The sequence below is a fragment of the Chelonoidis abingdonii genome, chromosome 4 (assembly GCF_003597395.2).
Source record: "Chelonoidis abingdonii isolate Lonesome George chromosome 4, CheloAbing_2.0, whole genome shotgun sequence".
Classification (NCBI taxonomy): domain Eukaryota; kingdom Metazoa; phylum Chordata; order Testudines; family Testudinidae; genus Chelonoidis; species Chelonoidis abingdonii.
In genome coordinates, this window is record NC_133772.1 from 123,161,211 (window position 1) to 123,233,053 (window position 71,843).

A 71,843-nucleotide genomic window follows, 5' to 3' on the forward strand; every position below is an offset into this window, starting at 1 on the left:
TTAGGTGATAGCTACCAATCCTTCGCTCCTTATCTCTGTGAGTAAGGGCAATTTCCTGGCCAAACTTAGTGAAGTAAGTTAAAGCTTGTTGAATGTAGTTAAAGTATTTTGGGAGCTGCTTGTATTAAAAATGCAAATGTTTACATACTATTGTGGGATATATGGAAGTACTTTTGGAGGAAGACAGGATTAATGCACTATCTGGGGTACTGTGAACTTCAAAAAAGACACTGTTGAAACAATGTAGAAGACAACTGACCTTTTGGGATTATAAGTGAAATTATTGGGAAATACTGGGTTTTGGGGAGAATTGCAAACCCCCACTTATGAAACAGCCTTTGAAAGGGGAGACCTTTTGTCTGCTGATCACCTGTTACCTAAGGATAGTTCAAAGACTCACACTGGATTCTCCAGGGCCCAACAGACAAAGAAAAGACTTCTGAATAAGTAGCCCGACTTTAAACTGATTCAGGGCCTTCTTTCTAATACAGCAGATGAACAGGACCTCTGGTTTCATAGAGGGTCCCAATCCTTAGGGAAGGTTTGGAAGGACTTTGGCCTACGGAGGCCCTCACAAAACTGGGTTCTTCTTCTGAGCAAAGGGTGTGATGAACTTAAATCACAGGAAAACCCTGGGGTGGGGTTTTGAAGGACTGCTCCTCCCAGAGCCCATGTTGGAGGGGGTGATCTCTGGTAAGCTTAGCATGCATATAAGTTTTTTACTGTTTTCAGCATGTTTTCTCTGTAGTGCTTTCACCTTAATAAAATAGGCTTGCATAGGAAATGATGTTTGGTACCTTATAACTGTAGCAATCACACTGTGTACCATCTCTGAGGAGAGACGTGAAACAGGTCAGCTGAGGCAGACTCTTTAGCACAGCCAAGGCAGGGAACTGATCAGCCCAAGATTCCCCATTCAGGAGGGAGACATACACAGGTCTCCACCCAAGAAAGACAACAGCTGACACCTGAGAGCAGGTTTTCCTCCTGGACTACAGAGAGGGACACTGTTGATAACTAAACTGTGGAGGTCCCCAGGCCAAACCCTGATGTGTCCTCCAAGATGCCCTGAAGTCCTCTTCCGTTTGAAAAGTGTTTCTCTCCCCTTTGTTGCTATGAGAGAATCAAACTAACATCTAGGAGAAATGGACTATTCAGGAGAAATAGTGAAAGTGACTATATACCACGTACTGCCAAATGCACAAAGTAAATTAACTGAAATAAAGAGAAATATTTTCTCTAACCTTTTCAGTGGTAGCCAGCTTAGGTGTCACTTGTAACCAAAGTAGTTTTAAAATGTTAATACGCAAGAGTGATTTCTTTAGGTTGCCCCTTTAAAGAAAGCTCTTTGCTACATTTTCCCTTTTCCTCCATCTTTTTTGGATAGTCAGAAGCAGCTGCGGCTTCAGGCACCAGCACTCCAAGCGTGTGCCTGGGACGGCAAGCTGAGGGGGGTGCCAAGCTGCGGGGGGCACCCTGCCGGTCCCTGCGAGGGCGGCAGTCAGGCAGCCTTCGGTGGCTTGCCTGTGGGAGGTCCGCTGATTTGGCGGCAATTCGGCGGTGGGTACACTGAAGCCGCGGGACCAGCAGACCTATCACAGGCAAGCCGCCGAAGACAGCCTGCCTGCCGTGCTTGGGGCAGCGTCCCCCCTCCGCCATTGTCTGCCTGCTCGGGCTGCCAGAGATCAGCTCCCGGCAGAACTGCTGTCTGCTGCCCCAGGGTCCTAGTGCCTGCCACCCACTAATGGCAAGGCAGGCTGCCCTTACCCTGCCCTAGCCCCGAGCCTCTCCAATGCCCCAAACCCTCATCCTCAGCCCCAACCCTCATCCCCCTGCACCCTGAGCCTCTGCCCCAGCCAGAGCCCTCATCCCCCCACACCCTGAGCCTCTGCCCCAGCCAGAGCCCTCATCCCCCCACACCCTGAGCCTCTGCCCCAGCGTGCACCACCTCCCCCTTCCTACACCCCCACCCCAGCCGAGCCTGCACCCCTCACCCCCTCCTGCACACCCACCCCATGCCCAGCCCAGAGCCTGCACCCAGCACCCAAACTCCTTCCCAAAGCCTGCACCCCTCCTGCACCCTAATCCCCAGCCCAGGATCTGCATCCCAGACCTCTCCACTGAAACCCTGCCCAGAGTCTTAGGCAGGTGGAGGCAGAGTTTGAGGGGGCAGAGTTGGGGGGGGTAGGGTTCTGGGCACCACCAAAATTTCTACCAACTTGCCTCCCATGCCCCTGGATAAAATACTTCTCCCCTCTCCAAGTATCCAGTCAGCACCACACTCTTCTCACATTCCCAACAATAAAAATCAACTCTATACTTCCAAATCCATCAGTCCCTCCCTACCCCAATCCTCTGTTCCAGTACCTTCCAACCCACTGAATTCTTTCCCCTTCCCAGCACCTCATGGAAGGTCTTGTAGGCAACTCCCTTACTTGGTAGCTGTTCCTTGAGACCATCAGGAGTGTTGTCAAGTGGGTCATTCTGCAGTCTCTGGCTTTGTTGTGTGAGCAGCTCTCTTACCTGGTTGCATCCAGATCACCACACAGCCAGGGGGAAATATTCTTGGGGTTACACTCCCAATTCAACTGACCTATTTTACACAAAAAAGAGCGAGAGAGAGAGAGAAAGAAAGAAAGAAAAGATCTTTCATCCCTTTCTCCTCCCCCTCTTCCACTTTCCTAATGCAAAGGAATCATACAGCTCTCAATTCCTTTCAATCTTATTAATCAGTTTGCACTGAATATATTTTCTAAGCTACCTTGGCAATGAAGAGAGATCAAGATCTAATTTTAAATGAGATCTTCCTTTAAAGAGCAGAGACCACGCACAACTGCAGTTTTAATGTAAATACCCCTTTTTAATTAAAAAACTCAACCCCTCCACAAATTACCAAACTGAAAGGAGTTTGGTAGAGAAAAACGTAGGAACTGTACTGGAGTGTGGAGGACTAGGTACGCATTAGAGATACCAACAACAAAATCTGATGTTAACACACTTGTTTATTACCTATGTATTTGGAATAAAATGTTAACATAAAAGGTATATATTAAAATATAGCAAGAAGGGAACATGACCAGGTATGTTTTAAACAAGGCTCCATGTCTGAAGACAACCATAAGTAATTTTAAACAGTACTAATTCTCCTCTTTAGAGAAGACTTTGTAATAAATTGTGGCTTCCAAAATGTTGGAACATTCTTTGCCCTTCTCCTTCCCTTCCACCCCCCATTAGTAGTGCTGACCTGGACTGCATGAAGCAACAGATACTCAGCACTGCCGCTTACAATACTTTTGTTATCATGAAAGGAGATACATCGGACATATTAAAATAGAGAGATTACAGAAAGATCAGTGAAGGCCAGATCCTGTTCTCACTGAAGTCAGCAGACCAAATTGATCAGACATAAATCAGTACTATAACCTAGGATGAGTCAGGCCCCATGGGAATTTTGCAATTGACATCAATAGGAGCAGGATTCAAAATTTGTCTCTTATCAATGATGATCCAGGGCTAAAATATTAAAATCTTCTTTTAGTTGTTTCCTGGAGCTGGTGAAAAAAGTGGAAATACACACACAAAAAATCGTTGCATTCTCCCCCATTTGTTTTTTGTTCAAATGTCAATGAAAATTTGCTGAAATTTGTGAAGTTTCAGCCAACAATATAGCTGGTCAAAAAACTGGAAAGACATTTCATGAAAATCCTCCCCAGCATCAAACCATAAACCAACATTACCGGACTGTATCTACAAGGTGCGTGTTCTTCCATTAGATTACTTTCTCTGGCCCTCAGCTGTTCCTTCCCACAGCCTCTCTCCCCTCTAAGAAGAGCATATTCCAAAAACATTCTCATCCAAATCCAAGTATGCAAACCCATCATGTGTGAGTGGATTTGAAGTTAACCAATAAGGTAAACTCATTTTCCATACAGAGTATGCAGACAGTGTCTGTGCACTCTGTATAGGCAGTGAATAAGGAATTAGTAAGGGATGAGTGATTGTGTAAATACTTATTTACAGATTTATTTTTTAACATCCCAAAAGATACAGGAGCGCAAAAAGGTTTGTGGGTTTTAGATATCTATACATTATACATCCAGCTTATTTATCAAATTAAAGCCCAGAGTGAAAAATATTATTATTCATAAACAGCTATGTGAAGATATGGAATGAAAAGAAGCTAGGTTTAGCTCTGGTGTGCCAAGGTGGCACCACAAAAATAAATACATATTGGTGCCACGTGCACTGAAGATGAACCTCAAATAGTTATTCTTCAGAGTCTATAGCTGTATTAAAATTCTCTCTCACTTTTGGCCTACCTCTGAAATAAAACCCGAGTCCTACAGTGTGCTGTGTTCTAATGAACATTTTAGAAGCACTTCTGTATCAGTAAATATTTGCTCGTTCCACAGTACAGGTTAGTATGGCTTTCAAAAAATGTAAGTAAACACTACAACATCATTGATTAGATAGGAAGTGGTTTATGTTTTAAAAAATACAAATGGAGAAATTTATCCACAAGTACTGGCCCCAGTCCCAGGCTTTGCTCTGGCCACTTTTCCCCATTCCACCAGCATAAAGCAGCCCTAAAGCAAACAGATCCAGCCCCTGCAGTACCTCGCCTGCATAGGGAGATCCTTGTGCGGCACAGAGTAGCCATAGTAACTCTTGCAGCCCTATTCCACTCCCTGTGTCTGTGATGTTGCAGTCTATATGGTTTTATAAAAATATGCTAATGAATGAATATAATGTAACTGGAATATGCCTTATGCAAAACATCTCTTGTAAGGTATCAATACAAAACTTATTGTCTGCTGAATGTGGTTATCCTATTTGTATAAAGATATTTCTCTTGTAACTGAAACGAGAAATATGAAATATAACTCTGATGGCCTATTGTAATTATGCGAATTGTGGGCCATTAATGGTGTTTTGGAATCTTAATGGCTCCCATCAACCAGGACAACTGACTGGATGGCTCTGTTTGCAGGCAAGCCTTCCTGTGAGTCAGGCTGCAAGGAATGAAAGCTTGGGGTCTTACAGTGACATGTGATCATGTTACATGAACTGGAATCCATCTTTAATCTGGTGCTTTTCCAGTGGAGGGGGGGGTGGAAACCCAGAGGGACAAAGGATTCCCGCCTTATGCAAAAGATATATAAAAGGGTGGAACAGAACAAAGAGGACAGAGAGCGCCATCATGAAGAATCCCCTAGCTACCACCTGAGCTGGAACAAGAACTGTACCAGAGGAAAGAATTGGGCCCAGGCCTGGAAGGTGTCCTGTCTGAGGAAAAAAAGCTTACTGAAGCATCTCTAAGGGTGAGACTATCTGTATTCAGTTTGATTAGACATAGATTTATGCATTTTATTTTATTTTGCTTGGTGACTTACTTTGTTCTGTCTGTTACTACTTGGAACCACTTAAATTCTATTTTCTGTATTTAATAAAATCATTTTACTTATTAATTAACTCAGAGTATGTATTAATACCTGGGGGAGCAAACAACTGTGCATCTCTCTCTATCAGTGTTATAGAGGACGGACAATTTATGAGTTTACCCTGTATAAGATTTATTTGGGTTTAGACCCCATTGGGAGTTGGGCATCTGAGTGTTAAAGACAAGAACACTTCTGTTGGCTGCTTTCAGGTAAACCTGCAGCTTTGGAGCAAGTAATTCAGACCCTGGGTCTTTGTTGGAGCAGACCCGAGTGTCTGGCTCAGCAAGACAGGGTACTGGGGCCCCGAGCTGGCATGGGTAGAAGTAGTTTTGGCACATCACGTGGCAGCTCCCAAGAAGGTTTCTGTGATCCAACCCGTGACAGTGTCAAAATAGCAGAGGCTGCTGGGAGAAAAGAAGATCTGTGCCTCACCACTATCCCTGGCTACTGGAATGGCTCTCTGTGGCTGCTGCCAGCTGGCACAAGGTAGAACAGTCTTTGGGCTCTGACTACTGCTTGGGGTGACCCCAGGATCCCTGTGTGTTCCCCACTCCTTAGCTGTGCTAAGTGCTCCAAGGCCACAGCTGAGGCTCTACCCCCTGAAGTGTGCTTATTTGTAGAGATGTTCATTTCATTCTGTTCAAATGGAGTCAAAACTCATGCGACCCCCTCGATCTTAATGAAGGGGCCCCAAAAGGGAAGTACGTACGTGGGCAGACTCCCACTGATGTCAATGTGAGCCTGCCCAACTAAAGGCTTCGCATGGAGACCCATGACAGAGAACAATGGGGAAAAAATCAGAATCAAGCTTCTGCTTTCAGAGACTTGATACCAACATTGTTATAGAATCTGCAAGGGAAACAATGTTTGTTGCCTCTTTTACTTAAAAAAGTAGAAAAAAAAAAAGTGGCCTAAAAGGGGTTTGTTTATTTTTTAAATTCTGCTGCTTTTGTGTTGTCTTTGAAATATCAAGAATATCATGTCTTCATTTCCCTGGTTTTGTGAAAGTCTCAGGAGGATGGGAACATTCTCAACCCTTAACGGAAGTGTTGTGATGTTGCATCTTTTCTCCTGTTTATTCAGGAGTTACTTAGAAAAAATAGTTTGTTCAGACTGTTTATAACAACACTTCCCCTTGCAGTCTGATTTCACTTGCTTGGTATCAAAGAGATAATCCAGCCAGTTCTCCAGTCATCTATAGACATTTCCAGGGAAGATGAGAACTGCGTTTCTATTGTTACTTAAAAAGTTCAGAGAAATCTTTTTGGGAAAAAAAAACAAAACCCCAAACCAAAAATAAACACAAATCCCCTTTCGAGCCTTCTATAAAGAAGTTTAAAATGCAAAAGGGCATATGCTCAATTCCACACCCCCCTTTTAAAATATGCTTTACATTTACATAAACATTATATTATATAATCCTTCTTGGAAAAACTACAGTAACAACAATTCACTTCTCTAGGTAATGCTTTACTTCAGTGTACAGTTTCACTAATTCCCAGCTGTTTTTATACCAGTATTTTGCCAGCAGTACTCTGTGAAAGCTCTGATCCCTTTTCCTTTTGGCTTATTCCAGTTAACAATATGTGATGCAAGTCCAGACTCCCTGAAACATTCAAGTAGGCAGTATTTTCCCTCTTCTTATCTGTATTAGTTCATTTTAAGAGTGCAGGATTTTCTTGTAGCAAGTCCATATCAGTACTGAATTCATCTCTGACATCCTTCAGGATGGATTTATGTTATGCCATTTAATGACTACCTTTTCGGGGTTTGCGATTGTATCTCTCCACTGATCTGCTGCTTCACTACTATTGCTATTAGAGCTTAGCCAGACCTGTGGTAAGAAAAAAAACAAAAACACACAGCTGAGTTGTCATACAGATCACATTACTGGAGCCTCAGCCAATCCCCTCAACATTACTTCTGAACAGTGCATGCACATAATGAAAGCTGGCATGTATCTGCAGAGTAGAATGAAAATCTGTCAAAGTTAGTATGGTCTGGCCCAGGGCTGGGAGCACAGGGTGTTAAAACACTGAGTTCAATTTCTGTCCTGGACAGTGACTAGGAGTTTGGTGGATTCATCATAGGCAACAACATACATATCTCCACCAGGCAACACAGCCAGTTGAGCATCATTTGTGATCTCTGAATTCCATGGGTGCTGCAAGTCAACACTCAGGAGGAGTCTCAGAACTCATTAGGTCTCAGAATGGCTCTACAGAACTTGCACAATGCATTTAAATTCACAATTAAAAAACAGATACGGCCTAACTGTGCATTCCATTGAACTTAATAGACTTCTTGCCCAAATGAACAGGTGGGTGAGGTAATCTCTTTTACTGGACCAGCTTCTGGTGATGAAAGACTAAGGCTTTGTCTACACTTAGTTTTGCAGCGCTGGCCGTTACAGCTGTGGTCGTACAGCTGTGTACGGCCAGCGCTGCAGTGTGTCCACACTGACAGCGACCAGCACTGCAGTGTGTCCACACTTGCAGTGGTTGCAGCGCTGTTGTGAGTGGTGCATTGTGGGCAGCTATCCCACAGAGCACCTCTCGTCCCATTTGTTGCTGTGAAAGGGACGGAAGGGTGCGGGTCATTCCGCTTCCTTTCCAACGACCTGATGCTGGGAATCGGACCCCATGGCCTAAGAGGGCCCCGCACCCTTAAGGCACTTTTTTTTTTAAAAAAAAAAACAAAAAAAAACTACTCCGTCCCAGCTCGGTCTGCTCCATGCCGTCCCTTTGAGTGAGCGCCGCGGGAGCGCGGCATGGCCCCGCTCTCCCAGCTAAGAGTCCACCGGCGCGAGCGCTTGCGCGCTCGCGGCCGGGCTCTCAAGCCATAGAGAGTGGGGGGTGGGGCTTTGTCGCCTCCGGCCTAGGAGAACAGAGTCGCGGAGCTGCCCGCCTCCCGCCAGATGCACGGCCGCCCGCGACCCGGCTGGAGCATCCGGCCAGAGCACGGCAAAGCCCGCGACCGGCTGGAGCTCGCAGACGCTCGGCAAGCCCGCGACCCGGCGGAGCTCTGCCCCTTTAAAGTAGCCCGAGCCCGGGCAGTGAGGGGTATTTTAAAAGTCCTGGGCTCCAGCTGCTCTGAACACCCGTCCTCATCCGCTGAGTAGTGTGAGGATCCAGGGGGTGGGGGGAAAGAAGCAGTGGAGTGTGTGGGGACAAGCAGGGAGCCAGGGGGTGAAGGGACACCTAGAGGGATGGAGCAGTTTTGTGAGAGGAAATGGGACCCAAGGAGAGAGTGAAGATGAAAGTAAGTGAAAGCAAGCTCTGGGGGTGTGACTAGGGGCTAGGGCAGAACACAGAAGACACCAGCATTGGGAAAAGGAGGCAATGAAGGTGGGGGAGCAGTCTGCGATGTCGGGAGGGATAGGAATGTAATGGTAGGAGTAGGGACGTGCGGGAGAGGCCCTGGCGTGAGAGGTGAGGGGGGATAGCAAGGGAACTCCGGGAGCTGAACAGACTGGCATGGGTGGAGGAATGCAAGGAGCCCCTGCTGTATGGCCACAACGGCAGCAATATAAATAAACCAAATGTACCGCATTGGCTGAGTAGGGAAGTTGAATTGAGTTACCATGGGCTATATAAGGGAAAGAGCTTGCCTCTCCATTTCTCTCTATCTCTGTAACAAAATGTTGTCCAACTGGTGCTCCGCATGCGTGGTTACCTGTGCTAGGGGTATGAGTCTCAGATGAATCTGTGCAAGGCTTATGCGCCACCTCCACCAAGTGGAGGAAATCAATACCAAGGGTCACAGGACTGGGAAGCGTGACTACCAAGAGAGGGAATAGGGCCCGGTGAGGCAAGACTTGGGAATAGTAACTCCATCAGAGTGGGCAAGAGCACAGGGAAAGACCCATGAGGAGGCAAGCTGAGTAACTCTCCATGGGCTCTAGTTAAAAGGTCTGGGAGAAAGTTTTGCAGGGAAGCCAGAGCTGGCAGCAAGGTGGGAAGACCCCTGGAGGGGAAAGGATAGGAAAGCGTTTCATTAGAGACAGGACGAGCATGTGGAACCAAAAGTCTGAGCTGGTGTGGAAGAATTTTATGGTGTGATGAACTTTAAGTTGATAACTCAGATGTCGCAACAGGTCATGGGTACTAGAGAAAACACCGGCAGCGCCTGCATGGTTAGCTATGAAAAGTGACACAGTGGAAGGGGGGGCTGCTATGTGGCTCACCTGGGAAGGGGTGGGGTGGGGGTTGCTTCACTCTGGAAGCCATGGCGTTTCTGTGGCTTGTGGAAAGCAAAGAGCAGCTACAGGGAAATAACACTGAACCCTACACCCACATCTGCCACAGCAACTACTCTCAGAGCCATCTTGCACACACAGCTCACCTGGGAAGGGGTGGGGGTGGGGGTTGCTTCACTCTGGAACATGGGGTTTCTGTGACTTGTGGAAAGCAAAGAGCAGCTACAGGGAAATAACACTGAACCCTACACCCACACCCACATCTGCCACAGCAGCTACTCTCAGAGCCATCTTGCACACGCAGCTCACCTGGGAAGGGAACCATGGGGTGGGGTTGCTTCACTCTGGAAGCCATGGGGTTTCTGTGGCTTGTGGAAAGCGAAGAGCAGCTATAGGGAAATCAATGGGTTATTCCACATCTAGGCATGCTTGCAGGCAGCCATAGCCCCCTGCTCCCAAAACATTTGCATCCTTATAATAAAAGCTTCTTACCAGGAACAGGCTCCTCTGCTGGTTCCTCACTACCAAGTCCCAGCAGCTGCGACTGGCTAGCTTCTTCCTAGCTGGAAAATAGCTCCTGCCTACATGACTCCTGGGAGTCTCCAAACACCTCAGTAGCCTCCCTCTCGGGTTCCTCTACAACCTCTCCCTCCTCTCCAGGCTCTGAGCCCAGGGCAGTGGAGTGCGAAGTGATGACCAGAGAGGCTGAAGAAGGAATGCTGGGATAAGTCCTAATACCCTGGAGGCCAATAAAAACGCTGGTGAGTGTCCACACCTGATGACCAGCGCTGCATCACCAGCGCTGGTCTCGCTACACCGGAAGCAGACCCAGGTGTACAGCCAGCGCTGCAAACAGGGAGTTGCAGCGCTGGCTGAGCTTTTAAGTGTAGACAGCTGCTAAGTTGCAGCGCTGTAACCCCCTCACCAGCGCTGCAACTTGCAAGTGTAGACAAGGCCTCAGAGACAAGCTTTCAAGCTACACAGAGCTCTTCTTCAGGTCTGGAAAAGGAACTCAGTGAGTCTCAACTAAAGGCAAGGTGGAACAGATTGTTTAGCATAAGTGGTTAACACATAGTCTAAAAGGCCATTCCAGGTGAAATGGCTGGAACAATATGTGAAGGAATGTGCCCATACCGTGTATAATCATGCAAGAAAAATCAGTTTGTCAGCAGTGCACAAGTAATAGACAGCAGATACAAAATGAGGAAATAAAGTGCAGAGCAAAGGAGGAAGTTTCTGTCTAATCATCTCCCTCCCACATTCCCACCCCCTCTTCCATTAACAAAAGGTATTGGGACAAACAGAACTCTATTAATATTTGTGAAGGCTTTTCATTCTTTTCTCCATGATTCAGAGGACCAATCTTGCTAATACAAATCCCAATGATTAAAATTTGATTTTTTGTCAAAATACACTATGTACATGCAATCTTGGCTCTCAGAGCAGTCAGTGGGAATTTTGCCAGCCAGAGGACCGAAGGATTGGGTCACCAAATAAAGATCACCAAATAAACTTCTTTATGCATTAAAATAGTCATGCTTATGATCAAAGACATACCTACAAACAGCACAATCTAAGCTTTAAGTTGTCTTCTGAGAATGTCTTCCAATTAAATATCACATTCTCTAAGGAATGAAGTTACTGGATTCAGCTATATTCATCTTTTTCCAGTTCTACAGCCAGTTGCTCGCAGTGGATTTTTCCTATGGCCATGTTTTGTGTCTGCCTGTGTTATATAGCAATGTCTGCCTGTTTCAGCCTAAACAAGCCTTTCCGAATCAGCTCTAAAGAGCAGAGGTAGTGCACTTTTGTTTTCTTCAAAAACACCCCCCAAGATTTATTATTAAAACGAATCCCATAAATCAAGATGAAGTGACAAAGCTTGACAACTGCAGCATCATGCATGTTATTATTTACTCCAAATTAAAATAGCTAGAAAGCACAAGCCTATATTTTCCTTTTTTAATATAGTTTTACTAACAGGATCACAATGAGATCCAGCACAAGTGTGGAATGCTGCTCTATCCAGCATGGGGAAGCTCACCTTATGATCACTCATGCTAGGATATGGCCTCCATAGCACTAACAGCTTTCCAGTAACTGTGCATGTTTCAAATGTCACACGCACAAGGTATACTGATACAATAGGAAGTTACATGTTTACTGTGATAAAGAGCATAGGACCTCAGTGGGATGTGGACACCATAAAAGGTAGTGAGGCTCTCAAAAAATCCAGACATTTTGGGGTTCTAAAATTTAGGTGCATGTATTATTTTATGGCTCTCAGAGAGACAACTACTACGTGGCTCTGGAACAGATCAGACAGCACTGAGAGTGGGTTATCAAGACCGACCTGTGCTCCACTAGAGACAGAAAGGAGAACAGAAGAGAAGTAAGTTGGGAGGGAAGATTTTAAAGAGCCAAACTAAAAACTCCTGGTTAGTAAAAAAAATGTAGCCACATGGTACTTTCAGGAAGGTGCAATGGAAACCACCAACTTTATCATAAAAGAAAATATTGCATTCTCCTCAAGCATTTTATCTAACAGCAAACAAATATCATTATGAGGTTCAAGATAACAATGGAATTGTGATCAGGTCTTGTGTACTCAGAATTGTGCTAGTTTCAACATCCATTGCAATAGATTCCTGAGCTTCCTGCTTCCCTTTCAGGGACTTGAAAGGGAAGCAAAGGTAACATTTAAGGTTTTAATGGTAGGGGACGGGAGGGGAAGCAGTCATTTAAGCTCTTGACATTTCCTTCTCTGCATACTTGCCTAAGCACTGCAAGCTGATACACCCTCTTTTTGTAGAGGCTATTCAGAGCTGCAGTGCTCCTGTGAATGCCAGATTTGCTTTACTTTAGAAAGTCTAAGCTATTGTCTACACTAACGACCTCACAGTGACACAGCTGCGCTGCTGTAAGGTCTCCCGTGTAAATGTTCTATGCCAGTGGGAGAGAGCTCTCTCACGAACATAATTAAACCACCCGTAACAAGTGATGGTAGCTATGTTTGCGGGAGAGCGTCTCAAGTCGACGTAGTGCTATTCACGCCGGCACTTTTGTCAGTGAAATTTTTGTAGGTTAGGAGGGTTTTTTTCCCCCCACACCTCTGACCAACGAGAGACCAACAAAGACTTAGTTGGTTAGGTATTCAGCAAGGAGGAGTTTATCTGTTTGTATGTGAGTGAGTGAGAAAGTGGTATTTCACATGGTGGGACTCGGGGAAGAATAATCAATGAGCCCAATCTTGTGAGGTACAAAGTGCATTCTGAGGAGCAATGAGCACCCTCAACTACCACTGCATGGCACTGTAGGAGCGCAGCACCACTCAGGAGATGCTCAGTTCCTTGTAGGACAGGACCCAAAATTGCTACTGGCTGTTTATTGAACGAAATGGTTGACATTCAGAGATTACATAACTTAGTAGCTAAGCAGTGATCCCGGTGGGTAAATTTTTAACCTCTGGATTTATGCTAGTTACCAGTGCTTGGGGGTGGGAAAGAATAAAAACCAACCTGTCCCAGGAAGTGTTTTCTTCTCACTGAGGACCTGCTATAGAGTTTGATGAGAAAATTAATTCCTTGTTCATTCGGGCTAACAGGAAAAATCATCATTTCTCCCCACTTCACTTGGCCATTGGTGGATTTCAATAGACGAGTCTTCTTCTTACAAATCAACCCTTCTGTACTAAACATTGAAACCTTCACAAAGAAATCTAGAATAAAGGAAAAATGTGAGACACGCAAAGGGGGTAGTGCACTAAAATCTGACGAGCCACGTGTGTAGTTTATATTCTAATAATTACCCAAAAGCCAGGGCTGCACAGAGGATTGAGGGGGCCTGGGGCAAAGCAATTTTGGGGGCCCCTTCCATGAAAAAAAAGTTGCAATACTATAGAATACTATATTCTCGTGGGGGCCCCTGTGGGGCCCAGGGCCTGGGGCAAATTGCCCCACTTCCCCCCCCCCCCACCCCGGGCGGCCCTGCTAAAAGCTGGGCCAAATGTATTCATATTTACTTAAACATTCAAGAACCATACAATAACTTTCATTAAAATCACACATGCCTAATACATTCAATAACATTGAACTGATTAACACAGCATCCAAATGGCAAGGGCAGGCTAACGCTCTTGCGTGTCAGAATTAATATTAGGACAAAAGAAAACCCCAAACACACCAACATAGCATCAAACCAAACAACAAATTTAATCTAGTCTGACGTCTGTGGAAACGAATCTTGGCAATGGAAATCTACTGCACTATGTAACATTAGCTTGAGGTTTGTGCGGAATGCTATGAATTGCCAGGTTATTCAAGCAGTACTCTACCTATTACAAATGCTTTAGACAGGAGGCATGAGACAGCCGACGTACTTACTTAAAGAGAGCGGTGTGGATGAGCTTGGGAGGCTTTGGGCTTCAAGAATCTGTAACTGAATCCTGCTGTTTATTGCTTGAAAACAGGTTCCTATTTGAAGTTCTGCTTTGCACACCTATAAAAAGAAGAATGTTGCTTTAATATCTGGATTAAGTTGCATATAAACTCGTGAAACACATGAATTTACTTATATGGATATTGAAATAGAAACCAGATTTATTCCACAAGCACCCAAAACGTGCTTTGGTGACCCTTTCCTGTGCATTTCTGTATACTGAGGTATAGACAGATAAATATCACTTTATTCCATAAATACCCTGACACTTACTCAATGTGTTTATGGATGACCAGAGGCTTTGGAGTTTTACTATGTAAAATGTATTTGTTCCATAAACAAACACAGTGTAAATGTAATAAGATCTCTGAGTTTAATAAACATTATACAAATGAAATGCTCAGGACAAACTTTAAGACCTGTTGGAGTATCTTAGAAAGCTCTCTAAAAATAATGTCTATGATTGTACATTATTTCCAGTATCTCTCTCCCTATTTTGAATTATTAGGATGGAATTTCATAAACAAAATCTGAAAGCAAAATTTAGATTTTTTTAACCAGGCAAGCCTCAGAAGTTGGCTCTTTGTAGGGCTGCTTGTGTTTAAGAATCAGAGAGGTAGCCATGTTAGTCTGGATCTGCAAAAAGTGACAAAGAGTCCTCTGGCACCTTATAAACTAACAGAAGTATTGGAGCATAAGCTTTCATGAATACCCACTTCATCAGACACAGGGAAGCAGGAAGCCCAGGAATCTATTGCAATGGATGTTGTGTTTAAGAGTTCATCTGAATCCTACCACTAATTATTTAATGCTCTCGGATGTCACACACTGAGGATTATAGATTCAGGTGAAGAATGAGGAGCATTTATGGTTATTCAATAACAATATCTACACATGGCAAGTATCATTTTCATTGGAACATTATGGATTTATTCAGATGCAGTTTGCTTCCAAATTCATTAACTCAAATTTGATTTATAGAAAATACTAGCATCTGTGCACATTTTCATGGCAAACATATTAGAGGGAAAACCCCACAATGAAAATTAAGATGATCCTGCTATTGTGACACACGCAGTTCTGTAACAATGGCCATATTGTGAGTGTGTCACTGCACTGGGCTTGGGAACAGCAAGTGAACAAAGCTTTTATTAGATTTCTCAAAAGATAGCTTTACTATAGTTTCTGATTTAGTTGGTCCAGGTTATTATTATTCTTTCCTGTAACACTTAGCAACCACCTGCTGTTTATTGCTCAGTTAACTGCCTGAATTATTGCTCTAGAGCATGCAGCTTGAATACAAACACATTTAACTGGTTAAAACATCAATAAAGAGCAAGTAATACTACTTAGTACTTTTAATCCATAAGAATTCAGGCTGTCTACTTTGTGTGAACAATAAAGATCCAAGGGCTGAGAATTTGTCACTGGTCAAAAATTTCCCCAGTTGCCACAGCGTGTGTTCTGTGTAACAGCTGGTTGCAGCCCTTCACCCCAGAAGCAGCTGAGTTTCAGGAGCTTAGTTATAAAGTGTACAGTCATAACATCTTTTGGGATGAAATACAAAGTGCAGGAAGATATTAATTGTAACACTCATATTTCTAGAATTAGTCTTACACTTGTGATTTTACTTTTCTTCCCATTAATTTTCAGCTCTCTTTCTAGTGTATGTGATAACACTAGCTACCACGGGTATTGTGCATAACTGGTGATCAGTCACTTACTGAAACTTTGGAAGGCGGAATTATATCCAACCAATGATCCGATTCCTGTGAACTGAGCTCTCGTAGTGGCAGGGCACACTCTCCAATTGTTTTCTTTCGGGGAGTCTGAGTTTGGATTTTAAACACCAGTCTTACAGTCTGCAGAATTTTCAGTTTGATAGTAAACACAAAGGTTTCCATGAATTCAATATCCTGGAAGAAAGGACACATATGTAACACAACAGTACAATCAAAACAATGAAGAGCCCTATACAGCATTGAAACCCAGGGAAAAAAATGTTTTAAGTCCTACAAAAGGCGTAATTGGAAATATTCTTAAGCTGTCTTCGTTGCCTAAAGAGGTGTGTTTTTATAGCTAGATAACTAACACAGACTAACTATCTCGTGTGAAATCCTTGTAGAGAGAGCGCTCTGTACATTTTACTGCAGTGTAACTAGGCAAGGTCACTTGCGGATGAGAGATCAATCGTGTGATACACTGCAGTAAAAACTACATGCACCAAGTCTCGCTGTAAAATTCGAGGAGACAATTAAAACTCCTTGGTTATCTCATCGTAAAAACACACCTTTTTTGGCAGTGCAGACATAGCCTTACAAAGTTCTCAGTCAGGATATTCTCTGTCTGGTGCTGATTGGCTATTTGAGCCAACCCCTCCTACCCTAACTCTCTCATTCTTTTCACTTCAGCCTCACTCCACCTGCCCTCCACACACCCCTCTCTGCCCCACCTGTCTTTACCTTCTCTGATGACTTTCTATATAGTTAATCCCCTCCTTACTAACCCCCCAAAAGGAATTCAACAACAAAAACAAACAAAAAAATTGTGGCACCAACATTGATGTTTATAAACCATTCCTCTGCTTGTATGTTACACCTCTGGCTCCTTCCCTCTCTTTTAGGCTATGAATCCTTCAGGACAGGGACTACCTACTACTCTGCCTATCCAGTACCCAGCACAGTGGGGTCTCATTCTCAGTTGACCTCTAGACGGTACCACAACATATCATTGTGCTCTCACAGAAGTCAGTAGGAGTTTGGGGATTGGCTTCCACAAAGTAGGCCCCTAACTTTAGGATTTCTATCCCCTTTGCACAAGCAAGGTGAATCTAGGCCTGTCTTTTTCTCATTTAGCCCTCCTGACAGGTTAAAGTGGATGCTCAGTCATTAATCAGTCAGTAGGACCCTGACACATGAGAAATGCAGGGTAAAATTTAAGGCACCAAATGATACAGTCCCCAATTCATATTTGTACAAAGAAGCAGGGAAAAGTGAACTCAGAAAAAGGGTTAAATTGCACATTTCTCCAGAAGGACTGGAAGGATCTAGATGTGTTGGGTAACATTTCAGACTGTGCCACTTTCTCCCTTCACGTCCAGTTTTAATAATCAAATATCACCAAAGATAGTCATGGTGAGAGAGGCAAGCTTTTGAGCTTACACAGGGCGCTTCTTCAGGTCTGGGAAAAGTACTCAGTGTCACAGCTACATATAAGATGGAACAGATTATTTAACATAAGTAGTTAACACACATTTCAAGAGAGCATTCCAGGTGAAGTAGCCCATTAACATACCTCCAATCATAAGGGAGAAAGGAAGGGGGTGGGAAGGAACCTGGGATAGCGGGAGTTGCTAGTGGGTTATAGGTTGTTATAATAAGCCCTAAATCCAGCATCTCTGTTCAGTTCATGATTTTTATTGTCTAGCAGAGTTAAGAATTTAAGTTCCAAGGTTCATCTTTTGAAAGTGGTGTGCAGGTTTCCTTTGTGCTCGTCTCTCTCACCAACAGAAGTTGGTCCAATAAAATATTTCTGGGGGAATTCTGTGCCAAAAAAATTAAAAATTCTGCTCACAATATTTTAAAATTTTGCATATTTCATTTGTCAAACTAACGCAATATAATCATGCTGGTTTCAATTATTTTGGTAATTTATTTAAACTACAATACAGTGGATGGAGAATGAGAGTGGGAAGCATGGAAGGAAATCCCCAAACCCCCTTTTCCTAATAGTAAAGTAGCTAGGTTTGACCCTTTACTTCTAATTATTAGTCATCAAATATATGCAGCCGTATGCTCAATGTTATATCATAGGCAGCTGAAGAGCAAGTGAGGGCTAGGAAATCAAACTCACAATTTATATTGGCTACCGACCATCTCCAGAAAGGTCGGTAGCAAACAGTTCATGGAGCACATTTTGATAGGAAATTTTTTCCAGTACAAAAATTTATACCAGTTCTAATCAATAAAGCACCATAAGCATTTATAAGGCCACAGTATCCTTTACAGTAAGGCTCCTTTTCACCACTCAGGCAATGTGAAGGAGCCTTATAACTTTTATACCTGTTTTATACTCCTCGGGGAATTCACTAAGAAGGCAGGCTGCTTCATTCTGCTCTGCCTGAGGGGATGAGCCTGCCTAATGCCTACATCTCCCATGCCTACCCCTCCACGCAGAGTGTGCCGCAATAGCAAGAACTCTCTCTCTCTCTCACACACACACACACACACAAACACCTGCCCAGCCTCCTCCCGCACAGGTGGTGGTTTATGTCTCTACCGGCTGCTTTGGGTGTCTACACCGATGTGCCTGCACTGCCGGGGAAGGGTGCATGACTACTCTTGTGGCTTCCCTGTCAGAAGTCATTTGTCTGCATGGAAGCAAAGAAATCTGCGGATAACATGAATTCTGCATGTGCGCAGTGGCACAGAATTCTCCCAGGAGTAAATAAAAGCTATTACCTCACCCAACTTCTCTCTCTAAAATCCTAGGACTGACATGGCTAAGAAAACACTGCCTACAAAGATAATCATGTCTTGCTCCTCCACTTCCCCTCAATACTAGTTTATATTTTCCGAAGTGTACTATTAATTGTCACACTTAGAGCCAAATTCTTGTTCTTTGTGCAGAGGCAGAGTTAACAGGTTTGCACAGGGACCTATGCAGAGATGGGGGCAAAATGAAGCCTCCACCTCCCCAAGCCAGAGAAAACATGAGGAGAATCACTGGAGTCATGTACACACTCTAAGGCAGTGTCTTAGCCAGTGGGTATATGTAACAACTGCACCCACTGGCCATATGCCTACACTTCTCCTGATCTCTCCTCTGAACTGCTGCAGAGAAATGCACTGCAAATCAGTGCTCTATGGATTTAGTCCCCAGTCACTCGAACTCCATCTCCAATGGAGCAGGAGCAGGGCCTCAACAATTCTGCTTTTTTCACATTTTCTACACCTGCAAAAAGAGGGTAAGTGAAAGAGAGAGGAATGGTGAGAGAAACAAGATTTATCCCTTTTTTAACTTCTTAGAAGTCTATAATGATAATTTCCTGACACAAAACAATTCGTATGGATAACATGGTGCAAAGAAAATGAATGAAGTAGAAACAGGATCAAAATAATTTATGTTTGCAGAAAAAAAATGTATTGATGTTTTTTCTGCCACCACTTACATTGGAACCTTCTTTGGCTGAAGATTTGAACTGCACTGGCTTAGGCAACATCAGAATTCCTTTGACAGAGATATAAGGATTTTCCCCATAACTAGAAGGCCAGCTCAGATCTTTGCACTACGACATTGAAAACAGAGAGTCACTTTAGACAGCACAGACCCCAAGCTTTAGGCTAACGCAGAAGCATGCATTCTTGTTTACTATACGGCATAAGGAAAAAGCTTCAGGATATATTTTGAAGGTAAATCAGAGCACGTGTGATGTCCATGTTGCTTTAGAGTTTAATTTTTCTGCAGCAAGGTAGAATAGTTATCCAGGAAACTTTAGTGAATTAATTATATGGTATTACAGTAGAAATCAGTCAGGAAAATGCCTCTAAGGTAGTGTGTATTATTTCATGCAAAGTTGCAGGGTCCCTGGCTATTCAAACTTCCACTACCGCAAAATCATTCACAGTTCATGGAATTGTGTAAACACTTGCTGCACATGCAAACAGAAAAGCCACAAGAAGTTACATCCAAAATATACTGGTGTTGTGGTTTTGCCACTGAAGTACTGGCAGAATTAAACATGGCTTTACTCTTGAAATAAGATGCAGTGAAGTAATCACATGGGATCTGATTCTGCCACTCTTGCACACTAGTTTACTCCACAAGCAGTCATACTATCCAGCATGACTATCCATGGCTAAGGCTACGTTTTAGTCACAGGTATTTTTAGTAAAAGTCACAGACAGGTCACGGGGCAGTAAACTAGAATTCACAGCCCGTGATCTGTCCATGACTTGTACTGTATATCTCTGACTAAATCTTGAGTGTGGGTGGGAGGGGGGCAGGGATGTTGCTCAGGGGGAGGGGGGCAGTCCACGGCCCAGGGCCCCTTGCTGGTGCTGGGGGAGGGTGGGGTTGGCGAGACTGTCAGGCTCCCTACCCGGCTCCTCGAGGCTCTCCAGAAGTGGCAACATATCCCTCCCTCAGCTCCTAGCTCTGTGCACTGCCCCTGCCCCAAGTGCCAGCGCCGTAACTTCCATTGGCCGGGAACTGGAGTCACACCAGCCGCTGCAGAAGTCACAGATGTCCCAGAAAGTCACGGAATCTGTGACGTCCATGACAAACTCATGGCCTTAACCGTGGCAGAAAGAAGTCCATTAGTTATTAAAACAGTAAAAATCCAGGAGGAGATGACATCTTGAAAGAAGCAAGGAAAGATGCATCACATTTAGGCCAAACTGAGGGTATATTTTGATACTTCAGTTTTGAGATTGTTTTACAGAAGCAAAGAGCTCAGTCTAGCTGAGAGAACTGATACCACAGATTACTAAGTACAATAAAGTCTCCATCTGAGTCAGTTATATAAGCCCAGCAATATTCTCTTACATGCAAGATTGTGATCCAGATCTGTTCTGCAGAAGGAACATAACACAGTTTCACATTCATTCTTCCAAAGTCTCGTTCATCACCTGATAATGTAATGGTATCTGGGGAAAAAGCCAACAAGTCTTTTTAAAAGCCTTGGAACATCTTAGAGCCCATTCTGAAAAGCTGGGACGCTGTTCAGTTTTGTGACCCGCACATTTTAAAGCTCTCAAACCGAGTTTGAAATAGTTCAGATTTTAAGGCCAGGAGGGACCAATAGATCTTCAGTTTGACCCCCTGTATATTACAGGGCATTAAATGTCACCCATTTGCTCTGTATTTAGCCTAATAACGTATATTTGATTAAAACATTCTCCAGAAACACATCCAGTATTGATTTGAAGCCATCAAGAGATGGAGACTCCACCACTTATCTTGGTAACCTGTTCCAGTGGTTACCCACCTTCACTGTTAAATCTGTGCCTTATTTCTAACTTGAATTTGTCTGGCTTCTGCTTTCAGCCATTGGTTCTTGTTATGCCTTTTTCTGCTAGACTAAAGAGACATTTACTAGCTGGTATTTTCTCTCCATGAATGTACCTATACATAAGGCTAAGATTTTGTCTCAAATATTTTTTGGTGAAAAAGTCATGGACAGGTCACGGGTAATAAAGACAAATTCACATAAGTCCATGACCTGCTGGTGACTTTTACTAAAAATATCTGACACAAAATGGGGAGGGAGATGGCTCCAGCACCCATCGCTGCTGGGGTTGTGGGGTCCCCCACTGTTCATGGTGGCCAGGGAGTTGTGCGTAGGGCCCCCCCGCCCCCCAGCTGACTGCTCCAGCCCCACCATCCCAGGACTGCAGTTACAGAGGTCTCTGGAAATCACAGATTCAGTGACTTCCACAACCTCCATGACAAAATTGCAGCATTACTTATACACTGTAATTAAGTCACTTCTCAATCTCTTACATAAACTAAACAAATCAGGCTCTAAGTATCTGACTATAAAGACATTTTCTCCAGTCCTCAAATCATTTCTGTGGCTCTTTTCTGCACCCTCTCCAGGTTTTCACCATCCTTTTTCAAAATGTTTACACCAGAACTGTATGCAATATTCCACTATTGATCTCAATAATAATAGTGGTATTGGATTGCAAGTTTCTCCATTAGAAGAGGAGGACAAAGCTATTACCACACTTCCCTTTCCCCCTCCCCCACACAGAGTTGACTAATATCCTAATTAACTAGCCAGTTAACTCAGGGTGGGATTTTCCAGAGCACTGAAACTTGTGCTCCTATAGGTATATCTATACTACATATCACAGGGTGCGACTACAGCTTGAGCTGACATACCTGAGTTAGCTTTAATCTAGCTAACTCAGATCCTGGAGCAGTGAAGCTGTGGCAACACATGCTTTACAAGCATGCCTGGACCTCTGGCTAATTACTCATGGGCTAGCCCATGCTGAAGCTTGCGCTGCCACAGCTTTGCTGATCTAGCTAGCTTTAATCACACAAGTTGCAATTATGGCATCTCCATACCTTGGGTCACTAAGGTGCTCTTAAAAATCCCATGTTCATTCTCTCAAAGGAAAGCTGCAGATGGAGGACTAAGTAAAGTAGGCATCCTACACGTCAAGTTACAAACTACCTACCAATTGTTTTGCTCAACACCACTCCATAAAATCACTGTCGGCAGTAATACAGTATAATACAGTGAAACCTTGCAACACGAAATCGCATATAACGTGATCATGGGTTGACTCCCCTTTAAGGCAGATACTACTTAGATAATGTTTTCACAGTACTACACAGTACCAGTGGTCCCCAACACCATTGCAGGGGAGAGAAGCTGCAGCCCCGCGCCTGCTGAGGACAGAGAACTCCAAGGCTGCGGGTGCTGGTGCTCTCTGTCCCTAGCAGACGCGGGCCGCAGCTTCTCTCTGGCTTCTCCGGGCGCCGGTGCTTTCTGTCCCCAGCAGGCGCGGGGCCACAGCTTCTCTCCAGCTTCAAGAGAAGCCGCGGCCCCACACCTGCCAAGGACAGAGAACTCTGGGGCTGCGGGCACCGGTGCTCTCTGTCCCTGGCAGGTGCGGGGCCGTGGCTTCTCTCTGGCTTCAAGAGGAGCTGTTGCTCCCCGCCTGCCGTAGACAGAGAACTCCGGGGCTGTGGGCGCCAGAGTTCTCTGTCCCTGACAGGCGGGGAGCTGCGACTTCTCTTGAAGCCGGAGAGAAGCAGCGGCCCCACACCTGCTGGGGACAGAGAGCACCGGTGCCCGCAACCTCAGAGTTCTCTGTCCCCCGCAGGCGGGGTTGCGGCTCCTCTCCCCTGCCGGACACTAGGCGGTGCACATAATGCACCGCTTTGGGGACCACTGACAAACTGAGTGTTTTGAAACTTTGCTATACCACGACCCTGCATTTAGCACGATGGAAGTTGTTGGACCCCAAATGTCACATTATAGCAGGATTTCACTGTACTTAGATATCACTGTGTGAAGGCAATTATTCCATTGCTGGTTACAAAAACAAACAATTATTACCCAGGCTCCTGTTACTGCCTTGTGAATCCTTCTTCGAGGAGGTACTACTGGGTACACTGGAGACTGAATCATATCTCTGCAAAGAAAATGCCTCTTTAGTCAGAGCAGTGAGTGTGACAAAGAGCCCAGCAAGTTCTGATCATAAAAGATGGGACACACTGATAATTGGAAGGATGTAAATTGAAGTTCTCTCTCATTCCTTACTAACCCCTTGAAGCTGACAGTGCAGATTTCCTTGGTGATGGGATTTAACATAAAATGCATTCACAGTCAGCGTTGATTTTTCCCCCTACTGATGCATGAAGATTCTGTCCTATTTGCATAAAGATCTTACTAACTCCTCTTTATCTCCTGCTGCACCAATGGAAAACAAACCCCTTACATCACCCCACTGTCCAGTTTTATATTTTGCAAGGGAAGTGCAAAACAGGGAACCACAGTTGCTTATAGTTTTCTGATAACCAACTGACTCAAATGTCCCAACTATACTGTGGGGGAGAAGGGAGGGATTAGGAAAGAACCTAGTGAAATTATTTACGATTTTGAACTTTTCCCTCAAGCTCTTCCACTGCACATCAGAATGGCCCTTAAATGTTTACTCTTGAAACGTGATGGTATCAGGCACAGGTACACAAAAGATAATGAGTTCTGGGTGTAGACTAAGTTATTAAAAACTCACCTGGATGACACGATGGGGTGGATTTGTGAGATCAAACAGCGAACTGCTTAAGCCAGGTGATCCAGGAAGCGTGTTACTCCTTAAATCACAAACTGAAACAGAAAGAGACAAACATATTTTCTTTGAACAGCAGGAACTAACATTTTTACTGTCAGGAAAAGAAAAGAAGAGAAAGCAGTTCTTAGTAAATGCCAGATTCAAAGCCAAATTAATTAGATGTTTGTCCATCCCTAAACTTGCTTATTTCATCCAGTCTAGAGACAAACAATTATAAATTTGAAAACATTTGTAACCGTTTAGGTGCATGTGGATGTTCTGCATGGTAGAGTACACACACGTGTACTCCAGAGCCATACCCAAATCACTGCATTTTTTTAATATATTATCTACAGGGTTATACACTGTAACTGCAAAGGGCATGAAAAATAACTTTTGTAGTGATATTAATTACAGCATACAATACACTTTGCCACAAAACAAAGTCTAGGTTAGTGACAGTTCATACCTGGAGTGGGAAAAAAAAATTGTCTGTGGCCTTTGCTGAACAAGTTAAAATAACCCTTAAAAGATAGTTTACGGAAAGTGCCTAGGGGGGTGGGATAAATCATGAAAAATTGCAACTCTTTCCATTTTGAAAGGTTAAGACCCAGCTCCCTTTCATTTTGAAAAAAATCAGCATTTTTACGAAAAAGGGATACTGAAAATGGAGTTTTGAGTGAAAGAGTCAGTGATTTATGAATTTTGTTTTGCGGAGGGAAAAAAAGCCCTGGATGAGAAAGAGCTGGTCATCATTTTTCAAATGAAAAGCTACTAATAACTTAAGAATAAATCACTAAGAAAAAGACACAAGGAAATGAGAATTTCCAAAAGTTTTCGCAGCTTTTATTTTACTAATAAATTCAAGAAGCCATTAGGTGCTCAGCAAATCCAATCAGGCTACGTGCACAAGGGTGCACAGTTCACACTATAAGCAATAAGGAAGTGCAAGAGTTAAGGTTTCAGCAGCAAAGTTAACGCTGCTGCATTGCACACATCCTGCAAATTTTATAAGATCAAATTGCAATATATAGAACTACATATATAACCAGAAAAAGGGAAATGATAGATGCCTTAGAAATACCTATGTGCCAAATACCAAACTTACATCCTCTCCTGCCTCCTTATTTCTTCATGCACTTCTCTCTCCTCCTCAGTGGCAGGAAGTAGCATTGCTTATGGAATGCCTTAGCAAAGAGATGGGTCTTATCTTTAGATCTGGTCAGGCTTGGGATTCAAGCTGACCTCCTTAGTTAAGGTTTTCCACAACAAGGGTCTCATCACCAAGAGTGCTTTGTCTTCTGCACCAAGGAGTCTTATCCTTGGCTGTGCCTGCTGCAGTCTCTCTGTAGGTCATAGTTGTGTTGCTGGGTCACAGGGGAAACTGGTCTCAACTGTCCAGTTCCTAGTGACTTTTGTAGATTAGAATTAGGACTATAAAGTCAGTCTGGAGGCCATAGTGGCACAGAGAACCAGTGAGTTATCATTAACCTTTCTTGCTAAATGAGCAGACTGCTGCATAGTGCAGTTTTCATGTTGCATCTACATTTAACTTCAGGTAGATTGAGTTTCAATAGTTTAACTGGGAGGTGACAAAAGTGTATTATATCACAATAGCAAGGTCCTCATTTGAGAGGAAGAGCAGAGTCTCCTGGCTAGCTGGAGATGGTTGAAGACAGAACTCATCTCTGTTGGAATCTTTTTTTGCCCAGAAGCCATGCAGAGTGGCTGTGCACCAGCCAAATACCCCAACATTAATAACAGAAAATACACCTTAACATGGGTGAGTTACTGTCACTGTTTTTCAGAAGCTTTTTAACTCCATCCCAACATCAGTGTTCAAGAGGCCTGCAAATACCTCTAACTTCACCATGTTGACTAATTTCCAATTTTAAATCTACTAGAAGGCCACTTGCCACACTGGTTTCTTTACTGCCTGGTCTGTATTTTCCAGTATTTTCAAGAGATTTCCATTATTTGCAGTTCAAAAGGAGGACACAATGAAAATTTGGATGTTGTCGCTTTCAGTTGCGGCCTCACTACCTCCAAAAGGAAATAATCAATTTTGCTTAGTATGAGCTGTCATGACAGAGTAATGCTCTTCCTGAGAGGCAAAAAGGAAAAAACAGTTCTGACTTGGCTTGGAGGAGGGAGGGGAAAGCAGTAACAGTATTCAGTTACATTTTAGTGAAATCTGTGGGTCTGGGATCACTTCCAAATTATCTTTCTTTGTTTGCAAGAGAGAGACAGGACTTCTGGTCTGTTTACAAAATCTTATACAGAAATATTGTGTTACAGAAACATGCAAGCCCTTGAAACATAGTTTTGATGTAATGGAAACAAATGAGCTGAGGCAAGCCCATAACTTGATTTAATACAAGGTGAAAATATATTTACTAAAATATAATCCACATGCAAAACAGAGGAACTCTCAGACTATTGGGAAACTGTTATCCAGTTGTTTACTCTTCTAGCTAAAGGAAAGGATTACAAATCAGCTGGAGGTTTTGAAGATGGGATATTTACAGTATGTTTCTAGTACAGCTCATTGATATTTTACAGTTGAATAGACTGACAAAAAAGAGCGGCTTTTTCCAAAACAAGAAATGTTCACAAAAAATTGGTAACCACAATTTAAAATTTTGTGAAATTTTATTTTATAAAAAACAAAAATTTTGATTAACTCATTTTCAAAACTGCTTATTTTGAACCCTATGAAATGAAAAAAATTCAAAAATAATTTTTCCCTTTACGTATTTTAAACCAGTTCTAGTTTTAAGTTCAGAAGCATGCAACACAGTGGCACTTCTTCATGCTGCAGCACAGCAGGCTTAGGAGAGTACCAGCTAGATTTTCAAAGAGGTGACAGAAAACTTGCAAGGGAAGAGTGTATATAAAGTCATTAATAGTGCAGTTCTCATGTTGCATCTATATATAAACTTCAAGTAGATCGAGTTGCAATAGTTTAACTGGGAGGTGACAAAGTATGATATCACAATAGCAAGGTCCTCATCTGAGAGGAAGAGCAGAGTCTCCTGGTTAGCTGGAAATGGTTAATGACAGTACTCATCACTATTGACATCTTGTATTCGGGCAACTTCTGTTAGTGAAAGGAAGAAGTTTTTACACAGAGTTCTTCTTCAGCTCTGTGTAAGCTCGAAAGCTTGTCTCTTTCACCAATGGAAGTTGCTCCAATAATAAATAGTCTCAACTCTTTCACTTAAGTGTCTAGTGAACAATAGTACTTGCTCTCACAGGTTTATTAACATTAAGATCAAGTGTCAAATATTTTCTTAGTGTGTACCAAAGGTTGTATATGGGGTCTTTTAGGCCATAAAGAGGCAAGAAGCAAGAAGAGTTGTTGGGAACAAGGAGGAGGAGCCCGTATCACATGACCAGCTACTTCTGTGGCCAACGGGACCACAGTTTGAGAATTGTTGTATTCGGACATACCTTCCATATTCCCAGTGGGTGCTCTCTTCTGCATTTAAACCTTCTGGTGAGAAAGGAAGGAGAACAGGATGAGTTCTTACCTGATCCATATAATCTCACATCTGATTTTTCTGGGAAGCGCCTAGTCAGATCCGGTGAAATATGCTGCTGCCTATAGAATGGATTATACACCACGTCACCATGGGGCCCTTGCTGGTATATATTGGAAAGTTCTGCTTTCCTGTCACTAACAAAGGCTCTGGCAGATCCTGTGAAGCACAACATAAGCCACGTGTAAGAGTCTTAGCAGTTAATGAATGTATTGCCACGGTTCATTAAGCAGGCAACATGCCTTTCAGGCAAAGGACACTTTGCCACCTGCTTAGGAAAAACTAACAGGTTATGTCAGATTTCAGCACTCTTAGGAATTACTGGCACAAAAATGAAACTGTACATTGAGAAATCATGCACACACACCCCTGGGAGTTCCTTAATATAAACCTAACCTGATTTATACATAAGATAGTTCCAAAGACAGAGAGCAAGACAAATATTCACAGGAAACTGGGCCATGTGTGTAGAGAACCTGTGCTTCCACATTGGCTCTATCCCCCTAGGGCATCCCACTTTGCTATAGTAGCCCCAGAACCTTCAGGAGGGTCTAGAAAGAAGAGAGAATATAGCCTGTGGCTGTGTATACTCTTCGCTTAATTTCAGTAGGATACCTATCAGTACAGAGAAGTAAAATGACTTGCCCAAGATCACTCACTCGTTGACTCAGTCAGAAACAGACCATAGAATCCCTGTCTCCCACCGGCAAGCTCAGTTCCTTAGACCATAGCCACCCTACTTTTCTTTCCTCTTCTTCTAATGAGTTCAGGCAAAATATGAAGGTCTTGGTAAACAGAACAATAAAACAGACTGACATAATTTCATTTTATTTATCTGAAGCCCCCCATCCATTCCTCTAGATGGTGTCAGAATGAATAAAAAACAGAGACTAACTAAAATAATCCTATGTAACAAAGAAATGATCGTTCAGGAATTCAAGTGTGATGGAAGCACTAACACCAGAAAGTTAAATTAGTTTAGAGCAAATTCAGCCATTTAGATTAATATTAATATTAACATATGGGGTCAGAAACAGGTATTTCCTTTTGCTAGCTTAGCTTCTCATGTAAGATCATGAGACAAACTGTGACAAGTCTTGCAAAGAAAATTTGCCAGAGCATAAATCACTGTCAGTAGCTTCCTGCTTATGCCCAGAGTAACCCTCAAAAGTGTGGCTAGTTGAAAAGCACTGGTATTCTCTGTTGACAAAATGTTATAGCAACTAGCCATTTTCAAAATACAAAATGTTTTGATAGTGCAACCGTGAAAGATAAGACAACTCCATGCAGTATCTTTGGGGACCACTGTATTACATTTATGAATGGTTTATGTAAGATTGTGTTCTACTCCAGTGGGGAGCAAACTTTCCCTTATTGTTAACAGAATCTGTCCATGCCACCCCTCCATTACCACACAGCCAAGCTTTCTCAGCAGCCAGGCTGCACTCCTAGGGCAGGACCAATACCTGCCCCTCCCGCCTTGGGTTTCCAGGGTGGAGGAAGGTGTATGTGACAGTCTCTGGGGGCAGAGCCAGCACTGGGCACAGAGGTTGACAGGAGCAGAAATCGGTGCACCACAGGCTGGGTGGCCCGCTGAGGTGAGTCAGGGTGGAGATGGCACTCCCTCCCTATCCCTGGTGGGGGCTGGTGCAGGCCCCACCACACAGGGCTAGCGCAAGCTGCCTGGTGCCGCCGCTTGCCCCCCGAATGTTCCTTCACACCCTCCAGTTTGCACATCACTGTTCTACATCATGGGGGATGGTTATCACAGCTCCTCCTGGTACAGGGTGAGGAAGGGCTGTGATTAAGGCAAGTTGCCAAGACTGAACTGTACCAGAGAGATAGTCCCTCCACATGTGGTTTACATATACTCATTCAGACTGGGTTCCCCCAACAACTAGGAGACTAGTAATGTACTTTTGGTATAAAAAGCTGAATTTAAAAAAGACTTCCTGATCCAACAAATGGATGTGCACTTTCTTCCAATTCTGTTGAAAGGTTGGAAGGCCATTTGCCTACTGAACTCTCCACATAGAAGATGGGTGATTCCTGGCACGTTTAGTAGGTACATAGGACATTTTAAGGTTTTCTCTGTACGCTTGTGTCATTAAAATACATGTGCTTGCTTTGGAGAGATGTGTGGTAACTCATAAATGCTGGCCTACACTGGTCATTGTCCCTGGAAAGAAAGCCACTGAGTCACTGCTGCTGCCAGTGGGTCATCATCATCCCATTCCTGTCATGGGAAGTTTGGCTGGTATGGATGTCTTAGGCCTTTTCTGGTCTCCAAGACCTTACAGAACTACCTTTTCACATTGCTTTTTTTTTTTTTTCCTTTTTTGCAGGTAACTTGTTTTCCTCCAGGTGTCCTCCTCTACTCTGAATGAAACTTGAGACTTGGGGGCTTTGTTGATTGATGTCAACTTTGAACATTTCTCACCTTGCAGAATAAGTGGGTTCCATACTGTGAAAGTGTTCCTCAAAAGCAGCTCTTATGGATGGCAAGAGAGCAGTGACTGAGGAAAAGGCAGGAGACTGGGCTTCTGGAGACATTCTTAATCTCAGAATCTGCCAGAAATGTTTACAAAAGGGGCATTCAGCCTAGGTCCCCAAAGATGTAACAATGGCTGAACTGCAGTTTCTAGGACCTATATATTATTAACTATTACCTAATTTCTAGATGCATGGATTTTTACTAAGAATGTAGGGAAAAAAGCCAAAATAAAACACCAAACCCTCATTTTGCTATAATGCCAGGATAAAATTAGTTTAAACATTAGAAACAGAGAGACTGTCTAAAAGCAAAATTCCTGGACCTACCTTCAAAATTTTGGTAAGGCAGTGAGATTGGGAAGCATTGGAATCCAAACCAGCATCTGGAGACTGGTCTGATTTACATCGCTTGGGCACAGGCCTAATTAATATATCTGATGAAATGGTGTCATTTTTCTGCTGGGGTTTTTTTGGCACTATTTCACCATTCTGATTTTTAATTTACCTTGAATTTCCCCAACGTGCGACAAACTGCCAAGGTTCTTGGGTTGTACGTAAGCTAGTTTAAGCTGAGGGAGCACAAATGGGACCTGCCTGCCATCTGATGGCAGTTTCGCAAGGAGATAATCCTCGGAACAGCCAACTTGACGCTTCACTGACACAGAAGACAATGGAGGTTTCTCCACAATGTTTTGCCTGTTTTCAGCTGCAGCTTCAGATTCCTTCTCCATGGAAGCTATTAAAAGAAATAAAGTAGTAAGTGCATTCAGTCTGAAGAGATCTTTTGTGTTTAACAGTATCAAGGATTCATAGGGTTTTCTTACTGTCATTGCATATAGGAGCAGCACTGGAAAGTTTACTGATTCTGGAAGCATTTGTATTGTCTCAAAATATGTTGCCACCCAGACTTTATTGTAATAAGCACCTTGCTTTCACTTCAGTTCTTACACTGTATGGTGAAGTCTTGTATCATGATCCAGCAAGAAAAGGAATTAATACACTACATCAATTGAAAGCTGTGATTACAACCTTCCAAAAAGTAGAGCGCTGAATTCTAGACTCTGTTATTTGAGAGAGATAAGACTTTACATGACCCTCGGGGTAACAATGGTTTTGTTTTTGCTGGTATTCCAGGGCCAAACACAACAAGCAGCAGACTTTGTACAATTGTCATTTTCAGTCCCTGATTAATAACGTTTACCAGCATATGCTAACTTTCAAATCAAGGCTATAGTGTAGATGCTGTAAAATAATTCAAGTTAATCCAAAAGAAGTGGATGATTTAGCATTTTATCCCTGAGACGTGTTATTAATGAAGCTTCAACATCAAAACTATTAACCTGCATGTTTATTATTATGGTATGGAACTCACAGTCATTCTTTTCCTTCTCCACGCAGAAACACCCTTTGCAGCAGTTCTTTAGGCATTCTTTTGCCATAGCTTCTAATATTTCAACGTAAGTGAAACACGAACAATGCTCCAACACAGAAGTCAATCCTGAAAACACATACAACATGAGAGTAGCAGAAATTAAAATGCAACACCATTATTTTAAAATTACTGCCACATCACATCCTGAGGCCCAAATCATTGACTTCAATGGGAACAAGAGCAGTACCATTAGGTTTATCGTATTTTAACTAGTTTTTCTTATACATAAAGCATGGAGGTGGAGAAAGGTATCTTAAGATTTGGTGTTTCTAAGCTTGGGACACTGAAGATAAACAAAATGCTTCTTTTCAAGAGTGTGAATGCTCTCCTCACATTCATATGAGCCACTAAGCTCCACAGAATTTATTAGCATTAGTCAAGTCAGTTACAAGATGTTTCTTTTTATCCAACTTCCTTTGTTCATGTAGTCCTTTTATTGTCTAATATTTTCACACACAATTTTACATTACTCAGTGTAAATTCCATATTTTACATATTAACATGTGATATTTATGCATGATACCAAACATTACTTTTTCCATGGAACTACTGCTTTCTCAGGTTGTTTATGTATCAAATGGAAGACCCATTTCATATACAATTGTGTCCTCCACATATACAGAAGAGTGGAAATCGCTGACAGCTTCTAGTAAACTAAGTTTAGAGGAATAAAAGCAAACCTATAACAGTCGGTTAACATTAAAAGTACTTTATGACAGTAATAAATGGCCTCTTATTTAAATGTCTCTTTTGCTCATATGCTTCTGTCTTTTCAGAGAGACTTAAACAGCTGCACTGCCTCCTGTCCCACATTCTAGCTGCCTTATTATTTACACACATCTCAAATGTGCATTTCTTTACAGAAGATAATGAAGACACAATCCCCTCCCTTTGGGGCTACAAGATGAGGTCAAACAAAACATGGAGACAAGCAGAAGGGGTGGGAAAGAACAAATTGAGAAGATGGCAGTTATACAAAAAACAGACTTATGGTTGGTTATCTTAGTCACAGGAAATTATGTTGAACATTCATGTTCCAGTATAGAGACTACTCCCATGTGTGCTTTGAACAGTTTGGTCTTTATTTTTTTTGGTACGCAAAGAGACAGCTAGGGAGCACCACACACTTTGATCAAATGATTTTATTGCTAAATGTCATTTCTATTAACAAATACGGTTTCTATTAGATGCCACCAAATATTCCAATAAATTCCTCCTGGAGCCATTGTAAATTGTATACATCTCGCCTAAGTAAGAAAAAAAACACAGGTGTATTGCCATATGTGACTTTTCTTTCAACTGTATCTATCAGTGGGAAATAAGTGATCAATGGGTACCTAATTATACTAAAGATAAGTATAGCATATATGTTTTAATTTGTTAGCCATGATCATGCATAACCCACATATGGCTTCACTTAGAAGGCTGTGAATTACCTGAGTTCAGGATGGCAAAGTAAATGGAAATACCCTCTCTCTAGATAAAGGTTTGTCATTATTACAATTGCTGCATAAAAGTTCCAGAATAGCTGACTGCAAATGGATATTGCTTCACCAACTCTCTCAACTGGGAGCTGTTGCGGTGAACTGACTAAAGGGAAATACATGTCACATATAGCCCTCTTGCTTTTAGTTTCAGGTGTTTGAAACCCTAGTAAGTCACAAAAATGAATGTTCCACCATGTGGCAAGAGCCTACTGTAATTGTAATTTACTTAAACTTCTCTGCAGGGTTGTGGTTATTTTCAGGAATGAAGCTGGGGATCACAACTTCATCTAATATGGTTTCTTATCTATTTTCCTTCATGCTCAAGATCTCACTGTGGGCCAAGGAGTTAAACACCAGTAGCCTAGTGATTATATATTCAAATATGGTAACTATTATGGGCTCAGAAGCAGCCTGAATATGGGACATGTTTTGCTGAAAGACAGAATGTTACCCAGGAAACTGGAGAACATTCTGCTCCTTTGGAAAAGGAGTTATGGGATCTTTAACTTCCAGCGATAAGCAGGACCTTGGTTTAATATCCCATTCTTAAGAGGACACTTCTCACTGAGCATTAAGGAAGTGATATATACTGTAGGAAGTGGCCTCAGAATCATTAATGAGCTCATTTTACCATGTGGGATTTGAATCTACAATCTTTGGATGTGAGAACACTACCAGTGGATTACACCAATAGATTTTCTGCACATCAATTAAAAAGATGTACAGTATAAGAATTAAACTGTTTATCTGGTTGATGAAGGGAAGCAAGATGCTATATAACATCAAATCTGATGGATTGCCCCTACCCCTTGGGCTCATATCACCTCTTGGCTAAGCATTGTGGAATTAGAGGTTTACTTTACTGATTTTCCTTCCCAGTTTTTATCAGTACGCAACTGGAGCCTATATTCTTCTCTCTTTTTCACAGCGTTTAAACTGGACTTGTAACAGCTGCTAAATTTGCTCTAATCCAGAGGTGGGCAAACTATGGCCAGCAGAACCATCCTGCCTGGCCCTTGAGTTCTGGCCAGGGGAGGGGCCATGGAGACTAGCCCCCGGCCCCTCCCCTGCTGTCCCCCCTCCCCCGCAGCCTCAGCTCACCATGCCACCAGTGCTCTGGGCAGCAGGATCGCAAGCTTCTGCTGGGCAGTGCGGTGGCTTGGCTGACTCCAGAAAGGTAGCGCAGCTGCCAGTCCTGCTGTTCTGAGCAGCAAGGTAAAGGGGCAGGGAGCAGGGGGGTTGCACAAGGGGCAGAAGGTTCCAGGGGACAATCAGGGGACAGGGGGGACTGGAGTCCTGGAGGGCAGCAGTCAGGGGCCAAGGAGCAGGGGGGTTGGATGGGTCGGTGGTTCTGAGGCCAGGCAGTGGGAGGGGACAGATGGGGGCAGGGGACAAGCTGTTTGAGGAGGCGCAGCCTTCCCTACCTGGCCCTCCATACAGTTTCAGATCCCCGAGGTGGCCCTCGGGGCCAAAAAAGTTTGCCCTCCCCTGCTCTAACAATGGTATCTAAGACTTGACAACACTTTGCTTGGGCATAACATTCTCTATCTTAGAATGACCAGGTTGAATTTATTGGCACCACTAGGCACAGAAACCAAAAGTCTTCTAGAACTTCCCTAGGTGTCCAAGGGCAAGAAAACTAATTTTCCACTCATATACCAGAAACAGTTCAGTACATCAGTGGTCTCCAAAGTAGGGTGTGCAAGAGGATCCTTGGGGTTGCACTGCAGGAGGAGTGGTTTGGAGTTTTTTTTTGTTTAGGCAGTTTGGACTGGAGTCCGAGTAGCTTTTTTTTTTTTTTTTTTTCTTGCACTTTGGTAAAAATGGTAGAGCTGGAGCGGCAGGGGGTGCATGCTTAAAAAATTCTTACTGATAGGGTGCACAAAGAAGTTTGGAGACCACTGCAGTACATGACAGTTAAAACAGATCTACTAACTCATACTCCTAACATTACTGAGCAGGACCCATTGTGATACAGAAAAGTTATGCCCATTCATTACCTCAACGAAGAACTACCTCCTTTTCATCACTGTAGTGAGTCCTTTGCTTGGGAAGAAGGACATAAGCATTGTTTTAATGTTTTAATGGACTTTATAATAATAGTAGTATCTTATTTCTGCATCCTAGGCAGATTTTTGTTTTAAATAAAAGCAGGCCAGATTCTGTTAAAATTCAAACAAACTGTGACTTTATCATTTGATTAATGAAAACATGAGGTCAAGTCCAGTGTGGGACCAGCCACACATTTCTATACTGTATTAATGTATGTATAAGAGTAATTCATTATCTACTGTACAGAAACAAACATGCTCAGATAATGCTATTTACACATTAATGTTTTACTAGCAAAGAAATATCAATGGCAAGCTGCAGAGTATATAGACACATACTTAGTACGTCACAGCATTAGTTTAAATTAGACTTTTTTTAAAAAAGAAAGTTCCCAGAGCAAATAGGTAACTAAAAGCCATGTTTGTGCTAGCATTTTCTGTGTTAAAGAACATAATGGTTTCAAAGCAGATGGCATCTTTTGGATAGAGTTTTGAAGCCTCTACTTGTGCCTACAAGCACATTACAGAAACATGTTGAAGGCTTGCTAAGGGACTGATCATCTGAAACGTGGTTTTGACTTCCGTTGCTTAGTGTGTCTGACATGGTTCCTCTGTGATAAAGTGGATGCTCTAAAAACTACTTTTTAAAGCTAACCATAAATAACTAAATATCCTGAATATAGTGAAAGGCTTTACTCTCAAATTCAGATGTCACAGCCCCTTGTTTCCACTTTAGAAACTGAGTAGCAGTTAAAATAATTCAGAATAATTTATCCCCAGTGCACTTAGCTTCTCACTCCTACATTTTCAAAGAGTCATATAGGATTAGGCACACAACTGCCACTGATTTTATGCATCTAGTAGTAGAGAAGTTATGTGGGATAGAGATTTGTTTAACAGGTTCCAGCATTGCCAACTCCCACAATTTTATCAGGACTTTAGCAATTCTGGCATGTTTTTAACTTCTCATGAAAACCTGATCAAAAGCTGCCAACTCATGAATCTTCTCTTATTCAAAATTGAAAATATCTTGTGTTACTGCCCATGGGGCTGAGGACAGCAAGATGGCCGATACTTCCCTACAGTCTGTGTGCACATGGAAGTGAGGCTGCCTGAGAAAGTTGGCTGAGATCTTCCACTGTTTTCAGTGAGACTGAAGCCATGTCCACAGGCAAAATGGCTGCCACTGCAGGGTTCACAGGGCTAGACAGGACACCAGGGCTGTGAGGAGCAGTAGAGACTCTGAAAGGAAGATGGGGAGAATGGAGGGGGCTGATCATGGAATTGCAGGGGAATGGTGGGGGCAGAGAATAGTGATGGCAATCTGATGGGAGGTCTCCCAGCCTGGTGGCAGGCAATGTTGCCAACTTATGAATTGATTGCAAGTCACAGTATTTTGGCACCTGCATGAAGAGATATCACTATGACGTGAATAGCTCCTTCTATCCCACAATTTTCAGGGCTGGGCTTGCGGGCAGAGCTGTGTGTGTGTGAGAGAATCCTGGGGCTGAGGACAGAGAGCTGTCCTGCCACTGAGCCCTACCTTCGTGTATGGTCCTAGAGCAGAGAGAGAGGGGCCTGGGGCAGCAGAATGGGGGAAGGGTGATGATGCTGGTGGATCCTGGATGGAGAAGTCCCAGCCAGTAATAAGAAATGAATGTCTGTTCCCCTCTCATAGGGATAAGGGAAGGAGTTACCACCTGAGCAGCTAGGGAGAGGTGTATATATGTGTTTGTATTGAAGGTTGACTTTTCAACCTGAAATTTCCACACATCGTGGCAGAGGAATAGAGAGGAGTTAAAAAGTCAAAAGAGACCTAAACAAAAAAAACAAGGATTTGTTTGTTTAAAAATACCTTGTGATTTTTTGGGGCAAGTCTCAATTTTAGAGGGTTCTGACTCATGATTTTGGTTCTCTTAAGATTGGCAATACTGACTTTCTGTTGTATATACACTATTTAATAAAAAAAAATCCTGCTGGGGAGTAGTATAGGACTGTCCTTATAGGTTCCAATAATTATCAAGTACTGCATGATTTAGGTGCTGGCTGTAAAGAAGGAAGGATTCTGTAAACCAGAACCCTTTGCTCAGACATCTAGTTACAAGTTTTCAGTACAGTGCCTCACTACTGTACTCACATATAAATGAGGGCCAATCTATATTTAGCTCCAAATTGAAAGAAACACTTATAAAATAGCAAAAATATACGTTAAGCACACAAGAGATTGATGTTCCACTGCACCAAAGAAAGGCTGTGTCAGCATCAGGAATCCTGCTCTTTGGGGCCCCATTTTGTTAGGTCTACACATACACAGAGAGTCCCTGCTGGGAAGAGCTTACTGTGTAAAAATAGGTAAGACAGACAAAGGGAATGGAGGAAAGGAAGAGTTGTTATCCTCAATTTACAGATCAGGAACAGAGATATTAAGTGACTTGCCTAAGGTCACACAGGAAGACTGTAGCAGAACAGAAATGAACCCAGCTCTCCTGAGTGCCAATCCAGTGCTTTATCCACAAAGCCCAATCTTTCCTCACACCACATCTCAATATGAATTTGACTCTCTTGTAAGCTTTATCTTCCCCGATCATCCAACAGTTGGATAATCAAATATAACTCAGTGGTAGTCCTCTTACAAAACATATAAAGTGAAAGGGAAAGTCCAATTATTCCCCTAGCAACATGGAAGACAAGATGAAAGAATATAGTTTAAAAAACAATAACTCACACAATCCAGAGAATTAAATCACCGCTATTTTAATTTACTTAAACCAGAAAGGATAATTACCTTAATGATTTCCAGGTTTCTCAGACACAAATTTTAAATGAGTTAAATCAGATAAACTGGATATCAAAGACTTTACTGCCAGATGCTTTCAGAATAATTGCAAGACATGAGACACAAATGTTTGGACAGAGATGCAAATATTTTCAACAACTCATTAAATAAACTGAACAGGATCGGAAATAGCTGAATGTAGTATAAATATTCAAGGCTGGAAGTGGTCTCAAAGAAATGTCAGATTTGTTTTTGTCCCATGATGCAAATATATTGTTTAAAAAAATTAGAGCTAGAATAGCTTGTTTATTTAACAATAAATACTGCTTTTTGGAGGTGGACAGGTGTTTTTAAATGAAGATAAAAGTGAAACATTCTGATCCCTGACTGGATCTGCCATACTGCAGTTTCCCAAAGGATTACATTTAGAGGAAAGGACCGGCACTAGTATTTTTAGTGCCCTAGGCGCACGGCCGTTTCGCCGCCCCACACACTGGTCCCGTGGCTCCGGTAGAGCTGCTGCAGTCGCGCCTGCGGCAGCTCCACTGGAGCCGCGGGACCAGGGGACCCACCGCAGGCAGGACTGCGGCAGGTCAACCGGAGCCGCCTGCCACCCCACCCCGGCAAAATGCCACGCCCCAATAATCCTGGCACCCTAGGTGATTGCCTAGGCCGCCTAAATGGAAACGCTGGCCCTGTTAGAGGACACACCAAAACAGTTATGAGATTTATTTCTAGCCTAAAATACATATAGCAACTCATTCCCAGACCTCCATTCCACAAGTACATTACAGCAGTACTGCAAATAGCAACTTGTCCTGGCAAAATAGGAAGTATTCAGCAAAATAACTAGGAGGAGGAATGGTCAGTACTTGTTAGCCATCTGAGGGCAAATGCTCAGCTGACATAGGTGGCCATAGCTCCACTGACTTCATTAGCACTGGGAGCATATCCCAGCTGACCATCTGCCCCTTGAACAGTGCCACTTTGGACTTTATCACTCCCTCACCAGGTACTGATCACGCAAGCCTCTGTTTTCCCTGTTGGCTGGATCTCAATCCTAGGAGATCCAGTCCACTTTAAGCCTTGTAAATCCTGCAAAGAGCACAGTGGTAACACCACACATCACTGGAGGTCTAAGAAAACACACTACAACAAAAGCTGCTTCCACTGCAGGCTGGAAAGGTTCCCTCAGACACTCCGTGCATGTCTTAGCAGGACGAACTGGTTGCAGCCAAATGTCAGGTGGGTTCCTGGGGAGTAGCTGTGTACGTGATGCTGGGCTAGGGAGACCATGCAATGGGAAAGGGAAGGCTCCTAGATTAAAATATCAAGGAACTGGAGGAGCAGAGCAAATGGTTTTGAGAAATTTGCCTTCAGACAAAGTAGCGCAGGGTAAGCACATGTATTCATTGTTCACCACATCTGTAAGCCAAAGTGAGTGTGTGGTAAAGTCTTGCTTGTTCAGTTCTGTAGCTAGGCCTGGCTGGTTCAGACCATACAGGTAGAATATGCTGTCACTTTGGGTAGATCTAAACTTGACTTTTTAATTGTGTACGAACAGTTGTTAATATGCCAGACACAAACATTAGTTCCTAGCTGAGTTTAACCATAGGCAGCAGAAGGTTGTTTCAGTAGGAATCAAACACTTGTGTCCTGTCTAAAGTTACCATTACTCAATTCTAGTGAATGCAAGTTAAACAAGTAAAAATTCAAGTGTATATAGACTACTGAATTCTGCTGGTAGAGGTTACTCTGTATGTAACTACAGCCTGGTAGGGAGGGATGCTGACAGGTTTGCCTGGAGTAGCAGAACCCTGACAATCAGTAATACTTATAGCAAGCTAGTTGTTAAGTATCTACTCACCAAGGACCCTACTCTTGCCTACATAGATAAAACTTAGAGCGTGGAAACCCTGGGAGTTTGCATACAGAGTCTTTTTCCAATTCTTCTGTCTTGTGGGAAAATGCAGGGAGGACATTTGTTCCCATCCCCAGAAAGAGACAGGAGATGTAGCCCCTCAAACCAATGGATCTTGGAAGAGATGCCAAAAGGGTTAGAGTAAAAATAGAAAAGTTCCCGAGAAGGGCAATGAAAATTATTACAGGCAGAAAGTCTTGCATGTGAGGATGTGACAAAGTAAATCTGGCTTTGCTATTAAGCCTCTCATAATATGAGAAACAAGATGACACACCATAAAAAGAATAAATTTCCAACTGAAAAAAAGTCATGGAATTTTTAATACACACACACAAAGCTATGATGGACTCTCACAAAACAGTACTGAGGCAGAGAGCATAGCAGGGTTTAAAAAAATCCCATTTAAATATGAGTAATAAAAATACAGTTACACAGGGTAAGATAAAATGGCTTGCTGCAAACAAACCACTAACTGCCTGGGGCTAGGAAGAAATGTCCCACTTGCTTAGGTTATTGTATAATGGTCCAGTGTGGGGGCTTTATACTTTCACATAAAGCATCTGGTACTAGCAATGGTCAGAGACAGGATACAGGACTAGATGAAATATTGGTCGGCAGCAGCATGGCAGTATCCATGTTCCTCAAGGCCTCTCTTGTATTGAGGATACCCTGACATTGGAAATGAATGCCCTTGACTGAGAGATGTAGACCAGATCTGCTAGATCAGAGTCACTGCTGGGGCTCTACTCTCCCACTACAGGATATGAGTAACACTGCATGAAGTCAGCAGGATTTATATCCTGCAATGTGGAAAACTGGGACCCCTGGCTACCTCAGCCTTTGATCTCCTGGAAGCGCTGCTTTGGTGCTTGCTGAGCAGCTGCCAGGACATAGACAACTACATATTTGTATCAGATGCTTAAGTGCCAGCTGCTGTGATGAGTCAACCAGAGCCATCTCATCATCTCAGGATCAGAGAAGGAAGGAGGCTGAAGTTTAAAACTACATTTAAATATACTACTCATAACATCCATTTAAAAGTTAAAATGTCTGAGGTTTTCTCTTACGTGTAATTAACTACTTTAATTGGATCCATAGAAACGGAGGGAACATTCTTATTTTGTTTAGTTTTCAAGACTGGTGGGAGCGAGAAGAAACTGATGCAGGGTGGGAGGGTCCATAGAGTTCCCAGTGCTTTTTCTTTTGAGCCTGACAAGTGGCTCCTTCTGGGGCCTGACCACAAAGAAGATATTTTCTCCTTCTGTGCATACAAGTAGTTGGATTTCTGAGGCTGCGCAGCAGGACATAGTTCTGATCATCTTCAACATGCCCACCATTCTGTTTCTTTCCTTAATCATCATGCAGCCCACCCATCATGTTTCCACTGGTGAGTCCTCTGCTTGAAACTTGTACACACACAAAAACACCAACACCACTCTCCTGCAGGCATCAGACTCTCCTCTCCAGAATGCTTCCCAAACATAATGAGGATAATCCTCGTCTACAATAGAATCATGGATTTTAAGGCCAAAGGGACCATTGCGATCATCTAGTCTGACCCTCTATATAATACAATACAAGTCAGAGAATTACAGCCACTTATTCTTGCATCAAGTGCAGTATATGACTGAACTAGGGCAAGTCCCTCAGCGAGATGGAGTCTTTATATCAAGGCTGGACAACAAAATCAACCATTGGAACATATAATCAAGGAATGCGGTAAATTACCTTCACTGTTGAAAATTTTTCTATCTTTTATGCCTTTGCCCACTAGATTAACAGAAATATTAAATATCAGATATCTTCTCCCCACATAGGCATGTATAGACCAAATAACCTCGTAGACTTCTCTTTGATAAACAGATTGAGCTCCTTAGGTTCCCACAGTATGTCCTCCATGTAAATTTAAACCTACAACTGGGTGAATAACTGATTTGTTTGTTTGCTGGCAGTGCAGTGCGGGCAACCCAAACCAAATCCAAAAATGGCAATAAAAAAAAAAAGTAAATTGAACACTCACCTGGGCTGTGGAAGACTTGGGTTCAACTCCCCACCCCTCTGCTTGATGTGGAGAAGGGATTTAAACTTGGGTCTCCCACTTTGTAGGAGAGCACCCTGGCCATAGGGGTAGGGGATATTCTGGCAAAGAACTCCCTCTAACTCTCCTGTTGAAGCTGTTCTACTGTGTGTAAATAAAGAGTCACTGGAGCATTGACTTGAACGTGGGTTTCCCCACATCCTACGTGATTGTCCTAACCACCAGGCTCGAGTGTCATTTTCATTCTCGTTCCCTAGCCCAATGACCCCATTGCCATTATGAATGATCTCCAATCTTCCCCATCCCTCCATTAACTGCCTCAGACAGAACCTTCCAGATTCAGATAGGGATGACTGCTATTCTCACCAGGGGAAGACAGCCACAGCTAAAATTAAACTAAAAAGTATTTGTGACCAACGATTTGTCCTGCATTTTGTTGCTAGCATTCATGATGTGTCTAGAAAGTACTGATATTACTATCAACTTCCGCAGGTTGCCAGCCAAGGTGGAAGAAAAGCATCAGCTCAGGAAGCAGTCTTTAGCTGGGGTATAATATACAAATAAGCTCTGTGTTGCTATTGTGCAACAGAGCTAATAGTAGGCAACCAAAAATCACAGGCCAGATACAGATACTACAGTTCCCTCTGCTGCAGAAACAATTTCAGGTTTTCTAGCATCCCAGTTCTTAACAGTCAAACCCAGGCCTCATTTAAAATGTCCACATCATTCCAGATGGATAATATCACACAAGAGTTCGTCCAGCAACACAACAAAAGCAGAAATGTTCTTAAAGAAAGTATTCTGTGGAATCCTCAAATGGGAGACTCTTTATGACCCTACTCTGAGCAAATCTCTAATGCAGTGATTCTCAATCTGTCCAGAGGCCTGTTACCCCTTTCAGAAGTCTGATTTGTCTTGTGTACCTCCAAGTTTCACCATACTTAAAAACTACTTGCTTACAAAAATCAGACATAAAAATACAAAAGCTTCATAGAACATTTACTGAAAAGTTGCTTGCTTTCTCTTTTAACCATATTACAAAATAAATCAATTGGAATATAAATAGCATACTTACATTTCAGTGTATAGTATATAGAGAAGTATAAACAAGTAATTATGTGAAATTTTAGTTTGTACTGACATCACTAGTGTTTTTTACATAGCCTTTTTGTAAAACTAGGCAAATCTCTAGAGGAGTTGATGTACCCCCTGGAAGACCTGTGCGTACTCCGATGGGTACACACACCCTGGTTCAGAACCACTGATATAAGGCACTGTGTACATGAAGAAGATGTTACATTTGATTAGTCTGTTCACTGTAGAAACAGTGAACTAACTATATTGAACTGAACTCTCACCGCTTTGTTATGCTAGTTTAAAGTACTTCCTTTATGAATCTCTGCATACACAGCTCTGTGCTTGTTCAAATTAACCATGAAGCTTTCTGGGCAGATATCCTGTGGTACAATGCTCTGCTACTCATCTGTGTGCAGCGATATTCTCACAGTGTGCTGTGGGATGCCTACTAGAACTTACAGGAATTCTGGGACTTAGTGTCAAACTCCCATCATTCCTCTCCTGGCATGTGTAATTTGCCAGTGCCATTTTCGCATTGCTGTCAGGCAGCACAGAAGACATGCACTGTGATCAGATGATTTTTTTCCCCTCAATTTCCTCAAACTTTATCAGCAGAGTTATGATTTTTTTTATGTTTCATAGGTAACAGATAACACAGCTTGAGTTTAAAAAATAACCAAGAATATAGTGCAAACACAAAAGCAATGGAACCGTGGCACGCTCATAGTGTAGCGTGCTCACACGCTCCTGTAAACTATTTTCTCCAGGGTGGTGGATTGCAATGGGAAGAGCCTGAAATTTAGTTGCTTGAAATGGTGATCCCAGTATGGCATGCTCCCCATAGCTTGCAGGACAGTGCTAGGATCAGGCACTGTCCTTGACCTTTGTAACAGAAGGTGCTGCACTGCAGCTACTGCCTCTGCACTGGTTGCATCACATTTTCCAGGGCCACACTCCCTTTTGAGCCTCTGAGTGTGCGCCAGGAAGCCATTCCCTCCACACTTCAGGGCTTCCCAGCCCTCTGTGGGCTGCAGTCATTCATCCTTTGAACACTGCCTCTTGCCTTTTTCTCCTTCTGAGGTTTGTCCCTCTTTTGGGAGGTGATAAGTCCCCTGTATGTGCAAGCTGGGGCATTGCAGGTGCTGAGGGAAGTCAGAAACAGCCCAAGTATTTATCTTCCCAATCCTAGTTGCTGTGCCAGCACTGATAAAGGGCTGCTTTTCCCACCATTTTTGGATGCCATTCCCATCTCCTCTTCCCATGCTGGGGTTTGCTTTGAGACATATGGTGTTTTTCAAGTTTCCCCCACCTTGTATAGCGCCATAAAAATGTCAGGTGGGTGTAGGCAGCCTAGCACTTACATGTGCACTTCTGCAGGCTTTTCATATCCCTCTGATACAAATTCCCCAGAACACACAGAAGGGTCCTATTCAAAAAGACAATGGGCAAAGCAGAAAGCTACACAGCCCTGTTATTGGCTAGGAGGGTGATGCTCCAATTGCTGCAGGAGTCGAAGGAGGGAAACACTAGCTATATACAGGTGTCCCAGCAGAGGTGCATTGCCTTCTGTCTTAGGAATGTATATAGCCCCTATCACAATAGTATTGAATGCCTCAACAGCCCTGTGGAGGTAGAGGATTATTCTTATTCCCATTTCACAGATGGGGAACTGAGACACAGAGAAGCTAAGTGACTTGGCCAAGGTCACATGGGAAGTCTGTGGTGGGGCAGGGAACTGAATTAGCGTGCCTCAAATCCTAGACTAGGGTTCTAATCATTGGACCATCCAACCTCTCCATCCTTCTATGTAAATTTGTGCACACCGAAAGAGCACTGTCTGTGTCTTAAATTCTCTTTATGACACTCCTCCCTCAGTATAAGGTGCACTGCCAAATATATAAAACTGCCGTACTTCTTCTGAACCCAAGAGTTCCAGATAGCCAGGAATCAATGCCTTATGGCTTAAAAACGTCTACACATTCTGAAATATCTTTGAAGGCTGGTTCGGGGAATTTCTCAAAATCTCACACTAGCTAAAAGCTGAGGGCATTTGTAGAACTTTGAGCCAAGCTTTTTTCTATTGCTGTATCTGCCACGCAAAGCATTTGATTTTTAATCACCATGGTGCTGACAGCTTCAAGTGATGAGAGAGGTTCCACAACAGCAAGCAGCTCAGGAAGGGGACTTAGGGTGGCAAGTGTGGCCAGTGGTGGTGGGCTCAGATACTATAGGGAACTAAAACTTGATAGTGTTGATTCTCTGGTGTAGATGCCATTTTGAACATAGTTGGGATGGGGGTTAAAATGCCAAGCAGCTGGAGAGAGACTCCCAGCTCCATTGAACATAGTGGTGGACAGCTGGTATCCAGAAAAAGTTGTTTTGTAATACAGCCCATAATGCTGACTGCTACAGCTACCCTTTGCAGCATTATCAGGCTGGCTGTTGGTAAAGCTCTGTTCCACTGCAGGGGGTTCCTGGGTAATCTCTGAATCTGCTGGGTCACACAGTTCTTGCCTGCCCAGAAAATAAATCTCTCCTACTTAGATCCCCTGGATTTTAGGGCAGTCAAAAGCATCTTCTGGGGATTTTGGCTGCTTTCTGGAAAGCTTTCCATCACATCAATTTTGTGTCGTGGCGGTGGCATGAGCATCCCTTCGAAAAATGCAATTCCAGGTACTAACATTATGGGCAGGTAGTGGGAGCATTACTAGAGGTCCTGTTCTGGTCCTTTGCCTTGTGCTGGTGCTCCTGGGCTTTGAATCAGCACCGGCCTCACCTCCAGGAACGTTCCCTCATCTTCATTTGCTCAGAAAGAATCTGGTAAATGTCTGCATTCTGGTGACTTCTCCAGATTGGATTGAACATGCAGCTCTCCAAAGAGGGCTGGCAATCCCAGGAGCTTTGCAAAGGTCTACATGGAAGCAGGGACGGGGGAGCATAGCTGCTATATGACTAGGTGTGTGACCTCACCTGATATCCATAAGGGTTACACCTGGTTAAGTGCTAATGTAACCCACACACCTCCTGGGTGTAATGTTCTGTTCTATCTAGTAGCACCGAGACCACTTAGGGTACATCTATACTACTTGCCAGATAGTAATTGATCCGCGAATCGATGCCTGAATTCCACCTCAGCAGGAGGAGTAAGCAGTGTTGAGGGGGGAGCCGTGGCAGTCGACTCAGCGCCGTGAGGACGGTCAGGTAAGTCGAACTAAGATACTTCGACTTCAGCTCCGCGAATAAAATAGCTGAAGTTGTGTATCTTAGATCTATTCCCCCCCTCCCATCCCCAGTGTAGATCAGCCCACAGAAAGAGAAAATGAGTCTGCCCTGCAGCCTTAGCTAACAGCCAGTTGGCTTTTAGTACATGCAGTAGAGCAGGAGTCAGCAACCTTTCAGAAGTGGTGTGCAGAGTTGTCGTTTATTCATTCTGATTTAAGGTTTCATGTGCCAGTAATACATTTTAACATTTTGAGGAGGTCTCTTTCTATAAGTCTATAATGTATAACTAAACTATTATTGTATATAAAGTAAGGTTTTAAAAATGTTTAAGAAGATTCACTTAAAAAGAAAATTAAAATGCAGAGCCCCCCAGACCAGTGGCCAGGACCCAGGTAGTGTGAGTGCCACTGAAAATCAGCTCACATGCCCCCTTTGGCACATGTGCCATAGGTTGCTCACCCCTGCAGTAGAGGCTCATGCACTAAATTCCAGAGGTCTCTGGTTTGATCCCGTCCGCTGATAACCAGGGTCTGTCAGCATTACACTAACATTTAAACAGAGAGATGACACCCAATTAAGAAGACTCTGAAGCAGTGGAGGCTGATTGAGGTGTGACACAGGGCAGTGTGGGATAGCATTGGGAAGACTGCCAGCAGTAGAATAGTTAGGAAAGGGACCACATGTACCTTAAAGTGAACAAACTCAGTGCAAAAGTAGAGTTACTCCTGTTCCAAGAGGGATCACTTGCTGCAGCCTAAGACACTAAAGAATTTTCCTAACCATTTTTTTTTAAAATGTGTGTTGCCACCGTGAAGCAAACAAACTACAGTTACTCTGATGTAACATCCATGTGCAGACAAGCCCCAAAGGAAGCTGGTTTGTTGATAACAGAAATACGGTTCACTGTGGTTCTACTGTTCATTTCACTGGCTCCTGTGCTGAGGGGGCATATAGGTATGGCTGAACTACCACAGTGGCCTGTGAATGGGTTTTTGCCTGCAGCAGAATAGCCGATACCATTTGACTACGTGCTTGGCCAAAAGTAACTTGTTCAGATGTCTCTGCCCTTACAAAGAAAATGTACATACACATTTCCCTCCAGGCAGGCCTTTTTAACCTAACTCTGCAAGATGAGCACTGGTATAGTCTAGCTTTAGCTCTATGGGTTAGCAGCTGCTTCATCAGGCAGAGAGCTTAGAAGTACTGGGGAAGGCAGATAAAACACCTCACCTGCCCACCCCAAACCAATACATCTGTGCACAGAGCCCAGGAACGGACCACCAGCATAGTAATAAGGCACAAAGTAAAACTGAATTGCTGCTGGCTACTTCCCTGAAGAAAAATAAAGTTGAGCAAGTGTGCGTTTGAACCTTTGCAGCTGCAGGAACAATTGCCCCTGCTCTTAAGACACCCCTTGGAGAAGGGGAAAGTAAACTTTGGCAGGAGAACACTATGGGCAGTTGTTCCTATGACACGGCCCCAAAGGACAACTCTACTTTGACCCACACATCCCTCCCCCCGACCCCAATAGTCACAAGAATGGAGGCAATCTTTCCCTGATGCGGGGCCAGCGTTCTTTGGAGAGACAAAAACTAACTGAAAAACGTGAAAGAGCATCTTCTTAAGCTTAGACTTTTTTAAAAGCCCCTTGGAGGAAAACACTGCAGCAAGAGGAGCCTCCAGTGACTTGAGCAGCTGTTTGCTGGTGTCCAAACCACGTTTTTTTTTTTAGTTAGCATTATAGTCTTGCACCTGCAGTTCTTAAATACAGTCATCATCCAAGTCCTAGTAACCAGATGATTAAATAGTTTAAAAAGGGCCAGAAGCATAATATCCATAAATCTCAGCCAATTCTTCACGTGCAAGATTAGTTCAAATATAAAGAAAAGGGCATTATAAAGTGGTCCCATGATAATGCTTAAAACCTATTTTTTTAAATATACTGAAACACGCACGACCCAGCCATGGCCTGAAATAGCTGTTAGAGGTACTGTAGCCATGTGCCTAACACAACATTAGGCAAGTACCACTGCAATTCTTGTATTGATAACATTGTTCCTGAGAGCTGGAGATATGTTCACTGACTTGGACAAGAAAGGACAGTGAAATAAGTTATGGAAGTGGTTAATGCAAATGAATGAAGCCATTATGTTGGATAGTATGATCATTCAGATTCGGATGGGGCTGGCAATGAAAGAAAACTCTGAGAATGAAACTTCTGCAAAAACAACATGACTTTTAGTGACAATATGGCAGTAGTTCCCACATGAGAGGCTTCATCCATTCTAACACAGCAGACTATTGACTTCATTTATCCTAGTCATCAATGGTTACTTTATAATCTAGTTTAAGTATAAGGGGTTTACTTTATCTAACATATTCTAAACATTGTGATTCCAAGATGTTTTTGCACCCAGACATCTCTCTCCTCTTTCTTACGTGAGATGGAAGAAGAATAGCGAGAGAATAAAACTATCAGGTATTCTGCTATGCCTTTGATACTTGAAGAACTGGAGCCATATGTAAGCATTCACAAACACTATAACCAGGAGAGAATACTGTAGGCAGAAGGGATCTTATCACTTCGGGGTCTTAGGCTAGACTTGAGGGCCTAACTTAGAAAATGTGTCCCTTAGTGACTTACTCAATGTAACACACTAAGCAGAGCATTGAATAGAATCCAGATCTGTTGAGCCCCAAGACTATGCAAGATACACCTAAGATACTTTTGGTGTATGGGTGGACAGCTCACGAAAATGAACTCCTCACTAGAGCTGGTCAAATATTTTCAATTTTCACTAGAGTACAGAATTTCCTGACAAATTCAGGGGTGCAATCCAGAGACAAGATAAGCATCAGCATTTATAGTGAGGGTGGTTTTTATTATAAATTATTAAAGCACTGACCAGGTAAAACCTAGCTAAGGTGATGGGCAGACAAACACACATACTGAGCAAAGATGTGACCTAGGTAACTCTGTATGTTCTGATGGGCTAACATAGCTAGGAGACATTATGTAGTATAGATAGGTTCAAACCAAACCCAGGATCTGACTCTCCTCCCAGTTTAGGCTCCAATCCTACATATATTTATGCTCACGTTTAGTTATATTCACAAGTAAACCTTTGCAGTTCAATGGAACTACTCCTATGAGTAAAGTTAAGCATGTGCATAACTATTTGCAGGATCAGGTCCTCTGGGAAATCCATAAGCAAATTCTTATTCAGAATGCAATCTCTCTCTCATACCCACTAAAGCCACCGCCTCTCATATTTACATAAAATGTATCCCCAATCTCTGACTGTTCTAAGGGTCACAATGCAAATCTTCCAATTATGTTTGTTTGCTATCCAAGCAAAATTTATTTAGAACATTTTAATTGTCTTTCACACACACATCCCATTATCATTAACAATTCTCTCACCATCTAGGTGGCTGGAGGAAGAGAGGGCTCATCCACTGATGCAATCATCAGGCTGCCAGGGATACTGAGTAGTGTTATTCACTGGGTGAATAACAGGATTTAACACAATGTGCTCTTTGAAGTTAGTGAGAGTTTGACCCTTGACTTCAAAAGGAGCAGGTCTCAAGTTCTGTGTTTGGGGAGTTAGGGATTTGTCTGAGGAAGATTAGAGTGAGGTTATTTACCAGATTTAAGGCATGTAAATGTAGAAATGTAGTAATGTAGTAGATTATTCTAAATAGAGTTAGCTAGGTTGCAAAATTAAATAAAAGCCTAACGTAAGAAGGGAATGAGTAGTTTTGGTAATGGTCAGAAAATACCCACTGATTGAGATGGCAGTGTTTATTTCAATTAATCACGCAAAGTCAAAATTAAGAGTATTATTGTCAGTTGAACTCAGAGTGCAGGAATGAACATCTTTGAACACAAACTACTTCTGCTTAAATCTAATATGATTGTAATAAAAACAAAAGCCCCAATATTGCAAGCTGTAGCACACAGATGGATTTCTTCAGTTCCATTGACTCAATTTGACTTCCCACTCAAGTCAATGGAAGTTGTGAGTCCTCAGCATCTCTCATGAACTGATAATTGGTTATCACTAATGTCTACAACTGATACTTTGCCAACTAAAATTACACAGAACTATCTTTATCCCACTAGCAAAAGTGACAAAGATTCAGAGAAGTTATAAAAATTAATGCCCTGATCCAGCAAACACTTATGCATGTCTAACTTTACACACATGCATCCGACGAAGTGGGTATTCACCCATGAAAGCTCATGGTCCAATACGTCTGTTAGTCTATAAGGTGCCACAGGACTCTGTCTCTTTTTACAGATCCAGACTACCCCTCTAATACTTTACACACATGAACAGTCTCATATGTAAAGTTAAGCACAAAACAGTTCTCAAGATCAGTGCACTAGTTTATTTTCCTTGCACAGGAACCTTGCATATATCAGCATGGAATGATAATCTGCACTCTAATATTTTAGATTTGGTATATTTTATATATATATAAAACTTAATGTACATACATGTCAATTCATATTCCAATCAGCTCTTAATATTTACATTTTTAATCACCAACAAACCAAGTGGTTACAGTTAAAGGATGGCCCTAATCAGAAATTTCTCCAACACCATCTCCTAACTCTGTTCCTAGTCACTCTTAGGAACACTTCTTGCAATAGCCAGGCACAGCATGAATTACAGAGCGCATTGCGTGGCAGTGTGGGTTTACAATAATGTAGTTCTTGTGAAACTTGTAGAGCTAAACTTTAGTCTTCAGATTAGTGATTATATAAGGGGCAGGGGGGAAAGAGAATTAACTCAATTGTTTCTAGAACCCAACCATTGACTGTGGGGATTGTCTGACACTCCTTCAAAATAAGTGCTTTATCAGTTATGTAACTACATTGCCAACGCACTCCTGCAATTTGCCAAAAAGAGCAGGCGGGCTGCATCTAGCAAAGAGAAGGCAATATTACAATATAATGCCAATGCCCTGGATACTTTCCCTAATGTTAGAGTGCAACAATACAAGATACCGGGTTGTTGCTGGCATAGGCCTGTTTTCTTTTTTAGGCCTCTGAAGAACAGAGCAACATCATTCACTAACAGGGAAGAGTTTTTTATTTTAAAGTGAGCACATGTTAGAATCATAGAATAAGAGGTTGGAAGGGACCTCAGGAGGTCATCTAGTCCAACCCCCTGCTCAAAGCAGGACCAATCCACAACTAAATCATCCCAGCCAGGGCTTTGTCAAGCCTGATCTTAAAACCCTCTAAGAAAGGAGATTCCACCACCTCCCTAGGTAACCCATTCCAGAGCTTCACCGCTGAGTGAAAAAGTTTTTCCTAACATCCAACCTAACCCTCCCCCACTGCAACTTGAGACCATTACTCCTTGTTCTGTCATCTGCTACCACTGAGAACAGTGTTCAGAAGACCTGGGCCTTGGTTTTCAGACTGGGTAAGTAACCAAGCACATGCTGCTACTGCCAGAGCTGGCTTTAGGAAGTGCGGGTCCCAATTCGAACAGTTTCGATGGGGCCCAGGCAAGGATGACTTTAAAACAAACAAAAAAAAAAACACGTAAAAAACACACATGGGACTTGTACTCACCAGGCAGTGCTCCCAGTGTTCAGCGGCACTTTGGCAGCAGGTCCTTCAATCGCTCCAGGTCTTCGGTGGCACTGAAGGACCCGCCACCAAAGCGCCGCCGAAGACCCGAAGCACCACCAGGTGAGTAAAAATTAAAAAGGCGCCTCTAGCCAGGGAAGGGATTCTCACTGGGCGCAGGGCCCGATTCAGGGGAATTGGTGGAATATGCCTAAAGCCGGCCCTGGCTGCTGGCCCCTTACCACAGGGTCAGGTTTCAGTTAGAGGCTTTGGCTGCACTTTAGTGCAACAGGAAAACCTTTCTGACCCGCGAAGCCGTGGCCAGCCTGGGCCAAGCTGACTGCGGGAAAGCCCAGAGCTTTACCCCAGGGGACTTTAGAGCCTCCTCAGACAGAGCAGCAAGACGTCCCCCGTCAGGCGAGACGGCACCAAAAATCCCAAGGAGAGGGGCGGCCCCGGGCAGTGGCAGCGCCGCCGGCGACTGGGTTGGTTACCTGGGCAATCTTCCCCTGGGCAGGGCGGCTCCGCATCCTCCTCCCGGCGGGCGGCGGGCGGCGCAGCTGAGCGGCCTCGCGGGAGACACCTGACTTCTCCCGAGGGCGCCGGGAGCAGACAGAGGCTAGGGGCTGGCTGCGGTGTGAGACTCACCGCCAACTTCTCCCCTCCTCACAGGGGTCAGGGCTTGGCAAAACCGCTGCGGAGCTTCCTCTGGGCGGGCAGGACACTTGGCAGCTGGGGGCCGGGCTCCCTCGCCATGCTGCAGAGCGGACGGCGCTTGCACCTGCTCTCCCCCAGCGCCTCTCCCCCAGCTTCCCCGGCACCCAGCTGGCTCGAGCCCTCACTCCCCCTGCACCCAGCTGGCTCGAGCCCTCAATCCGCGGTGTCTGTCCCTCACTCCCCCTGCACCCAGCTGGCTGGAGCCTTCAATCTCCAGTGTCTGTCCCTCACTCCCCCTGCACCCAGCTGGCTGGAGCCTTCAATCTCCAGTGTCTGTCCCTCACTCCCCCTGCACCCAGCTGGCTCGAACCCTCAATGCCCGGTGTCTCTCCCTCACTCCCCCTGCACCCAGCTGGCTCGAGCCCTCAATGCCCGGTGTCTCTCCCTCACTTCCCCTGCACCCAGCTGGCTCGAGCCCTCAATGCCCGGTGTCTGTCCCCTCACTCCCCCTGCACCCAGCTGGCTGGAGCCTTCAATCCCCAGCGTCTGTCCCTCACTCCCCCTGCACCCAGCTGGCTGGAGCCTTCAATCTCCAGTGTCTGTCCCTCACTCCCCCTGCACCCAGCTGGCTCGAACCCTCAATGCCCGGTGTCTCTCCCTCACTCCCCCTGCACCCAGCTGGCTCGAGCCCTCAATGCCCGGTGTCTCTCCCTCACTTCCCCTGCACCCAGCTGGCTCGAGCCCTCAATGCCCGGTGTCTGTCCCCTCACTCCCCCTGCACCCAGCTGGCTGGAGCCTTCAATCCCCAGCGTCTGTTCCTCACTCCCCCTGCACCTAGCTGGCTCTGTGCCTAGCGTCTGTCCCTTGCACACAGGTAGCTTTAGGACTCAATGCCCAACATTTATCTCCCAGCCTGCTCTGCACAGCTGGCTACTACCCCACAGCTGTCGCAACGCACCCAGCTCCTGGACCTTGCCCCAGCTACCTGCAGGCTCACTGCGGGTTCCTCCCACCTTCAGCCTCTCCCCGACTCTCCTGTACGCAGCTGGCTCTAAGCTTTCACTGCCAGGGCTTCCCTCGCCTGCCCCGCAACACAGCTGGTGCTGGGCTCAGCCGCTCCCCGCCTGCCTCCCCCTGAACGCGATTCTTGTGCCGCAGCCCTTTACCTTCTTCACTTGCCTCCCCAGGCGCTGGCTTCCTTACCTGCCCAGCGCTCTGCTTGACACCGGCTGCAGCAGCCTTTCCCTTGGGTCCTAACGCCTGACAAGTCTAGGGTGGCAGCGGGGTGGTTTCCAAGCCTGCAGCCCCTGCCCGCTGTAAATCTCAGATGTCTTCCCTCAGTGGAGCAGTTCCCCTTGGTTAGTGATTGATCGCTCTTGTCAGGAGAGGAGGGAGCTGGTTCCCCTGGTAAATTCCCGTCTGCGAGGCTGACCGCAGCGCCTCATAGGTGTGGCTGCTTAGGGGATTTCTCAGAAGGGCAAAACTCAGGAAACATTTCATTAAATTAGCTTCCCTGTTACTGTGGTAGGTAGGTGCCCATCCTGCTCCCACTGAAGTCAATGGCAACATTCCCGAAGAACAAATTAGGACTGGGATTAGGCCCTTAGTATCAGGATTGGGCCCACAAAGTGTGGAGCTGAGTGCAATAAAACCTCTGCAAAAGAGAATATTTAGGGAGGAGTGAATTATTACTTATACTGGTATAATGCCCAGAGGCCCCAGTCAGGAAACAGCTCCCCATTGTGCTAGGCACTCAGGAGCCGCGCCAGGGTTTTTGGCACCCTAGGCGCAGGGCTGGCTAGCCGGTCCCATGGCTCCGGTGTACCTGCTGCAGGCGTGCCTGCAGATGCTCCACCGGAGCCGCGGGACCAGCGGACCCTCCGCAGGCACGCCTGCGGGAGGTCTACTGGAGCAGTCTGCCGCCCTCCCAAATCCTGCTGCCCTAGGCAACTGCCTAGGTGGCCTAAATGGAAGCGCCGGCCCTGTAGGCACTGTACTGTAAAACCCCCCAGTCTTCACAATCTATACAGTGAAGCAATTCAGAATTTTCCCTAGAACATTTGCTCATTTCTAGACTCACTCACTAACAATGTTTCTTGAGATTCCAAAATGTTTACATAGGTTCAGTGTTTAGGTAGGTCCTCTCTTTCCCCCACTTCCCCTTCCTCCAAAAATCAAAACCAGAAATCCCTTGAGAGAGGCTCTACTTGTGGCATTTTCAGCTGTAGAAATGGAAAATAGAGACATCAGGCACTCAGGATTTCCAGTGCAATTCTGCAGAGTCTAGAATTTTGGAAAATTCAAAAAAATCTCCAAATTTTGAGTGATCATACTAAATGGACCTGAACTATAGCGCTTTTGAGGTTTCCCCAGTATGAGAATATTTAAAATTCATATTGTCACAGATCTGATGCCAACTATGAATATCATGTCTGTCAGTATGTTATGTGGCATGGCCACATGAAACTTCAGAGCCTCAACTCTTCCTACTCCAAAAGCATAGGCTCTTAATCTCTGTCACCAGTACAGAGCCAACCCCCACCTGGTTGAGCAGCCCTTATTCTCTCCAGCAGAGGGCACACTAGCTAGTATGCTACAATATTTTAAAGGCATAAAAGTAATTTGCTACTATTTCTAAAACATCTGTTTGTCTGAAGCTTACTTTAAATAAATCTTTCAAGGCATCACTTTACGTTTAATTGATTTGAACAATATATTTTTACTGTTCGTGACAACAGTTGATTTCATAGATTCCAAGGCCAGAAGGGACCTCTGTGATCATCGAGTCTGACCTCGTGTAGAACACAGGCCATGGAACTTCTTCAAATAATTCCCAGAGCAGATCTTTTAGATAAACATCCAATCTTGATTTTAAAATTGTCACTGATGAAGATTCCACCATGATCCTTAATAAGTTGGACTCATAGACTCATAGACTCATAGACTCGTAGGTCAGAAGGGACCAATATGATCATCTGGTCTGACCTCCTGCACAAAGCAGGCCACAGAACCCTACCCATCCACTTTTATAACAACCCCTAACACATGACTGAGTTATTGAAGTCCTCAAAATTGTGGTTTGAAGACCTCAAGCTGCAGAGAATCCACCAGCAAGTGACCCATGCCCCACGCTGCAGAGGAAGGGGAAAAACCTCCAGGGCCCCTGCCAATCCGCCCTGGAGGAAAATTCCTTCCCGACCCCAAATATGGCGATCAGCTAAACCCTGAGCATGTGGGCAAGACTCACCAGCCAGCACCCAAGAAAGAATTCTCTGCAGTAACTCAGTTCCCATCCCATCCAACATCCCCTCACAGACCATTGAGCAGACTTATCTGCTGATAATCCAAGATCAATTGCCCAAATTAAACTATCCCATCATAACATCCCCTCCATATACTTATCAAGCTTAGTCTTAAAGCCAGATAAGTCTTTTGCCCCCACTACTTCCCTCGGAAGGCTGTTCCAGAACTTCACTCCCCTAATGGTTAGAAACCTTCGTCTAATTTCAAGTCTAAACTTCCTAATATCCAGTTTGTACCCATTCGTCCTCGTGCCTACATTAGTACTAAACTTAAATAATTCCTCTCCCTCCCTAACGTTAATCCCCCTGATATATTTATATAGAGCAAGCATATCCCCCCGGAGCCTTCTTTTGGCCAGGCTAAACAAGCCAAGCTCTTTGAGTCTCCTTTCATAAGGCAGGTTTTCCATTCCTCGGATCATCCTAGTAGCCCGTCTAGAAATGAGCAAATGTTCTAGGGAAAATTCTGAATTGCTTCACTGTATAGATTGTGAAGACTGGAGGGTTTTACAGTACAGTTACTCTCATTGTTAAAAAAAATTCTCCTTTTTTCCAGTCAGAATTTCTGTAGCTTCAACTTCAACTTCCAGTCACTGGATCACATTATACCTTTGTGTGCTAGATTGAAGAGCCTATTATTAGATAGTTGTTCCCCATGTAGATATTTATCGTCGTCGGCAATCCCTCAAGGTCGAGGATGATTTTTCACAAGTTTTATTTTTCATGGGTCCTTTGGTGACTGAAGAGTCCAATTCTTGTGCCACAGGCTCATAGGCAGACATTGCAGGTGGTATTGGAAGATACGATTGGGCCACGATTGCTGCATGACTGTTGTCTTTCTTTTCTAGTGTTTTTCTGAGACCAGGGCAAGGCAATTTTCTTCAAAAGTAGATGTTCCCTCTCTGACAAGTCTTCGTGAGTTTTCCCTATCCTGTGCTGCTGTCCCCCAGTGTGCTGTGTCGATGCCACATCTCTTGATGTGTACCTTGAGGGTGTCTTTAAAGCGTTTCTTTTGGCTTCCTCATTTCCTTTCTCCTTTGGTGAATTGGGCACACAGCAGTTGTTTTGGTAAGCGTACATCAGCATCTATTCCTTGTCCAACTAGGGCTTTGTGGGGGCACATAGCAAAGGGTGCCAGGCTCAGCTATATGCTTAGCCAGTAAAGAAAGCTGTCATATCCATAGCCTTCTGAGAAAGAAAAGTGCCCAGCAGGGAAGGTCTTTAAACAGCAGAATATACATTCTTCACAGCGAGAGCCTGTAAGGAGTTAATACACCTTCCTTACAGCCAACTTCTGCAGCCAGAGTCTTTCAATTCCATAAAAATTTCTTCAGACTCTGTCCCTTGAGTTCTCATTGGGAGGAACCCCAAACTGCATCCCTTCATCCTGCTGTCCTAATGAAGAATAATCTCTGCTGGATTCCACCTTTTCCACCCTGGTGCAACCTTTGCAGTTTAACAGACAACTGGCTTCCCTTCTCTGCTCATTGAGAGTTTAAACCTTTTCTCCCCCAGACACAGGGTGTGGGTCATACCCATCATTATATAGAGCTGTTATAATTCAACCAGCGGCGATTACATTTGAGTTTCCTTTTTTCAAGTATATATTTAATTTAACACTTTTCTGACATTTGTCTTTGAGATTTCTAGCTACTATTTGCAATGACTGCCAGATATTCAATACTGCGATGCTTTTGAAACACAAATCTAATACACTATCTATATCTATATAAATCTATCTGAAGTGTTTCTAGGGAGCACAGAGCATCAAATAATTAAGTCGTAAGATACACCAGAATTGTCCATAGCAGTCTCTTTGCTTTGCCTTTCCTGGTTCAGCAGCCTTGGTTAACTGTGTCTTTGGGGTGGTTTGTTTTGTCTTCTTATTGTTGTAATTCCTTGCCTTCAGCTATAGCAAGAAAAATTTTATGAAAAGCTATAAAACATGCTCTGAAAATAAGCCAAGTTGGGTTCAGTCTTTTTGATGCCGGTATGTCATCCCACTTCTGAAGGCGGTTGACAAAAAAACCCTTCTCTGTCTCTCATGAGTTTTACCCTGGACTGTGTCTTCTGACACATGGAAGTTCAGCTGTACTGATGTGTTGTGAATGGTGAGGTTGTTTCTGAGGTAGCTGGGCCTTCTTCAAGCCCTCAAATTGGCATGGGCCAGGAACTGGAGGACAGGGTATATAAGAGGTGGAGGACAGGGTACATAGGGCAGTGATGTGATTTGTTCTCAAGGCTGGACACTGGGTTCTGTATAAGCTGAAGTTTCCATCTTGCTTCCATGTTCAGCCCTAGAGAATGACAAACATATGTGGAGAGATAATCATCTGAGAGGAAGAGGTGCAGTTTCTTGGCAAGAAGGAGGTGGAAGAAGGAATTTCTTGCCATTGTTTCTGCCTGGGCATCCAGGATTAGTGATGACACTAGGAGGATCATGAGATGTCCTACCATCTTGATTAATGGAGGGAAGGTTGATGGAGAGGTCAGTGCCATGGTTCTGGCACTGCTCAACAGTATCATGTCAGTCTTCTTTGGATTCAGTATGAGCCAGTTGCTCTTCATCTGGGCACTGATCTTGTGTAGGCTTTGTGATGCCATTGTCATATCTACTGACAAGGAGATGGAACTAGATACTATCAGCATATTGTTGACAATAGAGCCCATGGCATCGCAGGACCTCTTCAAGGCGTCTTAAGTCTATGAGAATGTGCCAGGCAGTGGGTCTTTGACTTTAAGACCTAGTACACTACGTGTAAGAATCACAGTGGGGTCCTGGTCCACCTCTAGGGCTCCTAGGCACTATGGTAATACAAACAGTCAATAATAGTGAGCATACCCCTTTGTCATTTTAATCAGCACCGTTAAAATAGTTTCTTATTCTGATATTATGCTATAAACCAACCTATGCACCACGTGACTGTGCTACCTATACTACAATTTGCAATCACTGTGCAAGGGGAATGGAGAACCAAGCAGGAGGTTGTAATCTGCAGCTCACAGGAGGAAAGTTTTGAAACCGGAGATGTGTTTGACGTTGTCTTTATTTCAGTGCAAATAATAGTACAGCTGGACTCTATTCAATAGTAAGGTTACAATTGTTCCAATACTTGAATGCTTAGGAAAAAAACAGGAAAGACCTGTTCCAGGAAAGATTATATTATTGAAAACTGCCCACAAGTACACCTGATTCTACTATACTTTTATATTTTTTAAATAATTTCCATGGCATCACATTAACAAACATAAAAGCTCATGAACTCTGGTATCTGAAGCAAATGTGTTTGATATCTGGCACATATTCCTCCTGTGGGATGGATTGTTTGTGCAGAGCTTTGTTGAATAATATGAAGAATGAATTACAAAATATTAGTGTAACCTAGTAAAAAGTTATTTTATTTTTTAAGCCAAGGACATAACAGATCTCACTGAGCTACTTTACTTAACCTGAATCAAAGTTATGTTAAGGAACAATAGCTATAAACAAAGAAGTCTTTGTGTTTTTAAGTAGCGCAGTCATAATTAGCTTGGTAATAGCGACCCCGATTCAGGAGAGCACTTAAGTACATGCATAGTCAAGGCTTAAAAAGAACTGTACTCCCCCTAACATATGAACCTTGCAAGGAATACAAATGCCGGAGGTTGCTACTGAAGGAGAAAAAGAAAAGGAGAAGCTAAAGAAATAAATGCACAATACTCTCAAAGAGGGAGCAGCCTTTATTCAAGGTGGAAGCCTACCAAGAGTTTTACTACAGCCATGCCATGTTGCAGTATGGGGCCAGATCCTCAGCTGGTGTAAAACAGGATCAGTGGTGGATTACCGTATGTGGCCCATGCCCAGGGGCCATGGACAATTAGAGGGTCCCCTCCGCAAGCCAGAACTCTGCCTCACATTTGCTCCTCCTCTCCCGCCTACCAGGGCCCCGCTGCCTTGCTCCTTCTCTTCCCCCTTGAGGCCCCCTCCTCTGGCCAAGCTGGACCAGGTGAGCACTGAGCATATTCCTCCTGTGCAAAGCTGCTCCCCTCCCCCGAGCTCCTTCCTCCCATCTGGAGCTGCCCTCCTGAGTCACTTTCCTTCCCCCTCCCTCCCACACAGAGCTGCTCCCCTTTTCCCTCCATTTTACACATGGGTATAGTGAAACATACAGAGGTTAAATCAATTGCCTACAGTCAAGCACAAAGTGAATCAAGTATCACTGCTAGTTAGAGAACTCAAGTGTCCTGACTCTGTCTTCAACACTTACCAACAGATATTGTTTTAATTAAAAAACCTCATGTCTCAGCTATCACAATATTTGGCACTTTGGCAGAGTTCTCTGGCATAATGTTGTATAATGTGTACAGACAGCTGCAGCTGTCCACACTCACTCACCTGAAAGTGCAGGCTCCAGAACTAATGCCACAAGTGTCAGCAGGGTTATTAATTCAAAACCAAACCATTTAGTGACAAGATGACATCTTTAAGATAGCCACATTTTTAGTGCATTGAACCATTTATTTTCATTCCTATTCATTTATGTGCAGCCCAGGTAGCTGTGGGGAGCCACAGACCTTCCATCTGTCCAGGGTAAGGAGCCAGGGTGCCCGAGAGCAGCTCCCAGCCAATGTCCCTGCCCTCCAGGGCCCGCTGTCCAGGACAGGTGGAGGGTCCGGGGCTCCCCATAGCAGCCCAGGCTCCCTGGGCAGCTCTTACTGTGGCCTGACTTCCGGCCAGCCCAGGAGGCAGGGCCAAGGGGGAAGGGGAGGAGCAGGGGTTGGGGGCCTGTGGGGTGTGTGTGGAAGGACCCCCAATGTTCTTTGTGCCCAGGACCCCAGTAAAGCTTAATCTGCCTCTGATCAGGATAGCTCCATTTTAATTTCATTTCCATTTTCAATACAGTTATGCTGATTTCTGTCAGCTGAGGAGCTGGTCCATGACTGTGTCGTCTCTTACAGGTTATGCGGGATTGGAGCTTGGCAATATTTAGCTGAAAGCTCTAGCCAAACCCTCAAGGAAAATCCAGAGTGGTGTAGAAAGTGGTGGTAGTGATTCGGTAGGTAGACTCTTACCACTGAGTCGATACTAAACCAATAATCCATTCTTCTTCATCAACAAATTTATGTTTATAGTACGGTAGCACCTAGAATTCTCAGTCAAGTGAGGGATCTATTGTACTAGGTGCTGTATGTGACAGGTATGACAAAATCCTGGACAAATTGTATGTAATTACGTTAAACTCTTTTGAATTAAGTTGAAGTATCTTAGGACTTCACTATATTAAAAATGCAAATATTTATGTATTATTGTGGAATATCTGTAGTGTTTCTATGCCTTGCTGGGGAATAACACAGTGTGTATAGGGACGGAATTGTGTAGCCTGGTAGTACCTTGGTTAGGAGGAAGGGGGAGAGGCAGGTGTCTCTTCCCAAGAGAGGTGACTGAGTGCGAGTGTCTTTGCTGGACCATAAAAGGCAAATACAGGAGCAGTTGCCCTGAATTATGACACTATATAGACATATAGCAAAACAGTCCCTGCCCCAAAGAGCTTACAATCAAGTATACAAGAATTAACACATAGATGAGCCAAAACAGAGGGCATGTGGGGTGAGAGGACAAGGTAAGAAACATCACTGGGTATTTTATCACAGATTACCTGTGTGTGCAATTCTTAGGCTATTAGAAACAGCAATCAGTAGCTATTCTACTCTTTGTACAAACTGCTGTTGATATCACTAGGAATTCCATGCCAGGAATGAGGATAGACTATAGCCCATAGTGGAATGTATCCTCACCTTGATGGGCAGGGTTTTACAACTTCCATGAAGCTGAATGCATAAATCCATGCTCCCTGAGATGACTGTGTATATGTCTACACAGATCACATCAGTGACTAAACAGAGCAGGATGTGTTCCATTCACGTGTAACTCGATCTCATAACTTGAGCTGCATTATCAATTCTATTCCAAACCAGTCTTAGCATAAACACTAAAAGCTGCAAATTGAAAGCATTTATTCTTGAAAGTATTTGATTGACAGAGTAATTCCAAACAACTGGAGGCATCAGTAATAACTACACATACAATATGTATTGCAGGGAAAGGTAGCTATATTTGGTATTTATTTATGCTCTGAGAGGAAGTATTCATATTTACCATGAAGGCTGGTCCTTTGCTAACTTTGAAACACCCATCCATTTAAAAGTATTGCTATATTTTCAGCAGTCACTATTGCTTTAATTCCTTAACACCATCAGAGCCACATATGTGGTAGCAAGGCATTCTGGGGTGAAGGGTTAATCATTTCACTGCAGCTCAGGGATTAACATCACATTAAAAACACATGTGTATGTACCCAAGTGACAGGATGAAAAATGACCAGTGGGGGTGAAAGGTACATTCACTCAAGCAGACAAGAATGTGTTCACAGCCTATTCAAGGACTAAGTAAACTTTATTGCACACTTCTCAGTCAATGCACTGATTGCTGTCCAAGTGCTCTCCATTAAAACAACACAGTGGCTGTGTAATCTTCAAATCTATCATTACCATGCAAAGGTCAAGCAGACTTTGCTTTGAACCCTGTTTCAGTGCTCTGTGTTAGAGGAACTTGGCGATCATCTTGTAATGATATTGTGACTGAATTATGGAAGAACCGTGGCAGGGAGAGATATTTAAAGGTAGAATGGGAAATGAGACACCGAGAAGATCCTTACTACTTATCTTATTCTTGTATAGCACCTTTCATCCAAGAGGACCTCAAAATGCTTTATAAAATATGGGATAGATTGGGAACTTCTTACTCATGCTGGTGAGAAATTACTAACATGAGTCATCCAAATGAAGGCAATAGTATTAACGGTGTGAGAAAATGCTCCCTAGTACAGATATGGGATTCACAATCTGGCTTTACAGAGTTCACTTCCCCTGCCACTGATGTAGGCCCCTGGGTACTGAAATGGAGGGAGAGGTTAACAGCATTCAGTAACATCAGACACACAGGGAGGGGAGGAATGCCTACTGTCATTGAAAGAGCATGGGGAAATTTAGGTGGGTAGAATGCAATTCCCCAACTGGGATTTAGTCAGGAAAGTTGGGTTAATACCCCTATTCTTAGGAAAAATGCAACAGGAAATGTAGTGACTACAGATAGCCAGGACCTCAGTTTTACACCCTAGCCAAAAGAAGACATGTCCAGCAGTGCAGTGGCTCAGTACTGACAAAGAGAAGAGTACAACCAGATTCCACAGCCCTCGTGGGTCTTTCCTGGAGAAAGACAACCCCATCTGCTTTGCCTGTGAGATCATATAAAAATGTCAGTGGAACAGCCCCTAGCAGAGGACAACCCTTGGGCACAGAAATAAATTATCCTTGTGTTGTAAATAGGGCCAAAGGAGGGGGCAGTAGTGCTATATACAAACCCAGAAGACAGTGACACTCCAGTGATTATAACAACACTGACCTTAAAAGCACACAGGGAAACAGCTAGAGAGAAGCTACCCTGTTCAAAGCTGTGAGCCTGAAGTCAGGCTTGTAAAGCCATATTCAGACACCAAAATGAAACTGACTCGCTTTCCACACAAGCCTCTTTTCTATGGCAGTGTATGTGAGCTGCAGATGCGCAGCAGGTTTAATAATCAGGCCATTTCGATTTAGATGCCCCAATAGGGCTGACAGAGCCTGATTTTATGCTCCCGATTTGAAGATTTTGGCCACGGGCCATAGAACAGTGCTAACAACATCTAGCATGGGTAGGTTTATTGGGCCATTTGGTTCTGCTCAAGTGTTTCTAACCAGTATTCCTGCCCTTGGGCGCCTTTCCCCTTCCCACCAACTACTGTACCATGGTCTTTCAATATCACTTGATTCTGAGTTTGCAGTGCAGTGACTTCAGTGCACTAGTGACATTGTTAAAGAGCAACATAGCTGTCAATTTTTATTTGAAACAGCGAAAGATCCTTATCAGCACCGTGAATAGCTTGTAAGTCAACATATTCCCAGTGAATGTCAAATTGACATGGCATGTATTACTGCAGTCAGCCATAGGAGTTATTTGGTGAGAGGCAGGAAAAGCAATGCTATGACCCAGCGTCATTTCGCCCGTAGACAAAGGAAATACAGTCAATGACTCAACTGCCTTTGGAATTTACTGTAATAAACAATGAGAGAACATTCCACCTGAAAGAAAACAAATTAGAGATAATTAAACCTGTCATGCAGAAAAACTGGAAATACTTTCTTGTATCAGAGCCATAAGCCATGTAGTGCATGTGGCAATGAAAACTAACAACTGGTTACTGATTTAGTGATGAGGAAGTCCCCCTGGAACATATGGCCACCAGACTGAGTTGTCTGATTTAGATCATATTAAGTTTTTTGTTGCAAAGGCTAGATCACCCTGCAAAACTAAGGCTGAAATTCTGACCTCAGCAGCTACATGTGCACTCTATACCTTCCGTCAAAGACAAAGAGCCAGATTGCTGGGACAGCATGGAGTGATACTACCCCAGGCCCAGGAAAGTACATCATCTCCACAGCAGGAAGCAGCAGCATACCACACATGAGAGGGTGCAGCATGCACTCCCCGTTACAGCAGGCTAGCTATGCTTGCCATGTGTTGGGACAGGGCCTGGCTAGGGCACCATGGGAACTAGCTGGAAGCGGTGCCTGCATTCAGAAAAGTGCAAGGGAGTATAAGTGATCCTGTACTTTGATGGGCCTGTTCGAGGAGAAGGAAAGCCCCTTGTGCCCATCTCTCTCCCTGCACACCTGCTGAAGCATTAATCTGGCTTAACATGAGCGTTAACAGACACAAAAATCAGTGGGAGAATAAGCTAAGACACATGCACACAAAAGTTAGTTGCAGTCTAGATGGATGTTCAAACTGTGAATCAATGCAAGAAAATTAATGTCTTCTAGTTTCTCAAGAATGAAATTTTAATTATTCGTGACATTCACTAATCATGGCTTATCTAGTACCACATGGCATATTTAAAGGAACACTGATGTATAGCTATGATACTATATATTTTATAACAGCACTTATGTCTGACAGATGTAATGATCTCAAACTCACTCAATCTCCTTGGTAAAGAGATTCCCGCCAAATGAATACATTAAATGGAATCAAAACTACCACTTAGAAAACATATCACATTCAGAGCAATGGTCACAACATAGTTTCATTCAATTATAGTTTTATTGGAAATGTATTTTTATTTAAAAAAAAAGCTTTAAGAACAGTCCCATATTGGCATATCCAATATAAATCCTTCACAAGTTGCAAAACAGTACACAAATTAGACTCTTTTTCAGATACAAATGAAGTAAGGGTTTGTACATTAAAGGGTCATGAGGAACAGTGAAGCCATCTATTTTAAATTACAGTTCTCTTTTGATACAGCCTAGGGTTACAAAACATAGCATGTGTTTAGCAATCTGGAAAGCCTGTATGTAAGAGTTAGGAAAATGACTGTTTTAACAGAAGCAGAAGTTTAATGGAACAGCTGCTGAGCTAGGCAGTGAATCTGTCCCTACAGCTATAACCAATTACATGAAAAACTGTTATACCTTCCATGGCGTCACGTATCAGAGGGGTAGCTGTGTTAGTCTGGATCTGTAAAAAGCAACAAAGGGTCCTGTGGCACCTTAAAGACTAATACATCTGTTAGTCTTTAAGGTGCCACAGGACTCTTTGTTGTGTTACCTTTGCTATTTTGGAAACCCTGCCTGCCTTTTAGTATTAATTATTAGATGAGAGGTTGAAGCAGCAGTAGGATAAGCAAGAGACTTTGAAAACCTTAAACAAAAGTAATTGAACATTTTCCTGCCTTTTTAAGGCCTGAACAGAGCTTCCTTCTGCCAAAGTTCCTACAGGGATAGGAAAAAGGTGCTCAGGCTGAGGTGGCAAGAGGCCAATCCCCCCTATTCTTTCAGGATTTTGGCTTCTTTCTTTCATTACTGAAAGTTTATATACCCACCCGTAAGGCAATCAGCTCCTCTGTGTTCTTGTGGTGAGCACATGCACTTAATCCCTTTTAGTATAAGACAAGGGTGATTGGATGTTTGGGGCAGTGATCCCCTGCTTTCCAGAATCAGTGTGGGATCCCTTCATCATATAGCTATATACAGCACACACATTTTCTAAAGAGATTGTCTGTCTCTCTTTGGGTGTTTATCTATGGCAGCTGCAGAGATGCTATAGATGTGGATTTAAAGGTGACACTTTTTTAGGAAGCATCGAGACTCCCAAACCAGCCAGAGAGAGTCAAAATGTCAGGAGAGAAACAACTTGCTATAACAAAATGTTGGTTACCTTGAAAGCCAATTTTCTTTATCCTCTTCGTAAAATCAGGTTCTATAAGCAGATTGCTGATTGGGCAATCAATTCAGAGCTAACACTTTCCCCATGAGAGAATGGATCTGCAGCTTAACATCACAGTAACTGCGGGAAGAACAAAAAGCAGCTGACAGAGCAGTTCCATGCCTGTGTTTCCAGAGGAAACATAAGAATGTTGAGAGCTTGCTGTGCAAACAGTGGACTGGGCAGCAGTGGCAGTTTTAGCATGGGCTCTGCTGCACTCATAGAAATCATGAAATCAAGGTTGCAGAAACAGGTAAAAACACACTTCTACTCCAGTGGGGCGAGGCAGCAGTGCCTGGGTAATGGCGCGAGTCTGCCCCACACTCACCCTGCAGCAGCAGCTTCTGTCCCAGAGGTCTGGGGATGGCTCCCCCCTCCAAGCATTGTGACCTGGCACATGGGTTGCAGAGGGAGAAAGTGTGAGGTAATTTACAATTAGGGATACTTCAAAGGGAAAAGAGATGAAAGCCTCCCAGAGGAGACTATTTCATGCCATCACGAAATATAGTTGCTAGGGGTGTCTTATGAGATGGAGCATTTTCTAGAAACCTCATTTTTACCCAGCCTGACTCTGATAATTATTTTTATGCAGTAATATTGACTTGTTTGCATCCAGGTGGATCTAAATTGGGCCAAATCCATCCCTGATGTGACGCCTGTGATATCAATGGAGTTCACACTAGGGATTAACTTGGTCCATGGGTACCCATTATACGAATAGACATCCAAATTCTAATTGGTACTATTAGATATAACTAGAGAACAGATATAACTCCTCCCCACCTCCTACTGTACTATGTGCATCACTAGATGGAAATGTAAAGTTGTTAATAATAATGCAAAAAGGCAGAAGTGTTCAATAAATATTTCTGTTCTGTATTTGGGGGAAAACTTGTATCATACAATAACACACTTTCCATTCCACCAGTATCTCAGGAGGATATAAAACAGCAGTTAGACATTTTAAAATCAGCAGGTCCAGATAACCTGAACTCAAAAGAGTTTTTAAAAAGAGCTGTATGAGGAGCTCGCTGGACCATTAATGTTGATTTTCAATAAATCTTCTGGAACTTCCCTGATGTTCCAAGATTGGAAGAAAGCTAATGTTGTGCCAATATTTAAAAGGGTAAGCAGGATGACCCGGTAATTATAGGACTGTCAGTATGACATTCATCCCAGGCAAGATAAAGGAGCAGCTGATACAGGACTCTATTAATAAGGATTTAAAGGAGGGTAATATAATTAATGTCAATCAACATGGGTTTATGGAAAATAGATCCCTGTCAAACTAACTTGAGATAACAAGTCTGGTTGATTAAGGTAAGTGTTTATGTAATTTAACTCAGTATCTCATGATATTTTGATTAAAAAACTAGATTGATACAAAATTAACATGACACACATTAAATGGCTTAAAAACTGGCTAACTGAAAGCTCTCAAAATGCAATTGTATATGAGGAATCATCATCAGACAGGGTCTCTGGGGCGATCCTGCAGGGATCAGCACTTGAACCTACCCTGTTTAACATTTTTACCAGTGATCTAGAAGAAATCATCAAATCATCAGTGATAAAATTGGCAGATAATACACAAATTGAGTGGTGATAAATAAGAAAGAGGGCAGGTCACTGATACAGAGCATCCTGGATTGCTTGGTAAATTGGGCTCAAGGAAACTGTGTGTTTTAATATGGCCAAATATAAATGTATACAAAGAATGTAGGATGGAGGATTCTCTCCTAGGAAGCAGTGACTCTGAAGGAGATTTGGGGCTCATGGCAGACAGTCACCTGAACATGAGCTCCCAGGGAAACGCTGCAGCCAAAAGTACTAATGTGATCCTGGGATGCGTAAACAGGGGAAATCTTGAGTAAGCAGAGAGTTTACTTTACCTCAGCAGTTGGCACTGCGGTAACTGCTTCTGGAATACCGTCTCCAGTTCTGGTGTCCACAAATCAGGAAGGATATTGATAAATTGAAGAGGGTTCAGAGAAGAACCATAAGAACGATTAAGGGATTAGAGAACGTCTTATAGTGATTGAGCAATTTGAGTCTATCTATTTAGCTTAACAAAGAGAAGATAAAGACTGATCAAATCAAAGTACCTACATGGGAAACAAATATTTGATAGTGGGCTCTTCAGTCTAGCAGAGAAAGGTATAACACATTCCGATGCTGGACGCTGAAGCTAGACAAATACAGAAGGAAATAAGGTGTAATTTTTTAACAGTGAAGGTAATTATCCATTGGAACAATTTACCATGGATTACACTGGATTCTCCATCACTGGCAATTGTAAAATCTAGATTGGATGTTTTCTAAAAGATCTGCAGTAGGAATTATTCTGGGGGAGTTCTCTGGACTGTGTTATACAAGATATCAGACTAGATGTCATCAATGGCCCCTTCTGGCCTTCAGATCTATGAGTATTCTGGTCAAGACCCATACTGCAGCCTATTCATACAAAAAGTAGAAATAATTTACATAGGGATGAGGTGAGAAGAGAAGCCATTGCTGGAATAGGGGAATCCACGTATAAACATTGGGGCAGGGGTGCCCAGGGTGGGCTGTGGCTGGGGGTAGGTCACTCAGGCCAAATTGTGAAGTCCCTATGGAGAAAGTGAGATGGCCAAGCCCCTACCTCCACCCTGCTACCCCACTCAGCCCCAGCAGGAGGGCAGAGTCTTCAAGCATAAACTCTCCAGGACCCCTATGTACCACATGTCATAATGACCTGTGATATTGCAGAGGGGCCACTGTTAGGGCTGGCCAGTATCTGCCACAGGCTTCTACAGCTGGCCATAGATTTGATGGCACATGATTCTATGAAGAGCAAGCCACAATTTGACTCACAATATATGGCAGCAATACGTGGAGTAATCAAGCTATTTATATATACTCATTTGGGATGATCAAACACTGCTCAGTCATCTCTCTTTACCTTGCACTCTTTAGTTATGGCTATTTCCAGATGTATATATACACACCAAATCTCATCCAATTTTAGCCATTGTAAATTCTCCCTCAATTCATGCAGAAATGTGTACATACACACACACACACACAAATTACAGGAAGATCCTCTGTTGGTGTAATTTGTAATAGCTCTATTGAAGTCAATGGAGCTATGCCAATTTATAGTAGCTGAGGATCTGCCTGTAGAGAGACTTATTCGCCTTTGTACCACATTCTGCACTTAACTATAGCAAGAATGAATCATCTGGCAGAATTAAACAACATACAAGCAAGATTCATTTCTTTTCCATGTCTCTGAGCTGTGAATTTCTTTCAACAGGTTTTTCACACGGATAGCTACTACAGAGACAAGTGCAACAGGAAATCCTAGAGACAAACTAGATTTGGGAACCATTGAACAGTGATACTGTTGTTCTGTCCATTTTTAGCTAGAGAAGACTGGATTTATTGATTGTGCTGATGCTAATGATGCACCTAAGACATAATGAAAGATCAAGCTAGGCTTGGGAGCAGGACCTAGGACAACATCTGAACAGAGGGACAAGTCTTTCAAGAGAGAGTCAGAGAAGGCTAAAGCTGAATGTAGACTCCCATGTTGAGAACTAACAATCCTGACTTCTGCATGAGCTAAGTCCTGAGAGATGCTGAAATCTCAGCTCTTAGCAACCTTGGGTGTTCAGACCCTCTAGGGGCAAGTTACTGCAAAATCCCATTTGCTGCATAAAAAGTATACCCCTAAGAAGATCCCCAAGTTAAACAGTCTAGAAATAAACAATTAGAGAATCCAGTCGGTTCCCCACTACCATATCATCCTTCACCACACATCTTCATTTGTCAGCCTTCCTGGCTCGCATCATCCCCTCTACCCATTTGTGGGAATAGATTTCCTGCTTGGTTTGATCTGTAGTGAAGATTACTATTTTTTATTTGTATTACAGTATTTCCAGGGTATGTCTACACTCCAATTATACACCTGTGGCTGGCTCGTTCCAACTGACTCAAGCTCATGGTGCTCGGGCTATTTAATTGCAATCCCGATGTTCTGACTCAGGCTGCAGCCCAAGCTCTGGGACCCTCCCACCCCACAGGGTCCTAGAGCCTAAACATCTACACCACAGTTGAACAGCCCCTTAGCCCAAGCCAGCTGCATGGGTCACCCAGTGTAGCCATACCCCTACAGAGATTATGTTAGACACTACAAACACATAGCAAGAGAGATTCTCTGCCCCAAAGAATTTCCAGTCTAAAGATACAAGACAATCACACAGTGGAAGGGGAAAGAGATGCAAAGTGACTTATCCAAGGTCACACAGCAGGTGAGCGGCAGAGCCAGCAACAGACCTCAGGTCTCCTGACTTCCAGTCTGGTGCCATATTCACTAGACCATGTGTGCTGCCAGCTCTATATTGTTGATTAGAGCTATTGTTTATTAAATGCCCAGTAAATAGAGATATGTCAGAGTTCTATATACTTCCCCCCAGCATGATGTGGTGGGGGACTAGAAGACTAATTGTACAACTAAGACTAGAATTATGGCTCTGGCTGGTGTTAGAGAAAGTTTGGAACTGTAGGGGGTGGCAGAGCAGGGCTTCTCCCCTGTGTAACAAGCACTTATAGTGACGCCCACTCTTGCTTTAGGCCCAGTTTACTGTTCAAACTGAAGCAAACAGGAATCAGTATCCTATGGTTTCACAGCCTCCCCTCCCAGGGGTCTTTAGTTACGCTGCTTCCTACTACTTCATCCAGCTCCCTGCTCAGCCAGGCCTCATTCAGCCAGCTCTGGTGCTCTTCTGGAAAAGCAACTCCAGGATAACCTTCCTGAGTACATGGCCCCTTGCTCTAAGGGTCTACCAGAGCATTAGCACCACTCCTCTACAGTTCCCCATTCCAGGCATAGCCTGTCATGCCTCCTCTCCCTGCCTGCTGTCCCTGCTCAGGTTTAGCTCTATCCCATTTAATTATCTCAAGTGGACACACTTGCTCTGCTGACAGGGCCTAGTTATCTTGCCACACAGGGTTATGTAAGTGTTTGCAGAGCCTGAAAGTTTGCATTTTTAACCATCTGAATCTATATTATGTGAAAACTAACATGTGTGGTCCTTATTTGTCAGAACTGCTATAACCGGTGCTTGTGTACTAGTATATTGGAAATGGATCCTTTGAATAGAAAATGTGGTGGTGTTAGATGTTGTAATCGTGTAGTAATTTGTTATTTTGAGGTTGGTATATAGTTTGGCAAGGTTCAGGTTGGCCGGGGTGATAGCAAGTGATAGAAGACTTTATGACAGAGGAGAAGTGGCTGATTTGCATGGCTTCCAGACATTTTCACATTTTTTTAAGGCACAAAGTGTTTGTGTTGAAAGTGTAATATTGTTTTATGGGCATTCCTGGGCTCTGCTGAATCACACTTTCAACCTTAAATCTTTTTCAACAAATGTTTTGTTATGGAATTCCTCTAGGGTTTTCATGTGCTTTAATGAATGCCAAAGGCTAGATTAAGTTCCCATAGGGTGGCCCAGAAGAAGAGACCTGCTCCAAGAGATTATATAAGGACCAACAAATTGGGGTTCCTCTCCAGTGGGTGATATGGGGGGTGGACAGAGCCATATTGGTGGGCTAAGGGATTAGTGTAGGGAGAAGGCGAGGAGAGGGATTTTGCTACATAGAAGACTATAAGCATTAAAGTTTCATAACAGACAGAATTAAGAGTTTAAAGTCTTTAATGCAAGACTTTGCCTTTCCCTGTCCTGCTCCCAGATCCTTTGTTTCTCACTTTTTACCTTCCCCTGTCACCTGTCAGTGCTTCTCTATCCTGCCCTCCCAACCATATGCCTCCCATCACCTGCCCTCCCCTTTCCTCCAAGACTGAGGAATATGATGCTTGGACCCCTTTTGAGCCTCAGTCCCTGTTGATACTTCTCTCTATACTCCTTCCCTAGCTCCTCCAGGACAGCTGCCTGACCACATGTCTCCTTGACCTCCCACCTTTTATTTCTGGCTCAGCACAGCCTGGCAGAAATCAGCAGGGTTGTTATATATCATATAAAGGGTTGTATATGATGGTCTGTAG

The 71,843-nt window shown here is 43.5% G+C and overlaps 1 protein-coding gene across 2 annotated transcripts; it reads right to left on the bottom strand.

Moving 5' to 3' along the window:
• Positions 1 to 4,238: 4,238 nt before the first annotated feature.
• On the bottom strand, positions 4,239 to 53,545 carry TC2N (tandem C2 domains, nuclear). Of its 2 annotated transcripts, none has more exons than XM_032787467.2 (12): positions 53,357 to 53,545; positions 31,275 to 31,400; positions 30,408 to 30,638; positions 27,401 to 27,568; positions 23,832 to 23,923; positions 23,153 to 23,228; positions 20,623 to 20,723; positions 19,247 to 19,363; positions 15,801 to 15,992; positions 14,022 to 14,136; positions 13,158 to 13,357; positions 4,239 to 7,275 (listed from the first exon to the last, which is right to left on the bottom strand). In XM_032787467.2, exons 2-12 carry the CDS (start codon positions 31,339 to 31,341, stop codon positions 7,165 to 7,167), a joined length of 1,470 nt encoding a protein of 489 aa, XP_032643358.1. In that variant the 5' UTR covers positions 31,342 to 31,400; positions 53,357 to 53,545; the 3' UTR covers positions 4,239 to 7,164. The 2 variants fall into 2 exon arrangements, with proteins under 2 accessions (XP_032643358.1, XP_032643361.1); XM_032787470.2 differs by lacking the exon at positions 53,357 to 53,545 and adding an exon at positions 51,991 to 52,282.
• Positions 53,546 to 71,843: the final 18,298 nt, after the last annotated feature.

Excerpts from the sequence above, each read along its gene's own strand:
- TC2N (XM_032787467.2), bottom strand. The coding sequence starts at position 31,341 with ATGGCAAAAGAATGCCTAAAGAACTGCTGCAAAGGGTGTTTCTGCGTG. Across the intron at positions 23,924-27,400 it reads TGTGAGATTATATGGATCAG|TTTGTGATTTAAGGAGTAAC; the intron begins GTAAGAACTCAT and ends TTTCTGTTTCAG. Across the intron at positions 13,358-14,021 it reads ATCCACACCGCTCTCTTTAA|ATTTCTTTGTGAAGGTTTCA; the intron begins GTAAGTACGTCG and ends CCTTTATTCTAG.